Source organism: Carassius gibelio, chromosome A15 (genome assembly GCF_023724105.1).
Source record: "Carassius gibelio isolate Cgi1373 ecotype wild population from Czech Republic chromosome A15, carGib1.2-hapl.c, whole genome shotgun sequence".
Lineage (NCBI taxonomy): Eukaryota > Metazoa > Chordata > Actinopteri > Cypriniformes > Cyprinidae > Carassius > Carassius gibelio.
In genome coordinates this window covers 10,328,098-10,400,186 of record NC_068385.1, presented here as the reverse complement: position 1 = coordinate 10,400,186, position 72,089 = coordinate 10,328,098, and the positions used below count along the sequence as shown (strand labels likewise).

General features: G+C 37.7%; 1 protein-coding gene across 2 annotated transcripts; it reads right to left on the bottom strand.

Moving 5' to 3' along the window:
- Window positions 1-50,712: 50,712 nt before the first annotated feature.
- On the bottom strand, window positions 50,713-58,729 carry LOC128028616 (LIM/homeobox protein Lhx1-like). Of its 2 annotated transcripts, none has more exons than XM_052615887.1 (5): window positions 57,835-58,729; window positions 56,298-56,521; window positions 55,413-55,777; window positions 53,577-53,742; window positions 50,713-52,502 (listed from the first exon to the last, which is right to left on the bottom strand). In XM_052615887.1, exons 1-5 carry the CDS (start codon window positions 58,002-58,004, stop codon window positions 52,123-52,125), a joined length of 1,305 nt encoding a protein of 434 aa, XP_052471847.1. In that variant the 5' UTR covers window positions 58,005-58,729; the 3' UTR covers window positions 50,713-52,122. The 2 variants fall into 2 exon arrangements, with proteins under 2 accessions (XP_052471847.1, XP_052471849.1); XM_052615889.1 differs by having other exon boundaries at window positions 55,413-55,690.
- Window positions 58,730-72,089: the final 13,360 nt, after the last annotated feature.

The window sequence follows — 72,089 nt, the reverse complement described above, 5'->3', positions numbered from 1 at the left end:
TTAACACTGACAAGAGGAATGTTTGATACCACTTTGAAATAAGACACAAAATCAAGCATATAGTCATAATGTTTTGAGAATAATATCATAGGCCTTTAATCATTGTTTTAGTATATTAAGCTACATTAAGCGTGAAGTGTTTATGTAATTCTAAAATCCTGTTACTTTCTAATTTTAACTTCCTTATATTTCTTCTTCCATAATGCTACAAATGTATTCTAATGGTTTAGATTTTATTCTCATGATATTACTAAATAACATATTAATGAACTTCTAATCTCATAAAGCTACTTTATTCTCACAGTTTTTACTTTATTCTCAAATTATATTACTACAGTATTCTGTTCCTGCAATATTGACACTTTATTCTAATTTGTATTTATTTATTTATTTTTATTTTCATGTGGTGCTAATTTGAAAAGTAATTTAAAGCCACAATCTTTGAAACAGTTATGAATCACTTTTTCTTATTTTATAAATTCATTGGCTTGGATTGGCATGACATCAGCTCTCATGCTTTCAGGGCATGTGTTGAGCTGAAAAGTTTGGACTTAACTCTAGGTGTGATTGATTGGCTGTGCTGATGTGTGTGGCTTCCCACCGCTGCAGGCATATGGAGGCTGCATGTCTGAGCATCTGCTCTCAGGGCGACACCACCATCACACACCACCACCCCAATGACATCACCAGGGAGAATCTCCCTTACACATTAAAGCCTGTGTGGCATCTATGCTTCTTACAACTTCCCTCAATAATCTCAGTGTAACCAAGAAAGAACAAATAACTACACAGTTCATCAAAAAATTAAATATCTGTCAGCATTTTCTTTCCTTCACTTTGTTCCAGACGTGTACTACTGCCTTTTTTATTGACTTTCTGTGGAACACAAAACACATATTTGGAAGAATGCCTTTGTATTTTTTTGGAGTTTGTTTTTGTCCATACAATGAAAGTCAAATTTTCATTTTATATTCAGAATATCCCTAAATTAACATATTAATACTAAAACATCAGTTTGGTAATGCTACTTTAGTCATTCATTTTTACTATAAAAAATTACTGCTTTTATCTCGTTATGCTACAAATGTATTCTCAAAATATTCCTAAATATCGTAATTATATAGCACTTTAATCTTGTAATGTGAATTTATTCTCATAATTCATTACATCTCATTACTATTTATTATTTATTCTCAGTTTTTTGTTTAGTTCTTTATTGTAATTTGAATGTGACACTATCATCAAAGCTGTCTTTGCAGTGCTGTTATCTTGTAAATGCATTTTCATGGATTAACATGGCATCAACAGTTATAGACTTTTAGAATGACACGAGGGTGATTGAATGATGACAGAATTTGTGGAATTAGTATAAGGGGTGAAATATCCCTTTAAACGATTTCTTTCAATAGAAAGCCCTAGTTCAAATGACCATTGTGCAAATGTGTGTTCCCGTGCTAATCACTCGTGCCAAAGACCCTAATAAGTGTCTGTTGGAATTTGTGCCTACTAAGGTACCTAAAATTTACGCCGGATGCTTGCAAAGCACCCTGGTCGTGATGCTGTCCCGCAGCTCAACTGGCCCCACTGCCCATTCATCACTCTCCATCCAGGGCCTTGTGCCCTCCTGGCCCTTGCATTTTTACCATGCCATTAAAATGCTTGTCAGCTCATTCAAGGATAGAAAATTGTTGCAAACAAAAGGATCCAGAATTCGGCTTACACAGTGAGAAAAAGTGCCGCTTCAGACCGACTCGCTTCTGGGAACTGTGAGTATTCCAGCCACTAAATGCATGAATCTAAAGCTCTTAGGGATGCAGTGTAGATCCAAGGACACGGGTGCAGGAGAATACGAACAATACAGCATGTCCATCTGAATGACCTTCAGTAATGGTCAGTCCTCTCGGCATGCCTTCATATTGTTTTATGATGAGAAAAAAAAATCTGCCATGGTCAAGGATTTCAGACTCACATGCACATTCTTTAACAAATTCCCTCCGCATGCTTTGTTTAACACCTAAAATCCTCAGCTCAAATTAGTTTTCTGTGTTTTCAAGGATATGGCCCTTCTTTTTTAAAATCATTTTTTATTATTTCTACTCCATTTTGCCCATCATCCATATCGCCTATCAGACAAATGCTGCAGCAGCATCTTCCTAAATGGAGTGACTTCATATTTTAATTTAGTGTTTGCTGTTAAATGTGGGCGCGAGGGAGACTGTAAGAAGAAGAGGGGAAAAAGTAAAAAGGTGATGATTTGTGGTGATATGTTCAAGCGCAGATCCACGAGGTTAAAAGTTAAAGTAATTCATTACGGCAGATAGTGGTGTGATATTCTTCATTCTGACGCCCGGCACGAGCCACCCAATCACGGCCATCGGCCTGGAATCCGGTCGCAGAGATAATGGCAGAATTGATGGTCATATTTTACAGTGGGTCATCGCAGAGCAGAGTGTTGAACATTGTAATTACAAGTTTGGTGGAAGGGAGAGATGTGGAGAGAGGTGTGGGGGGAATGAGAGGTCTTTGTCTGGCCTTAGACAAGCAGGAAGCTTAATTGAATGGTAACCTCTGGAAGTGTTGTGCTAACGCAGCCGTGAGAGAAAGAGCGAGAGAGAGATAGGAAGTGCTGAGCGTGGCTTTTGAGGGTGCTCACTCGTCTGTTCGCTTGTCTTGTGATGCCCATGTGTCTGATAAAGCACTGGCCTGCTGTGTGCATCAGCACTTCATGCACAAGACTGAATCTACGTTGTTCACGGATTTTTAGTAATTTGTATAAAAATATCAAAACAAATGATGTATTAAATCAATATTAAAGTTGATTTAATATACCGTTTGGATTTTTAGCATATTTTGGGGGATTTAGGCCTATGTCTTCCCAGCCATCAATGACATGTGGGGCCCAGATGAGGGCTTCATGGGTTGTAAATGTGGGCCCTATTATGGGCTTGCACCTGGGATCCACATTGGGGCAAGCCGTGGAAGCCCAGACTTACTAAAAGTGGAACCTATAAGGGTACTGCATGGGTCATAATTGGGCAATTCATGTCAGACCTAAAGTGGGTTTGCACCCAGGGATCCAGCAGTGGATGCCCAGGCGGGCTTTAAAAGGCATATAAGGGTGTTATGTGGGATCTTAACCGGGCAATTCATAACAGACCCATTTGAGCCCCACCTGTTTAAAGGGCGTTTAAAATGGGCTTGCACCCGGCATCCACATGGGGGCCAGCCATGCCAAGATGCGTTTTAAGTGGGATTTGTAAGGGTCTTATGTGGGTCTTAACTGGGTAATTCATGTCAGACCCATTTGGGCCCCACTTGCCTAAAGGGGTTTAAAGTGGGCTTGCACCAGGATTCAACCGTGAATGCCCCTATGGGCTTAAAGTGGGCTCTTTAAGGATCTTTAAACCAATACCGATATTTACCGATATTTAATTTTAAAGCCAATATCGGCCAATAATATCGAGCATCCCTAGTTGTCTAAATATGTGTTTCTGTCCCAAGGGACAGGCGTCTGGGACATTTATGCAATGTTAGTTCTTTGGTGACTAGCATGACTTGAAATGTATTGAGTTACTATTACTCAATCTCAACATGCTTGATTAGCCTACATGTAGAGTTACTACAAGTTACAAAAAATTGTACAGTAAGTAATAACATAACTCAATAAGCCTACATAGTTACTTTGCGCCTCTGCCATGCAGGACCCATGTGTTCCCAGATCAAACCCATCCGGCCATCCCCACTCAGCCCATAAATATGCCATGCAGGACCCAAATATGTGTTCCCAGTTCAAACCCATGCCCACTTTGCCCATAAATGCACCATGCAGGACGCCATATATGTGTTCCCAGTTCAAACCCATGGCCACTTGGCCCATAAATATGCCATGCAGGACCTATATATGTGTTCCCAGTTCAAACTCAGTTCAAATATGCAATGCAGGACCCATATATGCCTGTCCCTTATGGGGCTCATGTAATCAGCTCATATGGGCTTCCTATGTGGGACTCATACTACAAAACCTACATGGGACCCGCTGATTTCTCCCAGCCAAAGCCCATGCCCACACGTTAACCATGGAACCCGTACTTAATCTATCTGGGCCCCACATGTCATTGCTGGCTGGGTTTGTTACCAGTTCCCACCTAGGCAACGCTTTTAAAGCAATAATAGTTCACACAAAAATAAAAATGTTGTCATCTTTTACTCAGCTCACCCTCATGCCGTTCCGAACCAGTATGAATTTCTTTCTTCTGTTGAACACATAATTAAACATTTAGAAAAATCTCATTAACCAAACAGTTGCTGGTAGCCATTGACATTTATTTGGCATGGAAAAATTAAATGTGTCAAAAAAAGCCAGTGAAGAAATTTTAAATTTGAATACAAAGTTCCAATATATGGGTACAGTATGAGAGTATTCTGTGTTACTTCAGTATTATGATACTGAAAATGAATAATATAAAAGTACTGGAAATACTTTTCCTCCTCCACTCCTATCACTTATTTATTTTTTACATAGATGAATGGCTGCACTCCTGATAAAGGTTAGAGTATATACTTCTGTTGTCCCCTCTTTATTTTTTCACTTTCTTTAGCCTAAACACCAAACACTCACAGCCAGAGCTGAACTGACCCTGTAAAGCTCGGTCTCTCACTCCACTGCCACAGAACTGTCCCCTGACACCACTTCTCTGCCCCAGAACCCCTCACTTGGACACCAGCGACCTTCTGCTCCTCTGCCACGTCAGACTGCTGGCCTGGACTCCACAAACAAGGGCCCTCAATGTCCTCATCTCCCCTCATCTCTCTCGTTCTTTCTCTCTATGTGTTTTCTACTCATCTCTCACTCCTATTTTCTACTCTCTATCTGGCTGAATGGATTGCAGACTCATCATAGCCCTCGTTTTAAAGTCTTCCTCTCTTTCATTTTCTTCATCTCCTGCCTCTCCATTTTTTCCCTTTATCCCATAATCTATTTCTTTCTCTCTCGGACAGTTTCCTTTCCAATGTTCTGCTATAATAGCAGAAGGGAGAGCCTGCAGTTATAGCAACAGGGACAATTTAGTTCTGTATGGGATATTTCTGTGTGTGTGTGTGTGTGTGTGTCATGTACACATACATAGACACTGTCCCGGCTCAGCACAAACACTTCACTGGTCTTGATGAGCCAATTTCATTTAATCTCCGGATACTCATTTCCCTTTAACGAAAAACACCACAATTACTTCAGTGTTCTGAATAGCCCTCAGAATTGGTTGAGGTAATGATTTTTATTTTATTTTTTTTTATTCTTTTAAGGGTAAGGTAGAAGGTGGACTTTGTCTCTTCGTTTCTTTAGTTTTGTAAGGCCCTGGTTAGGACAGGAAAAAATGCAAACGCAGTAGAAAAAAACAACATTTTAACATTAGCATTTTGGAAAAAAAATGTACTAAAACTATTAATTTTTATTAGATTTGTCTGTTTCATTGGTACATTCAAAATGAAAAAGAAAAAAAACATAAAAGATAATGAAATAGAATACCACATGAATTATGGCACACCAGAGTGAACCAAATTCATGGAAAGTTCTCTTGCTCTTATTGCTTTTTCTAATTTCTTATGTATATTGGACAGTGGCGTGATGGTGGCACAGGAAGAGAACAGAAACTGTGTGATTGTGTGTGTTTTGAGACAGCGTGTCAGATCACGCTTCAATGGCTTTTTAAATGGAGACAGCTAGGTGTCAAACATGCCACTGTTTAATTAATTTTGTTTGTCCGTGCAGCTTTTGATAGTCACGGGCTGCCGGGTCTCCCCATTGTGTAGAAAAGACAGAATGAAGGTAGAACTGTTGCATACTGGGAATGGGCCTGACTGCAGGGTCAAGGCCCTCGTAGTGCAGCAAACAACCCGCAGAGTGAAAGTTCACGTCATGAAACTGTCTCACATACATCAAATAATACATTTCATTAGATGAAAAGCTTTAACATAATTTTTCTGAAGTTGCAACTTGGTTTGATATGTTGATGTTTGCCATTTGTGTGTGTGTGTGTGCTCGCATTTTGTGAATGTGAACACGCATGGCCATGTGCATCTTGAAGTGCATATGTGTGCTTTAAGATGCTCCACTGAATTGTTTGTTTGTGTGCTTGCTTGTAGCATGTTTGCACTCAGTGAATGCAGATGCACTTTGTTTGTGTGTTTGCTAGCCACATTGCATTCTGTTTATGTGTGTTTTGTGCACTGTGTTGGTATTTGCATGAAGACAGAACAGACTACAAGATCTGGTTTCTCTGGCGCTGTTTGATTATTCATGGAAAATTGTATTGGGGGGCTTGTGAAAGTGGGGTGGGGAGGTGTGGGGTAAATAAATAATATACAATCACAGCACCCCTCACTGCACACACCATGAGGAGCCAATCACTGTGTCGGCCAAACGACTTGGAAATTGTGTGTAATGAGTAGGAAAAGATTAGACGCAGCTCTTGCTAGCCTGTAAATTGACATTAGTAAAAGAAATCTCTTTACCAGACGGGCTGGGAGCGCTAATTTAGTCCATAACAAGAGAGGGTAAAAGGAAATAAGCTTAAAAAAAAAATAAGGGGAAAAACAAACAATTTAGTTGCAATACGTCCTGTCTTGTGTTGATTTTAGTTCCATCTTATTACGAATTTATACAGCATAAAGTAGAATCAGATTAGCCGTGGAGAGGAGCTGAGTGCTGTGTTGTTTTGGCATGGTGTTATTTGTGAAGGCCTCTGTCACTGACCCAAACGGAGGAGAAGTCATGCATGAAATACAGTGGAAATGAATACCCAGGTCCCTGCATGGCGCCGCTGCAAGTGCATTAAAGTGAGCGTTCCTTCTCCACCGCTGCACAGGTGCTCTGCTCACAGCGTCATGGTGCTTTGACTTCCTCTCCCATTGTTTTTATATTCAGTGTCTGAATAAAAGCATTTATAAAGAGATATACAGAGAGCTCTATTTTAAAACCTAGTGAACTGCCTTGGTGTGTACTGCCTTCACAGGCAACATTATTAAAATTTAACCTCGAAAATGACAGATTTAGAAGACTCTCCTTTGCAACTTATATGTACAAATAATGACAAGCACACAGGAATTTTGAATCAGAATTGGGTTCAATACAGTTTAGCATCAGCGTGATATTAATTCATTTTTAACTCATTACACAGCAATATTTCGTTTTATGTTTTTGATCTCTTGTGCTCATCGAGGCTGCTCAGTGGTCAACCATATTTAAAAAGTAATGTTCTGAAATATTATTACAATTTAAAATAACTGTTTTCTATTTTAATATATTTTACATATATTAAGTATATATTTTATTGGTGGCAAAGCTGAATTTTCAGCAAGCATTACTCCAGTCTTCAGTGACAAATGATCCTTTAGAAATCATTCTAATATGCTGATTTGGTGGCAATTTCTGACATTCATTCTCACAACATTTTTCAATGTCTAAAACAGTTTTGCTACCTAATATTTAAGTAGAAAAGTGTAATACATTTTAGGATTTTTTGATAATATTTATTTTTTTTTTTTTTAAGAAAAACTATATTTTAACTCATTACAAAAGTTTTGTATTAATATTTTTCAATGGAATTATGGAATGAAATCTAGGCCTTCAGTTGTTTATAATCAGCCTTCGTAGAATAGAGCTATAGATATAGATTCATATTTTAGATATAGATATAAATTCATATTTTGTCATGATTTCAGAATTTGAGTGTTCAGTTTATGTGGCGAAGGAAAGTTTAGTCAGTTATATATAGAGAGAGATATGCTTTTGTAGTCAGTCCACTGACAAGTTTAAAGAAAAACATAAATTAAATAAAAAGTTTATATTTAATATTTACAGAATTTGACATTTACTATTATATCATTATCATATATCATTATACTTTCTAAAGATCCAAAAATCATAAATATTTACTTTTAAAGGGTGGGTGAAATGCTCGTTTTCACTCAATATCCTGTTAATCTTGAGTACCTGTAGAGTAGTACTGCATCCTTCATAACTCCAAAAATTCTTTAGTTTTATTATATTCATAAGAAAAAGATAGTCTGTACCGATTTTTCCCGGAAAAACCCGAGCGACTGGAGGCGTGACGTGTGAGCAGAGCTAAAGAATCACGAGCGCCAGTAGGCTTTTGCGTTGAGAGCATGTGGAAACTGTGAAATTACCGTAAGAAAAAAAACATCATCCAAAACAAACTATGGCTTACAGTCAGATTCAGCCGTATATTTATGATCCAGAATCAGAATCCAGAGGCTGAAATTTAACAAGAGCAGCAGCATCAACGACTACAGCAGGACGTGTACATGTACAAGGTGTACATGTGGAAAGTGCAGTTTGATGACAACATCGCATGTTGTTTACTTGATGTGCTTACGCACCGATAGCTAAGTTAACAACACCCAGATATTTGAAGCAGTTTTACTCACCGCCTGCGGTTCCAATACACGATCGTGACCCTTTTTTGTTGGGACTGCATTATCCTTAAGAAATAAATTATATGAAAATCCGGCATCAAACTGGGCCTTGTTTGTAAAACAAGCATCTTCGAAATGCAGGGAACAAACACAAACACTTGCACAACTCCGTTGATTCTCTGTAAAAACAAACTCCGTCCACTGGTCCCTTAATGCTGTTTTTTTTTGGTAATCTGTGCAGGGTTGTCTTGCCCTGGCAACCAAAAACACACTTCTTTTGTGACAATTCGGTCTCTCGCTCTGATCAGTGAATGTCTCTGCTCTGCTATACGGGAGCGCGCGCTCTTCCGGCAGAAGTGCCCTAGGACCCATATAATGAAATTCCGCTCCATCTAACGTCACACAGAGCCATACTTGAAAAAAACTTTCTGAAACTTGTGACAAACCGGAAGGACGTACTTCAAACGTACAACTTAATTTTTGAAGCTTTGTCCATGTTTAGCATGGGAATCCAACTCTTTAACTGTATAAAAAACTCTGTATGCATGAAATAGCATTTCACCACCCCCCCCCCCCCCCCTAAGTAAATATTTTTTCAGATATTATTTCAATCACTTATTTTGCCTTTAGTATAATGACAAAATAAAATCTAATTATTTAAAATAATAAACAACATTTTGTCCTCACACTTATTTCTTTCTCTACAGTTTAAACAGGTCTGTACACAGAAATATTTAACATGGTCCCACACAAGGGGAGCATCGTATCTCGGGATCCTTGGCATCAAAAATTAGGAAACTCCTTTGTCTATAATATCATGATGTCCATCAGAGCGTTCCTGTTAGAGAAACAATAAAGTTTCAAAAGTGTTAACATGCTGTTTCGAGTGGGCGGACTGTGCGAGATAAATTGTGTGTAAAATGTTCAAGATTAAAGCTGCATGTATGTGAGGAGGAACGAGGCTCCAGGGCAGACACTTTGCTACAGTCATTACTGTTTCCACACTGGGCTCCGTCGTTACTGAAAATTTCTGTTTGCTTTAATCTCCTGAAAGTGACTATGCCAGCAGCATCTCTGGTAATGAATGCTATGACAGACTATGTGAGGCCAAGGCTTCTCGCAGTGAAAGAAGCAGGCACAAGCAGCGAAGATGGTCAAAAACTCCCTCCCTTTGCCATTTTCCTCCTCTTTCTAAAGGGCCATGTTGTGGGACGTCTGAAAAGGGTTCATGTTTTCTAGAGCAGTTGAAGGAGTAAACATCCACTGACACCACCCACAGCAATTCTTGTATCTAAGCAGTCGGAATAATAACCGTTTTCATAATGGCGATAATAGCAGACAATTACAAAAGATAGAGGATGAAACACATGGGGATGGGATGAGGGGGGAGGCAGATAGAGTATAGATTTCACTTGTGCCGTGCAAAACAAAGGATTGCATAATTTGGACCCTTTTCTTCCTCTCTCCATTTACCTCCATCTCTCCTTTCTCCCTCATTTTCTCTCTCTCTTACAACCCTCCCCAACTCTTTCTGGCTAATTTAAAATTTGTCAAACCAGGGCGTCTTCTGGATCGCTGGCCTTTGATATTTTGCGCACTCCATTTGCTACAAACAAGCCGCAGGCCCCGGTTCCTGCTGACTGCTGCAGAAGAGCGTCAGCTCCATTTATCTTGCCCCGACCGCTGAATGCTTACTCATTAGAGTAGGCCTCGCCAGGTTAACCCTCCCATCTCCAACAGCATCCCACTAGTATCTCCCCCAACAAACACTATCATTATGAAGACACATACACACACATGCGCACAAACAGTCCACCGGTAACCACACACCCAGAGGCAAGCAAAGGTTTCTAAATGGACATGCTATGACTTATTTAGATTAGTTCACTGGTGCACCATGTACTACTTAGAGCAAACTGAGAAGCGCTGGTGAGGATACTAGTTGTTGTGTTAATGGAAGGTCGTTTTCTTTTTTTTTTGCTGAAGTTCAATATGCGTTTATCCTTTTTAAATAGCAAATGGTTTTACTTTTGTACTATAAAATTGCAAAAAAACAGTTTAAGAGTTTTAATTTGTTAACATTTTAATACATTGGTTAACATTAAACACACCTTAACCAGCTAATTACTAGGCATACTATAGACTTCCAGGCAGGTATGTTTAGGCAAGTTGGAGCTAAACTCTGCAGGACACCGGAGTTGGAGACCCCTGCTGTAAAATATATATTGTTCATTGCTAGTTCATGTTGCCTAATGAATTAACCAATGTCATCTATTCAAACATCTTCTTGTATACTGTTACCCTTCTGTTAACTTCTGTAATGTGACATTTTTGTGAAACATCATACAGCATAATCATCCAGAGTGAAACATCTGGATTTGATTGGATCAGGGACACAATTGGTGGTGTTTGTGAAGGTCAAATTCAACACATTTGAACTGTAAGAGGCAATTTTTAATGAGTTTATTTCAAAGCAAAGCAATATGAACTTGATTTGACGGGAAATAGGGGTTGTTTTTATTTTTATGCAGCCTTCAAAAGAGTAATTTGAATCTGTTTATATTTAAAAACATCTTCTATATTCATATGAATTAATCCAAAGTAAATGCAGAGTTAATGAGCACTTTGCAGAATAAAAATAAAAATAAAAATTATACATATAGATAAAGATATAGATGTAGATACAGATAATTCTACATACACATTAGTGTATTTGTATTTGTGTGTGTGTGTTCGTGTGCGCATGTATGGCTTGAACTGGCTCATCTCCTCCCTGTGGTGTCTGTAACCCTTTAGAGGCCCTTCCCCCTGGGGAAACGTGTCAATCTCATCGTCCGCAAATCAATCAGCGGCTGATTATGCTCTTCATTCTCCAGCAATTGATTTTATTCTCAGCTGAAAATAGGCATCTGCTGTCAGGCCTGTGTGTACGGCGGACTGTGTGCGGGCTGACGGATTGCTTTTGACAGACATCAATCTCCCAGCTGATGGGCCAGGGATTCTGGGAGCTGACATCCTGCTCCGCATAACAGCGAGAGAGGCTCATCGACACCAATGCTGATAGCAAACATACACGCACGCTGTTAATGATAGTACACTTTTCTCTTTCCCTTCTTTTTCCTCACCCCCTCACACATGCTCTTGTGAACACATGATTTCACTACACACAGTCTAAATCATGTGGATAGTGTCCATACATAAAGCAAAGCTTGTAGACATAACAAAACTGGCCCATGGAAAGAGAGAGCGGAGATTTGTGTGTCAGTATGGATGTGTGCTTCTGGCTCCTTTGGGCCCCAGCAGGGCCACATGAAGGACTGCCTCCAACTAGAAGATCTCCCCGATGAAGGGGCCTCTCCCTGCCTCTTAATTCATAATTATTTCAAAGGATCCTCAGGCCTGAGGTCATTTGAGTAATTACTGAGCCGATTAGATCTTTAAAGGGCATTTAAGTATCTAACATGCCACAAATCCAAGGGGAGTGTTTGGTTGGACGAACATGGCAGTGCTGAGGAAGCATCTCAACAAACGCTTTTAAACGCTTATTTCAGTCAGATTCTGGTCTCAAAATAATCTTAAGTCTTCTGACTAGGTCATGGGGAGTTTTTGTAGTTATTTTTATTTACTATTAAACTTTTTTAGGTTTTGATATATTTTTGGGGGGACATTTAGTCACCAAAATGCTAGTAAAACCTGACCCTCAAAAATACATACTTTTGTCCCCTTGCTTTTTCTGATCCTCCTCACTCTCGTTAAGTGTGTGTTTTTAAACCTCTCGGGAAGTGCAAGCAATCTTTACAGCTGAGACGCTCTAAACTGAGCTGAAAATAGACATTGACATATTTGTAAAAATCGTCTCAATTGCTGACTGAGCAGGCAGATGGGCTCGTTCGGTCAGGCAGGCCTGATGAACCATTATTGGAGTGATCAGGCCATGATCACACAGTGTGTATACCCATGTCTGAGTCAATATCTAGTCAATATCAAACAGCCTCTTATCTTATATCCTCTGTATTAGATGTGAAAATAAAGCCTGTTGCTGTATGACAGTGAATTCTACATGCCTCCTTCATGGCGTCTTCTCCAACCAGGATTTAATTGAGAATAACTTTTAAATTCCAATGCAATTTCTGAATTTGTATTCAGTTTAAATATGTAGCAAACATGATGAAGAATTGCAGTTTGACTGTTATATTAAATATATATCTTTTTTTCTTTCATTAAATTCCACTTGTCATTCCTGTTTGAATTGTAATTCTAAATGTTATGGCCAGTTCAAATCAAATTCTGAACTGAGTTCACATTTAAATTTTGTCCGACCATCTAGTCTCTCAATTGCTAGGAATTATCCAGTATAGTCAACCTTCTACTCTAAGGTGATCATGACTTTAGCTAACTAAACTCAACACAATGTGTATTTATGTGACTGTATGCATGAAGAATAGCTTTAAATACTTCATTAAAAGCTTCTGTGAAAGAAGCTGGTAAATAGCTTGTAACAGGCATTTTTCCTTTAGACCGTGGTTTAGGACCTGTCACTGAGAGCGCATCATGCAATTCCTTCTCCCCAGCAAACTCTGAACATCCCAACCACTTGCGCACTATGAAGCCTTTTAATTATCTCCTGATTACCTGTTATATCACCTTCCATAATGGAGAGCGCACCTCAGGGGAGACATCCAATCAAACTCTCATCACACACAATGGGCTTCTTCGGACCAGAGAAGTATTTTAGTCATCTGAGAGATTAGCGCTAGAAATATCCATCTATTTATTCATTCATATACCAAATTACAGAACCTCCCTCCTGTCTGTGCACATTGAGCCCTTTTACTCTCTGATTGATCAGAGTGATAGGGATACATCGCCTTCCCAAAGCAATAGAGATCTCGTTAGAGACCAGCTTACAGATGGGTATCTTGAGTACAAATGGATGTCTGGGCTAGTGAGGATGTTGTACTTCCATCCATCACAAAGATTTGAACCAGACTAGACTCAAACTTTGGCTAGTACACACTGGTCAGCCAAGTCTGAAAGCTAGTAAAAACTGGTTAGCCAAGTGTGTTGTGTTCATCTGGTTTTGGTTTTCAGTGTCTGCATGCAGGGAGAAACTGTTCAGATTTTTCTTTGCTCCCTCAATCATCTTAAAGGAGCGTTAAATCTGCTTTGCCCTGCTTTGTAAGAAGTAGGAGCGACACAGATTGACCTGAATATGTTCCAGAGGAGCAGAGAAGTTGGCATGAAAACACTATTGCTGAACTGCAAAAAGGTGGGAATGAGAACACAATACAAGTGTTACATGAACAGATATGCTTAAAGATCCAAACTGTATTCACTGTAAAATACTGCCATGATTTAATAGCAACTTCTTATAGTTTAGATTCTTAACTTGATGTCAGAGTAGGCTAAGTACATTTTCAAGACAATTGCTGAATTGTGGGATAACAGTGCAAATAGTTGTGTTTCGCAATTACAGTGATTTATTTTTACTTTGACTTGGAAAATTATTCAAAATGATCAAGTTTGTCCAAAAACAAGGATTCACTCAGAAAATAAACATTGTGTCTAATTTCAAAGGCTGCATTCTCTGGAGGTTACATCTGTCAGTTGAATTTTAGAAAAGTAACTATTGCAAGTAAGAAAGAAATTACAATGATTTACACCTCACAAGATATAACAGTAATTTTTAAAATGGTTAGTTTTCTGAAAAGAGACAATCACAATGACTTATGTGGCCAACAAATGCGACCCCCAAAGTGAGCAGCCTTCGAAATTGACAATCACCAAGTCTTTAATAGTTAGCCATTGAATCATTCACTTAAAGCTGCGGTAGGGAACTTTTGATGCTCTAGCGGTTAATAAACAGAACTGCTTGCGTCTTGCGGAAGACCATCGTAGCCGGAGCTACTTCTCTCTGTTTATGTCTATGAAGAATCACAAAGGTACTGGGTTACTCCGCCGCGGTACCCCCGAAGCAATCTAAAATAGTCTGAATATAAACACTTATTATAGGTGTACCCTAGTGATTCAGGACAAGCTAAAAACACGGTTTGGAAAATGGATTCATGGTGTACTCGCTTATTATGTTCATTTTTCTACATTTTGAACACAAACAAAGTTACGGACCGCAGCTCTGATTGGTTGTTTTTTACCGGGAGCGCATGACTTTCTGCAAATGGAAATAGGACCATTGGGAGGGGCCAGAGGAGCTTGATTTTTTTCACAGATTATCTGTCTCATATTCTACTGTCAGGACATAATGACAGGTTTAATAAATATGTAAAAAATATTTTTTTTACAAAAGTTCCCTACAGCACCTTTAAGCGATTTGTTCAAAAATAATGATTCATTCAGGAATCCATTGCCACTACTGTGCAATGTTCTGATATGTACTACATTTGATCCTGCTTTGGCTTTGTTTGGAAAGATTTTCGTTGCCATGCCAAAAACACATAAACTGAATGTAAAATGTACTTCTTTTAAAGTTATAATATTGAAATACTATATCTATACCATCCATAATTGTTATTACAGTATACAATACCTGCAGTATACTGTAAATTCACAAATGTAAAACATTCTCAGTGTACATTACATTTAAAAAAAAAATCAGCTTGATTAATTAATGCCACTAAGAGTAAGCAGTTGCCCCTATAAGACCTTTCTTCTTCTCCCTGAGAGACTGCTCTGCCCAAGGCACCCTATCCCGTCTCTCTCATCCCCAGCAGTCTTCAGATGCTGATGCCCACCAGTCCCTAACACCATGCCCTGAGGCTGCAGATTTGTAGGCCCACCCCCTATGGAGGTGTGGATGAATGACTGATGGATCTGACACCTCAAATGAACTCTGGCTGCTCCTCCCCCTAGGTGTCCCACCCCAGGGGCCTCGGTAGGGCAGAACCCAACCTGACTAAGTTCACCCCTCTTGTCTGTCAGCAAAAAAGCTCCTTTCCTCAGAACCAGCTTTCACTTTGGGAGCGGTGACTGGCAGCGTGGTAATGAAAGCACAAATAAAGCAGCCTGCTGAGATGATAGAAGCATCCCCAGCACTTCAGACTCGCCTTCAAATGGAAGCCCCGCTAGAAAGGAGATATAAGAGGAGGAGGCGAGAATAGGGGAAAAAAGGGAGGGCGAGAGAGAGAGAAGCCCTGGAGTGGAGCCAAGTTCCCAAGGTAGTGTACAAGTATCTTTAGAAGCCGGCGTCTTGTTAGCTAATACATTACACCAATCATGGCGAGCTATCTTAAGCTACAATTAATCTGCACCCTGGCACGCGCTGATAGGACAGCAACATGCTGTTTCTTAATTAAAAGCAAACGGATTAAAAATGATTAATAATGGTATTAAATATTCTCATGGACTACAAGCATAGGGAATCTGCCTTTCTTATGCGGGCTTAAAACGAAGAAGTCATTAACGCTCTCACAATCTTCATAAGCCAGAGCTTTACTTTGTTTGGGATCAAAAGTTGCTTACCTCATGCATATGCATTCCTCTATCACAGCGAGTCAAAAAGGCATCGGTGTGGCGTTTGGTGGTTATGGAACTTGTTGACTTTTGATATGGACATTTTTTTTTTGCATTTCTTTTATAACCCATCAGCTTCATTAACCTTCTCCTCACCAGGTGCCCCTGTTTGCCGTTGGGAGGTGCTTGAGGGATGTGTGTATCTGTGCGCGTCCGTGTTGTCATATGCGTTCGTGTGTATATTCCTGTCTGTCTGCGGATGTTGGTGTACACAAAGATGTGCTGTTCTGGAGATTGGGTTTAATAAAATTCCACAGACACTAAGCATATGCTGTGTGTATCAGTGATAGGCTTTCACAAATGTGTTTAATGAAATTGGACCACTGAAAATGGGCTTTGAAAAAATTATATAATAACTGCAAACTGAATATGAATAAACGCTTATGACTCATAGGAAATCCACAAAATCATGAAAATGTAATGATTTCACACTCTTTGCACCTTTTCACTGTATGCCAAACAATTTCTGATATGACTACCTTTTAGTTTGCATGTATTGAGTCTGAGAAACCACATCACTTTTAATAACTCAAAAAAAAAAAAAAAAAAAAAAGAAAGAAAAAAATTCACATTGAAGAATCAGGTTTATAATTTATGTTTTTTTTTTTTTGAGAACTGATTATAAACCATATTTTCATGTTTATTAAAGTTATATATTATATACCATGGATCTATTTATATATATAGTATCAGTTTTCCAAGTAATGTTTTCCATATACTGGATTTTGATTCTGTTTTGAAGGTGACATAATTATTATTATTATTTTTAAATAATTTATTATTTTTATTTTCTGTGACCCCCAAAATAAAAATGCATTTCTACAGAAAATCAGGGTTTATGTGCTTTGTTCCTGTTGATTATAAGACCATATATGTCTGTGCTTGTTTGTGTGGTTGTACTGTATGTGGGTGCATGTGTAGACATGCAAATCACGGCCCCCCTGGTGCGGTTGTCTGAGGCGGCTGATTGGGGAAAGGAGCGAGGAATTATGAACAAGCTGATTTTATTGTCATCTCTGTACCGGGAGTTTTTTTCACTTGGTGCCAAATAGAAACAGGTAGCAGACGGTCATGACAGAATTCTGTTTAGAAACCAATTACCTGAGTGCTTTTCAAATTGATTTCATTTTGTGGCACCCATGTGCTGCGGCGGTCATTTATTTGAGCCTCTCTTTCCCTCTTGGTGTCCCTCAGGATTTCTCATCTAAGTGGCTGTGTTCCTATCAGCCGCAATGTAGTCTGTGAGGAAAGTAAAGGTGAGAAAAGAGGAGGCAATGAATTATAAAGAAGTTTGAAATCATAAGAGGGGGGCGGGAAGAGAAGGAGGTGTTCATGCGTTCACTCCTTCACAGCTTGTTCTCTCTTCAATGCCAGTCATCAATCATCTGCAGATTAATGATGGACACACATGAACAGTGGCTGTGACTGGGAGGCGAGTTCAGATGTGTGTGAGGAGATGGCGGGGTGGTTCTTAATGAAAGCAGCTTCAAGCGTGGCCTGGCTGGAGATGAGGGGTAGCATGCCAAAACATGTCCAGTAGTGATCTAGAGTGGGATTTTCATGTCCATTATTTGACTTTTGGACATATTACTGTCTATGTGTACTTTGCATCTCACACACGACCAAAAACTTAGTTTTTGATGCTCAGGTGTCAATGAGAACTTCAGGTTGACAGTTGGTGGAGACTTTTCTAGTTTATTCTGAGGGAACTAATATGGACCTCCACACCAAAAAGTTGTGTTGAGTTATGTTTGGCTTTTACAAGAGTTGATGGTATTGCGGTTTCCGTTGTGTTCATTGCTTCATGTGGTAATGTTAGTTTAGTGACATTAAAAATGTTTTTCTAAAATTAAGATGGTAAAATGCATCAAACCGAACTGACAGAACTGTGTTCTTATAGGTAGCTGAAAAATGTTTGAAAAAAAAAAAAGTCTGAAATACTGGGTAACCTATGATTTTCTTCTGGAATTTGTGACTTTTCTTATTTAGAGTCAGTATCAGACGTGCAAAATATCGACACACTGACATGTTGTAAAATATGCATACAACATTTCTATTACTTTAAAATGTTGTGGGTCAATTTGACCTGCATACTTTAATTGTTAAACATAGCTGCTAAGACCCATATATGTATATATATGTTTTATGTTCTAATTTTTGTAAACTAATTGTTTAACAAGTACAGTTGTAATTACTGTCAGTATATAAACTGATAAAAAATAATGTTAAGCAACATCATTATCACTCTCAGATTCATGAATAACTCTGGCTTGCAGTGTTGGAGGAATAATGTGGACTAAATCGTTTATAACCAACTCACTCAGCTGACCAAACTGGGCAGATGGGCGAGATAGAAATGATTGCATTTCAGTGTGCCGTTAGCAATCTAGACATCAATGAGTGCAGTGGATTGATCAGGGTTGTGGATTGGGGATTTAAGCATGCGGGGGGTTTCAAACATCTTCAGGAGTACTTAATTGATGATCAAATGAGGCAGGTGTAAATAGCTGTTGCATGCACGCTTCAGCATGAGGCGAGCGTGAGTGTTTACGTGCACGTTTGTGTGCAGCGGTGAGAGCTAACAAAGCAGAGAGAGGAACTTGAGAGGCCTTATTCAGGGCAAAGCCTTTCAAAATGACCCTGGGGTCAAAACTGGACAACTGTACACAAACCCTGAAAAAACAGACATGAAAGACTGAAATCACACACATAAACCTCTCACCTACCCACTCACCCTCATTCAACAAACATGCACACAAAACACATTTGCACGTCTTCAAATATCAAATTGCATACCCAGATGAGCCAAAATTGCCCTTCCACAAACACATTTTGTGGTTTGTTTAACTGTGCACATCACAATAGAAGAAAATTGCAGCCTAAAATAAATGCATTTCCTGTGCTGCACCAATTTTACCTATATTTTGTACTTTAAATGTGTTTGTATTTGTCTGTTTTAGCATTAAATATAGTGTTAGAAACTGAGTATTCAAAGGCATAATTTGACGAAACTGACAAGACTGCAAATATTAACCATGGAAAAGAATCAGCCTAGAACTTTATCACTTTATCAGTTTTGATACAGCTTAAAACTGTATTGTGTATGTATGTATTTTTACATTTTTGTGCTTTGATTAAACTATTTTTCTGAAATAAACTCTTAACAAACTGAGAACATTACTACTGATGCTGGTCACTGGAATATTAGTGCACTCACCTGAGGTGTTGTAAATTTGTTCACTAATCTGCTCAGATATTTCACAGATGGCTACATTTACTATGCTAATATAACACAACTGAATCAGATAATGCTAATTCAGTGTTAGGTCAATGAGACCCTTTTTCCGGGCCCTTTGTATGAGGTAGTGTGAAGCACTAAGAGGTTGGATGGATGCCACATGTCTGGCACGCATTGGTTTGTGTCTGCTTCTGCTGTGCATACTGTATTAATGCAGCCAGTCATGTTTTTTGTATAGATATTTATCACAGTTTGTTACTTTAAATGGATTACAAGCATTTTCAGTTATTTGGGTAATATGTTATTACTGAGATTTATGATGAATTATGAAAATCCATGCCATATATATTAGATCCAGTCCCGGGTGCCAGATCCTGTCAAAACTTTATTTTTTTTCTCTAGTCAACAAAGTTGTCTGGACCTAAAACTGCATTAACAGTCCTCTATTATCAACCAAGAAGTTAACTGAGAAAACCAGAGAAGAGAAGAAGCAGGAGATGAAGTAATGATAATATAAAATGAGTAAGTTTATTGAATAATCTTAGTTGTTTCAGTGCTCAGGCTTTGTCTGAATAGGCATTAATCCAACAAGTGTTATTATACCACAACAATGGAAATTTACTGTTAGATGACATAATTAATTCTTTACAGGTGACTTCGGTTGCTGTAACCTGATGCTTGGTCACTGCCTTTAATATATTTAACATAATGTGCACAGAGTGTTTTTGTGTACCTACTTAACCAGATTTTTGGAGACAATTTTGTACCGAGAAATGCAAAAGGTTTTTATTAGTGTCGGTTCAGGCCTTTTTTTATTTATTTTTTTGAGCTAGGTGTCTTTCTATGGAATCACGTGTGGGCATGTGAGTTGTTTTTCCATTTTACAAAATTTAAGTGATTTGGTTCTGTGAGAATCTTATTAAAATGAAACTGTCTAAAGTAAATAGACTGCTTTAATATTTAATACTTGTATGTTTTCCTTTTCATTGACCTGTATTTCTGTCACTAATTTAGTTAAGTTTCATCTTATGTGTAAATAATATTCATGGTTTACTATGTCTGAATTTGCATCATTATCTGAGTTCTATGGCTGTTTTTGTGTGTTAATTAATATGGCATTCAGGTTGTGGCAGAGACTATGATGTGAAATGAGAGCATGGCAGTGACTTGGTATATCAGGAGCTTGCGTCCCGAGAGCTGAATAAACCTCTTGCCTAATCCTGCCTGGGCACTGCCTATACCTCCACACGCTCACAAAAATCTCCTGCCGCAATATTTAGGGAGCCAGGCATTCCCTGCTTATCTTCAAACCAGAGCCCTCAATGTTCTGTCCTCTAATGCCTGATGCTTCCCTCCTACAGTTGATCAAAGTACTATTTTCTAAATTTCAAGCTTTTTAACTTCAACGGTCTTAAGAGGGATGAGGCAGATCAAACTAAGACGATGAGAGAAGAGAAAAAAAAAGTGAGAATGAGAGAGAAGGGGAGAGGGAGAACATCTTTGTAGTCTTTTCCCTTTGTTTTTCCTCTCTTACTTTTATACTGGGCCGCTAGATAGGTCAGCTCTATTACCAATCCGCCAGCCCACAAATATTTAAAACAAATTGAATCGCACACCCAATACCCATCACAATTAGGGGAGGCACAATAACTAAATTAGCAATTCAACACAATAATTGGAAATGCGGCTTGCGCGGTCCCGGCAGCCTCCCTGGAGGGCCCTGCTGATCTACGGAGGCACGTCGGTGCCACTAATTCCACAGCTAATTACAGACGCACAGCAGAATGAAGTTGTTTGTCTCCAAATACCATTTTCAGTGTTGAGAAGAACAGAGGCCATGCTGTGATAGACTAAAAAAGTGTGTGTGGTCACGTTTGTTTGTGTCTTTTGTGCAGTTTCTTGTTTGTTATTGTCGTTTAAAAGAAATCCCATAATGGTAATGACGTTGTTGTTTTTTTTGTTTTTGTTTTTTTAAAGAGACACTTAGATCTATTTCTTTCTTTCTTTTCTATCAGGCTCAAAGTTACAAAGTTCTGACCACTTTATAATTTATATTTTGATTATCATTATTATTAATAGTATATTAATTATTACTGATATATTTTGTTCGTATTTTAATTATAAAACAAAAAATAATGCAAATTATTATGCGTGTAAACATTTAATGTACTTTGAAAAGTCAACATCATGCAAAATTTAAAAAGAACACACACACACACACACATATATCTAAATGGAAATGGTTGTTTAAATCACAATATTACTGTTTTTACTGTATTAAAAAAAAGATGTATTTTTGATCACATAATGTTTTTAGAGTGAAAATAAACATAAAAAACTCACCAACCAAAACAAAAATATAGTAAACTAAACAAATAGAACATATTTTAGAATGCCTCACTTAAGCCATGTGTGATCTTGATATATGCATCATGCTTTTAATCTGACTTCGTATGATATGACATTATAGTCACTGGCTGGCGGACCCTCCTAATTAGTGGGAAAATTGGCCAAGCAGTCCCATCACAACTCCTGCCCATCAGAGAGATTATTAAAGAGTTTTGCAGCTAGCTTTAAATCTTAATCATCAGATCAGTGCACTTTGATTGAACGACATTAATATCATATTGACTTGTCACTACGTAATCCACATCTTCATAGGCCTATATATATTATTACAACGAGGGATAGAGTGGACTAAAAAAAAAAGATTTTGGATACTTACTGTATGAAGATTTCTGAAATTGCACTAGATGCAAAATACCAAACTAAGTTGCATTTGCAAAGAAATGCCTTTCTAAGAGGAATTTTTGCTATTACTGTTTTTAAATGTTTAAATCTTAGATTTTATTCATTCTTATTTGAGTTTTATATGCTTTCAGTCTTAGTTAAATATAATAATTTTTAAACAATGCCACTTGAATTTGTTCATATACAATCTATTGTTTTATAAGCAATTACTGGCCTGCACTATACATCAAACTCTTTTATCACAGAACTTTAACAAAGAATAAATTGCATGTTTGCATGCATGTGTGCTGATGCTGCCTTAATCTGTCATCTGATTTTCCTGGGAGAGATAAGATTTGGTTGCGAAAGTGCATAAACAAACACAAGGAATGTATAGTTAAAATCACACCCAGAGATGACAGAAAAATCACCCTGATTTTTGGAACGCTGGTGAAGTTGTGAACTATAGAAAGAGAGATAGGGAGATGGGGCCTTTTGGCAGCTGCCCTTCCCAGCTCATCCCTTCAGAATGGGCGACAGCAGACTGAATATTTTAATAGGATGGATGAGAGCACATCAGTGGAAGAGAGAGGATTCAATCAGGCGCCTCGGCCAGGGTATCATTTCAGTTTCATATGTTTCCCTCGACTTGACAGTACTTGAAAAACAATGACAGTGACCCAGTTGCAGGATTCTAATTAGCATTAGATATGCAACAGTTGAGATTAGAATGCAGGCTTCCTTTATGGCGGACGGGCTCTCTGATTACCCAAGCTGCACAAGTGTCAAGCCAAGATAAAATTGGGGAAATATGGATCCAGTATAGGGCATCATCAGCAGCCGGCTGCACATCATCTCACTGGGGGTAATATTTATTTCTAAATAATTCTACTCTTCCTGCTATATATGAAGTTATTTTAATCAGCAGGGCGTTTTTTCACAAGGAATGTCTGACTTTTCACAAGCGCATGTGCTTGTGTTGTGTAAGTGGTGAAATGAGAGAGTATATTAGGGATACCTGTATTTACATAACACTCTATGTGCAAGAAAAGATTTACTGTATCTGTAGTTCAAACAACACTGAGCACATCTCTGCATCTGAAATTAATATACTCAAAAAAAAATTTGTGGCTTCTAAAAGGGATTGTTTGGAGGAAAATAAAAATTCTGTCATCATTTACTCACCCAAACCTGTGTCCTTCTGCAGAATACAAAAGGTTATTTTGAAGAAAACTTCAGACAACACTAGAGCCCATTGCCTTTTATTGTATGGACAAACATATCAATGAGACATTTTTTTTAAATATCTTCTTTTTTTGTTTCCTCTTTTAAAGAAAAAAAGGTCCATGAAGAACCTTTAACATCCATGGAAACTTCCCATAATGCAAAATGTTATTTAGAGTAGAAATATTCAAATGTACGTTACACTAAGAAATAGATGGTTCTTTTCCGAACTCTTCATTTAACTGTTCAGAGCCTCCATTTGAAGCCTTTATTTTTAAGAATCTAGCAAGTGATGACAGAATTTGGTTAATCTGGTTAAAATGTTCCTGTAACATTCAATCAAACTGTGATATAATTTAAGTAACTCAAATAAATATCCCCCTAGCAAGGAATAATTTAGATTGGCATGATTTTTTATTTTTATTTTTTTAAACAGAAGTACAAGAATGTGGAAGCTGGACATTCCACTGGCTTTTTCACAGTAATGTACCCTAAACACAAAACATAAGTGTCACTTTACCATGCTAACCTCCTGAATGCCAGAGACTACTTTCTGAATCACAACAAAATATTAGACATCTTCTCAAAAAAAAAAAATTGAATATAGCACCTATTAAACATTTAACATTCCTATTTAGTCCATTTTTAAATCAAGGGATTTTGAAATCCTCTGTCCAGTTTCAGTAATGCTTCATGCCAACAGAAATGATTTGTGTGTAAACTATTCGTGTCATGCAAATAGATTAAGTAAACATGTTACAGAATGTATTTAATAATTGCTTTAAATTAGCTCTTTCAAATTTAACTGAGCAAAAATCATTGTTTTAAAATTGTGTATTTATTTTTGTTTATCGTATATGTAACTTATTTGTTTACTGTTTAAAGACTGTGATTACAGGACAACTATAAGCAGTCACATAGAGAGTGGTAAGTATGTTTCAGCCCTATATTCCAGTTCTGTATTTTTATCTGTGATAATCAGGATGAGATCCAATATCAAAAAAATTCCTAATATAAATAGCTTAATTTAATTCCAGAACATGCATTGCTGTATTTTTGCTGATTGTTTAACTATAGCATCCAAAATTTAAGCAGAAGATTAAAATATGGATGTTTATCTATTTCATGTGTTGATTTGTAGTGGATGTGTACACTTTCAATGTAAAAAAGTTCATGTCTATTTGGTACCCATGTGTTCACAGCTTGGTTGTTAGAAAAGTCTGGAGACTGTGGGTTCACGCTGACACATCCTCATTCTGGACCCTCACCCAAATCCCATTAACTCTCTCCCTGTCTCTTTGCTCAGTATTAGTCACAAGTCAAAGATCAGCAGCCTGGCCATTCTCTCTAATTAACCCAGCATATACACACTCGCTCATACACACACGCACTGCAGGTAGCAGCAGAGTGCTGGGATGTTGGGTCAGTTGAAAGTCCACAGACCATTTAATTAAAACTTTCTGAGCATTCTGCCTAATGGCACAGCTGCACAGAGTCCAGTGGTGGCTTCATTTGGCCGTCCGAGCTCGGGTCAGTGGCTCATGTTGTGACACTGCTTTAATCCACTGGACTTTCACTCGTCTCAGTGGGCTTGACAAACCTCACCTTCAGTCGGCACGTAGAAAAGTAAAATAAAACTAAAGTAAAACTAAATGGTACTTTAGATGGTGAAATTGTTGTAGAGGTAACCACCTGTCCTTATGAATGTCACAACAAAATGAGTCTGTTTGCACTTACGGTATCTACACATGTAATCAGTGTATGTGAAAAATTATTGACTGAAACTTTCTTTGGGATACATTTATTGTATTTTTAGGGCTCAATGATAACTGATATGCTGTTGAACAAAAAATGCTCTATTATTAGAGCACTAGATGGCAGTCTTGCACACATGTGCTCTCACAGCTCCACCATCACTGTCATATTTGAAATGTAAATAACTGTTTGTACATACCAGATACCAGGCACCACAAATTTAAATATCAAGTATTACAGTATTACAAGTATCACATTCGTCCAGAAAAATTACAACTCTGACAATGAAAGAAACTGAAAATATTTTGCTTTTCTCATCACCTGAATCTTTTGATGGCATACGAGTATCGTACACTGCATGGCTATGGGGTTCCCCAAAATAAATGGCTGGTGTTAATAGCTATAACATTCATTCTGCATTATAAAGTATATTTCGGCTGCTCTTATTAACACCTGTTTTCACACTCATTTGGTTTTATGAGTTAGTTTCACTAAACTCCCGCTGTGACGTACTTATAGGAAGTAATAGTCATTAGAATTTTCATAATTTAAGTCATTAATGTCAGACAAATGGACAGAGAGAGGAAGAGGGATTAGAAAAACAAATTAGATGATGCTGTTATTCATTTATTGAAATAACATTCAACTAATAAAATCTATTTTATTGTGTGTTTTTTTTTTCGTTCCACTCTAGTTTTGTGGCCCATTTTAATTTTAATTTTTATTTTTTTATCAAATACATGGATGTTTGAACTACAATAGTGTGCTAACACCCAATACCTTGGTATTCTTCCAGGTGCCTTTTCTTTCCTCTCATGGCTCCCTTGATCTCTCTCTTTTTCTCTCCATCCCTCTGCTCTCGTTTTTGCTCTGTTGTCTGTGGTTCACAGTGTGCACAGTAGAGGTCAGATGAAGGGCTTTCAGGCCTATTCAGCTTGCTCAGGCCTGAGGTTTAAATAAGACCCAAAGCCCAGTGACCCAGCACAGACTTCGGCTCAACAGCTGATGGCTACAGCTACCTGTAATACTCCAATACAAGTACAAACGCACCTCTCTAGCCCTCTTTCACTATCTCCTTTCTCATCTGTATTAGGTTCTTGCCTTTCTTTGAATTTTATCTCACATGCACACAGACACAGTGCTTTCTTCCACACTATTTTGTCCCTTCACAATCAGACTGTTTTGCTTAGCAGATGATAAAACTACTGTAGGTAAAAAAAAAAAATCCATTGTTTTTTTAATGGAAATATTTTGAAAGTTGGGCAGTAAGCTACCACCTAGAAACCATCTTAAATCCCTTAGCAATGCCATTGCATACAATCTATCACCTTAGCAACTGCACATCAACACCCTGGCAACCACCAGCATCATTCTACCAACCTGGTTGTCAGTTATTCCGCTGAAAATGATAAAAATGACTTAAACCAGCATTAACTTGTTTGCTAGTCTTTGCTGTTTTGGTCTGACAGCCTGGCCATGCTGGTGTGCAGCTAGTTTAGCAGGGGGACTGTCCCAAAACCCCTCTTAAAATCCAGCCAACAGACCAGGCTGTGAGACCAAATAAAACAGCAGCTTTTTTACGTAATGTAATCTATTTCTATTATATGTTATGTAAGCTATTTCATGTACAGTGAAATGCTGGGCAGCTAAAGACCCAACATTACACTCTATAGCATTATTCATTGTTGCGATTCTCTAGTGTCAAAACATTTAACTCAAGAATCCTGTCTTTATCCATTAAAGAAGCCTTGAACTTGGATTACTCATGCAGATTGAGAAGGTTGTAAAATCGCATGGGAAACAGAAGCTGTATATGAAAATGTGAAAGATATATATGATACATGACATGAAAAAGCTCAAGGCATTCAGAGTTTTCCTCTTTAATACAGAGTGTGCTATGGTCAGCTACTTCAAAGCAGAAGAGAGCTACCATCGCACACACACACACACACACACACACACACGCACGCACACAGGAGAGCTGCCTCGAGGAGACAGGAGTCAGGCTGTCAGGACCAGCCAGCATGTGTCTAATCCTCAATCCCTGTTTGAAATGCAGGGCCAGGGTCAAGGATTACAATAAACTCTGATTATCAAATAATTCATGCATTCTTATTCCAACAGAGTGCCCCATACTGCCACCCGTGAATACAGAGATGGAAGAAGGAGACGGGGAGGGCCACATCAAAGAAGAAAGAGAAAGAGTGAAGGAAGAAGAGAGACAAACAGATAGGCTTAGGGCTTCTTTCACACTGACATGTTCCTTCAGGCCACAGCACCAGCATCCTCACATCCCAATCTTTTCCTGTATCTTGTCCTCAGATCCCAAAGCAACCAGAGGCACACAAGACGGAGAGTGCTATCTGTCAAATATCTGACACGTTCAAAAAAGAGCAGCTATGATAGAGGCATTTCATGCATGAGCGTCTATGTGTGTGCGTGTTTGTGTATGCATGTGGCAACCAGGTGGAACATCACCTCCTTGCTGTGCAATCCCGCAGGCTCCTCTGGGTGTCCTCGTCCCAGTCCCCTGGCTGGACATTAGCATTCATAGAGCCAGTAGGCCGTGTCATTCTCCATGCCGCCTCCCATTGAGATTTGCTGAGAGGTTCCAGCTGCTACCCCGCAGGTCACCCGCTCCGACTCTTACTCTCGCAGTTCAATGACCGCTGCAATATTTACGCAATAGATCACAATTATTACTGTAGTGTATTGATCGTATGTAGATGAGGCTAACCTTGTGCATGGATCAGTGAGGGAGGTTAGCGAGAGCTCTGCACCCTCCCTGCATGCTGAACGTGGGTTATCGCCATCGTAGTTTAGCTCTGCAAACACACTGATGCTGAAATCTCACATTTGTTTGCTTAATCAGTGATAAAGATCTTTCAGGTCAGGGCATATTGTTTCTGCTTAATATTTAGATTGCTCAGTATCTCCGAGATCATAATAGAGAGAGATTGTTATCACTGTATGCTTCTGTTGCTCTTTTTTATTTATTTATTTTTTGTTATCACTTTATCCTTCTGTTGCTATAATTTATTATTCTGTTTTTATTATTTATTTTTTCTTTTTGTCTAGCATAGTTTAAAGGTAATTGTACTATGGCAGTACCATGTTACAGTTAGAATGGTATTTTCAGCTATATATTCATACGAAATAATTACATTTAGGGTTGGAGAAATGAGAACTGGTTCTAAGGCTACTCGGATGTACCTTCTTTTTCCAACGCGGGCAGAACATTGTACTTAAACATTCAGAATAAACTGGTCCTACTATTTAGCATGAAATATACAGTCCAACCGGTCAGTGATGTGTGAAATGAAAGACTTTTAAGAGCCTGTTCATTTTAGTGAATTTATTTTATTTATTTATTTAGTGAATCATGTACATGCCCTTTGACCAGTGAAATTCTTGAGCTGATGACTTAAACCAACTTCTTAAAGTAAATTTAAAGCAAACCATGTGACCACTTAAGTCTGTTTCTCAATCTAATGACTCTTATTATCCGGGTTATTTTTTAGTGAATCATATAGGCATGCTGTGCACTGAAATTAGTTGCTCTAAAGCGCAATATTCAAACACTGCCATTAAAAAAAAATGATTGTATCAGATATGTCTGTGATTGGCTACATTATTTAACGGAACAAAACAAAGAAACATTTGAGGCTCTCCTGATCGCAAACACACACACAACAAAATCTGTTCATGCTTTTATTACAGCTTCACCTGAGGGTGCCCTTTCTTTCATTTGAGGGTGCTTAGCACCTCTGTCAAACTGGCCCTAGCCGTGCAACCAGTGAAGTCTCGAGCTGGCGCTCAATATAAACCGGGAATTCTAAGTGATTCAAAAAGCATACCGTGCAATCAGAGAAGTTCGAAAAGATCGAAAGACTCGAAAGCATGTTCTTTTTTTAGGGAATCATAAACACATGAATCAGTTGGAGCAGTTCAAATAATCTCAATCTCGTACGCAAATCATTAATTTCGTCATATCTGACAGACAACGGGGTAAAACAAGGGAAAACATTATAAGTGCTTTTACAAAATGGAATTATTTAAAGGAATGTTTGTTTATCAATCGAGACAGGTAAGCTAAGCTCACATTTTTGACACATGTTAGCCCTTCCGCTAAATGACACTAGTAGTGCAGAGACTGCATACTTCATCTTTAATAAAATATATTGCATTTTTGTGAAAACATTTTTACTTTATTCAAGACTTCAGTCATTTAACAGCCTTTTTTTTCTTTCTTTCTTTCTTTTTTTTTTTTTTTGTAAATGAACTTCACTTGTGTAAAATACCTTTTGGCTCTAAGTGGCTCTGTGGTATGTCTCAATGGTAAGTCTGGCAGTGTGAGAGAAGTTGATTTCCTGTCTGCGCTGTTCTCAGCAGATGTCTGGAAGAGAGGGCACATGCAGTGGGAACAACACTCTATCTCTACTGCCATGGCACAGGGCACTGTCTGCCACCAGCCCCCCTTGCCAACCTCAATCAATCATTCAGCCATTTGAAATCATTTCCCTTTGTTTTGTCTGGCCCACCATCTTTTCTGTCCTAGACCTCTGATACATTATCCTCTGTTCAGTGCATAAATATAACATACTTAACTGCTATCGTTGACAAGATGTTTGCAGTAAAGATTTCTGTGCGTTAGGCTAGCTAGCTGTTTTGCATTGGACAAAATCAAGGCTATAAGTCATTGTTTCTATAGGTTGTTTTTTTTTTTTTTTGCTACAAAGCTAGAAGAAATGGCCCTTCAAAATAACTATTCAGTGGAAGTTATAATAAAGTTTTTTTATTATTCTTAGTACCACAAAGAACATTGTATGAGAAAACTGACCTTATATAGTCCACTGAACTTTTTCATGCAGTGGGATGGATTTTAAAAGTACTTGTTGGAAACATAAATAGATGTACATATGTATTTTTATATGTGATGTGACCTTAAATCAGTGCAACATGTTGTATTATTTACAACAATTTCATGCCTGAATAAATACACCATATACTCTGACTATAGAATAAATGTATCACATATATAGCGTAAGAAGGTTTTCAGCCTAATTTTAGTCTTTTCACATCCTAATTCACCTCAGCCTAAAGAAATTGTCCTTCAATTATAACATCAATAAGTGGATTCACGTCAGGATCAATGCAATAAATTATTGCATTATGACTAATATCAAGAAATCGATTATTTATATTGAAAGTGAAACATATTTATTTTCTTTTTGTTAAGTCAACACAAGTGCTTTATACTCTCGTCTCACAGTGCATTTCTCTCTATAAATGCACACTGCTCGTGACGGATCCTTTAGATGTTAGAGTGGGATGACACCACATCTGATGCTGTTTCAATGGACCTGAAAGACTGTTGAGAGGTGCTTGTTTGAACAAAAGTCCACTTGAGAGAATTTCCTGTTTTGTTGAGCCGCCCACTCAAAAGCCTCCATAAATGCAGCAAATATGTATCTGTTGTTTTTATTTGGATGAGCTAGCTATACTGTCTTGTGAGGAGGTCCAGGTGTTCAGCATAGCAGCATAGTGTCCAGGTGCATGTACATAATTGTTGTCTTTAAGTCTGCTTGGAGAACCATATCCATTAGCATCATACTCTCATATCCTCTTATATGATTTCCCTGGAAATCATCTGAACCATGCAAGACAAAAGGAGACCTCAAAACACTGTTGCCTATCTCCACCACATGCCACTATTAATCAAAGTGAATTAAAAGCCATGCCAACAGTTATGATTTATGAATATATTATGGAGCTAATTGGTATTCTGTAGATCATGTTTGTTATAAAACATCCTTGTGTTGGACTAATGCTTCAGACATGGTATGTAGAACCACACGTGAGAGAATTTTAAGAATCAGTCAATGAAAAAAAAAAAAAAAAAAAAACAAAGAAAGAAAAATAATTGACCACTAATCTGAGCACCTTTCTTTAATTGTCTATACTGGCTACAAATGTGATAGCCATGCTGACAAAAACCATGTTTTGAACCAGTGTAAACTGGGGTTTTCTTTACATGGCTGTTTTGTACTGGTTTAAGTGGTTTCCTAACCTAGCCAGGTTGGTCTTCAGCTAGTCACATCCCCGAAGGGAAGACCTCAAATTGAAGAAACAGTTGCCAAAAGGAAAGAGAGTTAAGAGCCCTTTAAAAAATAACTAGAGTACATGTAGAATTTTATCTGTATCTGTAGCTGTTATGGCCCTGGTAACTCTAATAGAGAGAAAAAAAAAAACATGTTTGCTGGTCTTATAACTGTTATGTTCTGCTGGTCTAGAAGTAAACAATGTTAGGCAGTGCTATTTTATTATTCTTAATAGTATTTATTGATATTTTATTTTATTTATTTATTTGATATTTTTTATATTTCCAGTTTTCATTTTCATTTTAGGTTTTATAAATTTTATGTGTTTTTTTTTTTTTCATTTTATTATTTTTTATATTTTTGTTTAGCTTTAATTTGTTTTTTTAATTTCAGTTTTAGTCTTATTAATTATATTACTTAAACTTATTTCAGTTAGTTTCCAACAGAGAACTTTCAACTTATTTTTTAGGTTGAAGTTAATATGAACTCCACTTAGGTTCTCTCTCTCTCTCTCTCTCTCAGTAGAAAAGATGCCAAAGTGAAGAAACGAGACCGAAGAGATGAGACTCAACTAGACCAGATCACTTTGTTAGAAACAAAGAGACTGTTCCTACACTGCACTGCACCTAAACTGTTCTTATAGGTTCATATCTGATCTGACTCATGGTGAAATCAAATCATCTAAGTCTGTTTGACTTGGATTATTAATTATCTTGTGTAACTTTCTTAAATCCAGAAAGAGACAAAATAAACAAATAAGAAACATGCACTGATTGTGATGTAGTTCTTATAAATTTTTATTACATGTAAGTATAATTTATCTGGAAGGTATAACAGCTGTCCACTTTGGGAAGGGAGGGATCTGAGCAATGAGCAAACAGTATATAGAGAGACATCTTTTGAGTTATAAAAAATTACAGCGGACTGAGGCAGTGACAGATCACTGACGGCACTGAGGAATGGTGATCTGATAAGAGATGGAAGGCTGAGGAATGGGTCAGTGGAACGCCTGATGAACGCTATTAATCCCTTTCTTGCCGCCCGTTATCCTTCATGCCACTCTGGTCAGCACTGGCAGCCAAATTCAGTCTCGAGGTGTAAGGGGAGTCCACACTGAAGCTGACATCTATACGTTTTTGATTGAGATGAAAAGGGAATAATGGACAGCATTCGTTTTTGACAAAACTATTGACTTTCACTGCTTTATATTACACTTAAATGCATACGGGAGCATTGCTAACTGTGTCAGTGCAGATGTACTACATTGAGAAACTTCAAGGACACTGGGTTTTATCTGCATGGATACAGCTCAGTGGCAGTAAAAACAGAGTTATGGCAAACAACCACAAACTTTCAGTGTGCAATAAACAGATGGATATACAGTCTGTTTATCTACCATGTGAGAAGAAATATTCTTCTTTTTACTTTAACAGATAATGGAGTTTTCCACTGTAAAGCCTGTTTGTTCTGAGTCTTGAATTTGATTGGCAAGTGCACCGATATAGAGTATAGCACTGGAACTTTTTTACTGGTTTATTTATTTTACACCGGTAGATGGCGTAAGCTATTATCTTTGTGAGTGAGCTATTGATTTATTCACTCTGATTCGTTCAAACACACTGATTCATTCAGTAATAAAATAAGTGACTCTCTTTATGAGAACATTTGCTGAATCATTTGCGTACCCGATTCAGCTGAGTTGTGAACTAAACATTTTAATCACTTGTTCAACTGTTCACAAGAGAACTGAATGGATCAGAGGCATGCAACAGTTCTGTCGTGGCGTTGTTTGGATATTTTCTTTAAGGGTGCAAAAATAGCTAGTTGTTTTATTGTTGCCGTTTTATTCATTCTTTGAATGTTAGAACAAGAAGAAGAAGAAAACTGTAACTTTTAGATATCAATCTGCATAGCTGATGGGCATCGGTTATGATCATCTTTGGTAACTCCTTGGTGGTAACTACAAAATGGTATGCCTTTTGATTGCAGATGCAACTTTTAAGTGTCTGTACACAAACAGTTTTGCTAAGGGTCTGGGAAGAGACATTTATGTGACTATGCCTTAGATAAGATAAAAGCCTGTTTGCATGCATACACAATGTCACAAAACATTATTTATAAGGTAGTACGGCTGCATAAAAGCAATTAGTGATTCGCTCAACTTTTACCTTTTCTGTACAGAGGGCTGATTCAGAGCTTCTGAACGCTCCATCATTCACTGCGATGCATTCTAAGAATCAATTAAGGAGGAAAACAAGAACACTGCCTGTGACCTTTCAAATGGGGAAATTAAAAGAGCAATTCTTGCTCATGGGAAAAGAATTTAAATGTTCTTTCTCACCTTGAGTGGCAATGCTTACCTTTTAATTATACGTACATAAGGTGTTAGCAGCTCGTGTTTATCTGGTGCTCCTAATAAATGAACAACTTAATTTTCTCTCCATCACATGTGTGACTGACTGTACCGTGTGAGTTCTAATAAACTGTTTTCCCATCCTATCATTCCCCTACCTAGATGAGAATAATCTTTTGAGCCGAATGGAATATTTTTATTTGTATATTACATACTACTTTATATTGTTTGTAATTGTCAAGTTAATGTCAAGCGTTTGTGGCCAGTCTCAGCCTCGAGCAAAGGATGCAGTTAGACTTTGCGATTAATCATCGTCTGCTTTCTTAAAATCCCTAAATTGATTCTTTACTCTATGCCAGTGTTTAAAAGGCAGTTCACCATTAAATACAAATCTTTCCACTGAGTTGTCCTCGCAAGCTGCACATGACTGGTGTAGTCTGACTGACCAACAAATGATTCTTTTGAACCGGTTCTTTTTAGTGAATCAAAAACCTACACTGCAAAAACCTACACTAAACAAACACTGTATGAACACTTGGAAAATACAGCATGATTTATATGGGATCACTCTGAGATGCTTTTGCAAGTTTTTCTTTAAAACACTTTTTTTTCAGACCTTTTGTGGTCTGAGAAAAGGCCACAAGTCATTAGAACATCATAAGTGTTAGTTCATATTAACTAAATAGTATTTTTTTGAGGTCAACTCTCCTTTAAATATTTTTGGTTATGTTCCAAAGTGAACATTATAACTGAAATATTTCAAAAATGAATCTGAACTGGGAAGGACAGAATGCTTGCAGTTGATCTGAATTAGAATAGTCTGCTTTCATACAGCCCGTGGAAAACAGGAAAGATATAAACCCTTCCCTATCTTGAGTCCTGATATCATAGATTAACAGTCTGATGGGCAGATAAGGATGTAAAACATAGTTTTCTTTCAAATATAGAGCTGATTTCAAACACATCAGCTCCTTTCTCTCTCCTTAAATGCATAACCAGCTCCCCGACCTGTTCCACCCTGGATTAGTTCTACTATCTTTGGGTGTTAAGCCTGCGGTTCTGCTGGGTAAAGGCGGGAAGTGGGCGGAGGGGGTGAAGCTGATATCTCTAGTTCTGTTCTCACTTTTGTTTAGGGAGCTCTCTGAGGAGAGGAAGGTGTGAACAAACACTTCTGTTTATTCTTACAGAGTGTGCCATCGGAAATGCAGCATACGGAGATTAGGGAGGATTCCTGTTGTCATCTAAAGCATAAGTGATTTACTACGCATTCAGTGATGAATAACCAATCATGACAAAATAATGCTGAAATGAGAATACAATGTGGCTGATATGAAGAAAACAAAATGTGAAAAACAGAGAAATACATCTTTGCTTTTCTTTTTGTTTAGGAATGGTAAATTAGACCATGAAGCTGTCTCATAGCCGGCTGTGGACCGCAGACTTCCTCTTCCACGCTATATATTTTGAAGGTGAGAGAGTTTCTCAAACATATCTACACTATACAGTGACAACAGCTAATGATTTGTGAGCCAACAATCTGAAATCCCATCAGTCTGCGGGGCTACCCTTAAAACCTAGTGTTGGCAGCCCACTGTAATTCCAAGCAGAGATGCTATTCCATTCTCTCTATCACCCTCTCACTTTTCAACGGCTGCTGTTTTTTCTTCCTGTCTCTCAGCTTGTACCTCTCTTTCCCCTGTAATTTCTTCAGGTCTGGAATCTAATGCACCCGTAGAACGACAAGTTTATTATCACCAGAACACAGAGAGCTTTTCCTCTGCCATGTTTATCTGACCCATTCCCAAAATTTCAGTGGCAGCCAATCTATCAGTTTATCACCGCTACTTCATCACCGTCACTCCTGGCAGCTAAATACAAGCTCCAAATCCGCTGCTACACACATCTGCGCCATTGTAAAGCTGACGTGTGGCAGGCTCTGTAAACAGGGTTGCCTGGGGCCAAGCACAATAAAGCTCTGGTTTCTTACAGAGCCCGGCTCGCTGCTCTCTGCAGGGACCACAGCTCAGCCACCACATATGAGCACAGGGACTTGGAAGTACACCTGCACACATGTACACACACATGGCAGCTACTTGCAGTTAATGCGTCAGTTTGAAATCACACCGCATTTCTCTTTTGGTATTGTTTTTGCTAATTGCATTTGCCACCTGATCACCATATCAGGCTATGGGGCCTCTGAAGTGACATTTGCAGAAATAATCTAAGACTTTTGCATATGCAAGCAAAACATCTACATGTACATAGAAAATATTAGCCTGTTTAACATTAGCCATTAGCCTGATCCAGGTACACAGATTGACAATAAGTGCTCCTGTGGCTCAGCGGTGACGCATTGTGTTAGCAATGCAAAATGTTGTGGGTTCAATCCCCAGGGAACACGCATACTGGTAAAAACAATTGTATATCCTAAGTTCACTGTAAGTTGCTTTGGATAAAAATGTGTGCTAAATGTAAATGTTCTGCATGTTGGTTGGATGAAATGATTTTGTTGGCCACATTACATGACTGTGTTTTTGTGTAATAAATCAGTTTTGCATATATTAATGAGCACAAAATCAGTATGTGTGTGTGTATATATATATATATATATATATTATTTTCCTTCTATCCTGACAAGTGCTCCAGTCCCTGCTATGGAGAAACACCCCCATAACAGGATATCACCACCTCTGTGCTTCACTGTAGGAATGCTGTTATTTGGAAGATGAGCTGTATTGGATTTCCACCAGACATATCGTTTGGTGTTCAGGCCAAATAATTCAATTTAAGTCTCATCTGCCTCAGAGTCTTCAAGGTGCATATTGGTAAAGCTCAGTCGTGACTGCATGTGGCCTTTCTTGAGGACTTTTTTTTTCTGCAATCCTCCCATATAAGCCACATTTGTGGAGAAATTGTGATATTATTGTCACATGCGCCCAATGACCACTCTTTGTCATAAATTCCTGTAACTGCTTCAGAGTTGCTGTAGGCCTCTCTGGCCAGTTTCCTCCTGGCTTTTTCATCCAGTTTGGAGCGACGTCCTGATCCAGAGAGGGTCTGTGTTGTACTAGATACCTTCCACTTCTTAATAACAGACTTCACTGTGCTTCTAGTCATTAATAAACCTTTGACTTTTTTTGTATCCATCTCCTAACTTGTGCTTGTCCACAACTTTATCCCGGAGATCTTTTGACAGTGTCTTGCCAACCATAGTTGATTGTTTGCTTCAGTTGCACTACCAAGGACTGACATGCTTCAGCAAATCTCTTTTCATGCTGAGCTAATCAAATTGACCACAACCGATCACAGTCGAAAGTCAAATGGCTTTGTGTGTCATTGAGAAGGTGATCAGCTACACCTGATTGACTTGATACACAAGTTATTTTTAGGAGGGGGGTGGTCCTTTTTACTACTCAGTGATTCAGGTTTTATTTTATTTTATTTTTTTGTGGTGTTATACCTTTTTCTTGGATGTTATAAGTGGCACTTAGTAAGTACAGCTGGATATAAAACAAAATTATTTTTCGTTTCAGGCTGTAAAGCAACAACATGTTATTATTCTAAAGGGTGATTATTTTCTATACCCAAAGTATGTATGCATGTGTGTGTGTGTGTGTGTGTGTGTGTGTGTGTGTGTGTGTGTGTGTGTGTGTGTGTGTGTGTGTGTGTGTGTGTTATACACATACATGCACACAAAACTACTTCATAAAGTTTTCTATTCTTTTAATGAGGCATTATGACATCAGGACAGTTATACCACCCTGACATTTTTTATTATTTTGAAAAAAATATTCAAATGGAATTGGAATACAGAATTAACATTAACATTTAGTAAATCAATAAAAAATAGAATATTTGAATAGCAGCATAGATAAGACACATAACTGATCTCATTTTATCTCTTCTTTTGTATAAACAACCACATGCACAAAACTTTGAACACAACACACCTTACTTATCACAGGCAAACGTGCAAAAGTACAGAATGAAGACGCAGTAAGAGAGAGTGAGAGAACGGCTGGCGGCAACACAGATGTCTGTAGCTGAGTAAGAAGCAGTGGTGGCTGAGCTGCCAGACAGTGGCTAAGTGATTGGGGAGCTCTGCGTTAACCCCGTGCCATATTTAGCATCGGTGGGGTGCCTGGCCGGGTGCACACCTCCAGGGCCCTGCCAGATGTTATGAGCTGCTGTGGCATGCATGGAGAAGCATGGCGGCAGCAGTCACCACAGCAAGCTTACGTCGGATAGGGATGAGCGCGTGTCCCCCTTGGAAACTCATCTCTTCCTCTTACGCACACACATACATTATCGCTCTCATTCTCGCTTTCGGAGTTGCTACCAGCAGATGCGACGCTAACAAGTGCACCCCGCCACCCCCTCGTTCAACATTTGTCATCTCTTCCTCCTGCATCTACCTTGCTGGGACGATCCGCCGGGAGGTGACCAAGATAAAGTTTTGACTGGCAGGACCATTTGTTTTAATCAGGTGTTTGCAGACACTTACCTGACCTCCATTAGTTGAAATTTTAATTGAAATTAACCCCCACTACTACCCCAATTAACCCACTCCCCCAGCACACACGCATGCCACACTCCTGGCATCTGTTCCTGGAGAACCGGGGCAAAGGGAGAGAGAGTGTTGCATGGCTGCGAGCACTGAGTGAACATGTCCATTGAGCAAGACCGTATGCACATACACCCTCATACACGTGCACATACCTTCCTGTGCCTGTCTGAACTCAGTTTGGAAGCATGGGGACAGGAAGTGAGGCAGCGTAACATTTCAATCATGTTTTTGTCCATGTGTTTTGGTCTACAGAAGTGTGAGTGACTTTTTCATAAATAAAGCTCATTAAATACTAGTTTATTTATACAATAACTGTAATGATATTTCAGATATTAAATAATTAGATTTTATATTGTCATTGTATCAAAAAAAAATATATATATATCTGTCTGTCTGTCTGTCTGTCTGTCTATTAATTTTATAATGTAATATTATTATTATAGCAACCAGGGATGGACAGTATGTCAAATACGTGTATTTGAAAATAAAAATAAAAATACTATTTTGTATTTAAATAGCATTGAAAAACAATTGTATTTTGCATTTAAACATTTAATCTGAGTATTTTTTAATTTTCTAAATACACAAGGTATCAACCTCCTTATTACACTGCTGATTTCCTGCAGGGATGAACAGTATTTCAAATACAATCTTAATGATTTATTTCTGTTTTTAGTAATTTTGTATACTTGTTGATACAGGAAATCAGTAATCTAATAAAGAGGTTGATTGTCAAAAAGTATTTTATGTATTTTGAAACTACAAAAATACTCAGATTAAATTTAGTATAAAAATAGTATTTTGTATTTCAAATACATGTATTTGAAATACTGCCCATCCCTGAACAAAAATATTAATTAAAACATATATACAATTTCATGTTATATAATACTATATATAATATTTCTGGGATATATGTGTAGGTGTGTGGTTATATTGATCTATAGTATGTGTTATTTGTGTGTGTGTGTGTGTGTGTGTGTGTGTGTATATATATATATATATATATATATATATATATATATATATATATATTTTTTTTTTTTTTTTTTTTTTGGAGTATGTTTTACAAGAATATACTATTTCAAGTCTTCTATTTCAGTGTGAAATTATTTCACCACCATTTTTAGTGCATATATTAAAATATCACTAGAACAATATAAAAACTAAAAAAATCAATGGTGTATATGTGCATGTGTGTGTTTGTGACACACGCAGTGTGCCCTTGGCCGCTGAGGCATGATTTATGACACACATGAGGACTTGAAATGTTCTCAGGAGTGGTAGCACAGCGGTAGACCCGCACACATAGACATACATACACACACACACACACACAACTGGATATTTAGTTCAATCCCTAATACATGACTAGCTCATCAGCCTTCAACCGATAGGAAATAAGCACCTCCCTCCACAAGATATCTTGAGCGAGGGTATGTCACCCCGTGAAGGACAAAACTGCAGTGCCCTGAGCCCGGGCACCCAGCCACTACAAAGCCATCTTTCATGCAGACCCCCTCCCCATCTTGACTAGCACCGGAACATTCACCCCAGTCCAGCTTCAGCTCAAAGGTCTGGTTTGAGGGGTGATAGGTGCAGATCCTGGGAGGCTGTGCCCTTGAGCAAGGTGCTTAAATCCAGAATTAAGCATCATTACAGCTCAGTTCATTGAGTTGAATTTCTGAAACCTGTCCCTCTACACAAAGGCATTATACAAATTGTAAATTGCTTGTACTATTAAGCGTAATGTTTTGAATGGATCTCCTACACATCCTAGACAGTCATTGGTTATAGTCTCTTAGCCACCTGTTCTGTCTGTGTGGAAAAAAATCCCTGTTTATAATATATTATCCTACCTGCAAATACTTCTATTCTGAAATGAATCAGCAGCTTACACAGAGCTGATATATCCAGCGGGAGCAAATTATAGTTGGGATTAGGATTGGAGCGAATAACCCAGTGTTTTATCAGCGGGCCCATGTTCCAGTGTCAAGCTGCTTATATTTCAGGTAAACATAATCCAGATGCTGTGCAACAGGGATAGATTCAATTAAGATACCGGACAACATTGTTAATACAGCCATATCTTAATACCCCTGCTGCAAGTGGTAATGAATCTGGCTCAGAGAGCAGACTGAAAACAGGACCCAGGACGGAAGCCACAGGCTGCTTTGTCTCAGGTGTGTCTCGGTTGAGAGGGATGCTAACTGGCACTTGCTTACTGGTTAGCTGCTGATTCGCTATGTAATGTATCATTTGTGCTTGCTTTGTGTGGGTGTATTTTCACTGATGCTTTTCTTTGTCCTACACTGCCTGTGCATGTTTTGGGCACCATTCCAGCTGTCTCTTAGGAAAATATGTAGGCCTATGTGCTAACCTCCCATTTAGCAATAATCATTTTTCGAATCTTTTGATAGTTGTTTTGGTAGTTCTTTAAATCAGTTGTTTTTAGTTCTACATTAACAGCATTAAACCCATCTTTTAAATGGGTGCTTTATACCTAATGTTGTGCATTTTTTAGCAATGTGATGTCTTCTTGGTGAGTTAATATTATGACTGGTTCTTCTTAATGGATTTGATTCTTGAACCTGTTTTTAAATTGGACTGAATCAACGTTTTCGGGTAAAATTTAACTGAATCAGTTGAATGAAATAAGTAATGTGGGCAAAATACTGAATCAAGATTATTATTTTCATTTATGCTTTCATATTTTATGCATTTTATTGTCTCTAATGATGGCGGTTTAATATTGTCATCTACTTTAGTACATGTCTACATGCAAGGAATGTTGCTTTCACATCCATCAAATGACAATGCCATGCCACTGCCTTTTCCCACAGTAACTGCGAGAAAGGAGCTCAAAGGATATGGCTGCAGGACTGGATGTACTTGGTTCCAATATTAATATTTATTGACAAAAGAAGCCTGGTGTTAAAACAGGCCTCAGGGGCATTTGGCTGGACTTAAGCCCCAGGAGGGCATGCTGACTCAAAGTCTTATTCAGATGATGTGCAGTAGATGCTTGTCCTTGAAGAAAAGGCATTAAAGCCCGCTGGAGTCAAAGAGGGAGAAAGTGAGGGAGGAAATAGAGTGACTAGAAAGAGGCAAAGCCTGGGATTTTTCATAGGGTGGATGATGTACAGCACACTGGCTCACACAAAAGTGTTTCCACGCAATAGAGCAGACAATCCCCTCTTCAGGAAATGGAGATCAAAGCAGAATTAAGTAGTCGGAGATGTTCCATGCAAATTTGCGCTGGCCTCCAGCCGTATATCTCGCCGTGTTGATTTGGGCGTCAGGCAGCGGGGTGTCAAATTCTTGGGCAATGGAGTTCCACAGTGTTGCTTGGCAGAGGAGGAAATGGGTATATATTGTCTAACACTGGAGCACATGCAGTAGAAGGTTTTTTTCCTCTTTTTTTTCTAGGTGTTTTTGATGTTAGAATCAGAGCTGCAGCATAAAACAGCATAAATTCCAAAATTATCCCAAGGAAAAATAAGCTGTGCGAATTCCTTCAGTTTTTTTTGTTTTTTGTTTTTTTTCTCATCTCATTCCAGTAGTCTTCGATAATAAAGGTGGGATTTGAACATGTGAAATAAGCCCACAAAGCATATGATGTGCTTTTATGCTTTTTTAAAAATACTGATTAACAGTTTATTACTAATAATGTTTAAAATATTATATTTATTTTATATATAATTATTTTCTTTAAAATATTTAAATAATACAAACACGAAAAGTGGATAGAATTTGTTATCAGAATCAGAATCAGAATTATTATTAGATTATATTATACAATTGACCCCAGTTTCTTGTAACAATTTTCTTTTTGCTATGGGGATTTGTAAACATACACAGCATGTGTCTCAATGTATAGTGTGACTGCACTTTGATATTCTATTTGGGATTCAGTAGAACCATTTCCTGTTACTAATGTGTTAACAACAGCCCAGTGTTTGGCTAGAGAGAATGAGAATTTGGTAACCGGGTATTTTAATGAATGGCTCAAAGGCAGACAGCAAGATAGGCCACTGTTCCCACATTCGCATCTCTCAGGCTTGTAAGTAATTCATTTTGGCCGTACAGTGACAGACTGGGACAGTGGTTAAGGAGGAAGGGGGAGGGAAGGATGGGGCAGGGCAGGCTTGCAGTACAGATAGTGGCAGACAGCGACAGAGACTACAGCGAACTGTGACAGCATGCAGATAGAGAGGCACAGTATGGGGAGAGAGATAGAGAGATACTGAGATGGATGGAGAAAGCAAGGAGGCAACAAACAGAAAAGGAGCGCAGATATGCACAGGCACATCTGAAGGGAAGGGGTAACAGGTCTGCTGTAACAATAATTCATTATTTGTCTTGTTTTACAAATGCCGCTCCTTGAGAAATTCAATTTATTGTGGCGCAGAGGATTGTCGTCTCTGTGTGAGGAGGTGTCAGCACCATGGAGTGTTCCACCATCTCCCTGCGTGACAGCACTCTAGATGCTGAGAGGGGGCCGACAGTGGGGGGCATTCACGCAGATGCAGGCGGACACATGTTTGAGCACACTCACAAATTTACACATGCGATTGAGGGGTTTGTTGAATGATGAGGAACCAACCTGTGTCCAACCGGGGCTCCCTTCCTTCTCAGACTCCACCCCCGTCTAGATAAGCCAGGAAAGGAATTCATTAAAATATAAGTCCTCCTGAACTGCATCCATAATCCGACAGATTAATGGCAGAGCATGAAATCTGCAGTTTACGTTGACAAAAGTTACAAGTTGGGGGAGGGGCGGCAGGGCCCTGCAGTGGATTACGGCGAGCGGGTTTTAATGCGGGAATAATTTGATGTAGCTGCCAATTTGCTGCGCACGCACTCACCGGCACAAATCCGACTTTGCTGCACACTTCTGAGTAAGTTTTATGGGTGAAGAGAGCTCCTCCAGACGTGGCCAGCAGACCTGATTCTCTGAACACACACAATAGATTTTCATCAACTTACTACACAAATACGCTAACATTGCAAGTCGGAAGTCACAATGAGCAATTTGAGGAGAAACACATTGGTTGATTATAAGGGGAAAAGCAGAACTTTAACTGTTTTGTGTTTGTTATTTTTAAACTTTCATATTTTAAATCACGGCAATGTTAATACAAAAAAAAGTGCCATGATGTTTTGGCGCTCTTTAATGAAATATTAAAACAATGGTCTGTTTCTTTTTACAACTAGTTTAGGGTTGGCAGGTCTGTGAAACAAAACCATCCCAAATGCTATTCAAAACTAGCCCAATCCTGTGTTTTTTCCTCGGTTTTCCTCTGGGTACCCTCCATCGAATCACGGGGGTCAACAGAGCAAAAATAGCCCAATTCTGCGGTAAAACCATGGACTTAACCGGGAAAGACATCAACAAAACAGCTTGTCACCCGACATTACATTTACTTCAGCAAAGTCATTCAGTGTCTATAACGCGTTCATTTACTAGACATAAGAACTTTAGAGAAGAGAAAATATTGGTGGAAACTTTTATATATATATATATATATATATATATATATATATATATATATATATATATATATATATATATATAGTTATTTAGAGGCAATTTTAAGTTTTTACAACAGCCACGATTAATTCAACAACAGTTTTGAATAGATACATAATTATTCCATTAGGAAGCAGCATACATTGTATAAATCTCAGAACATACAGTATTTCTGTCAAAACGACGAAAACAAAATGATGGAACAGGTCACAAATGATCATATCCAAAGAAACCTTTTACAAAATTCCTGGATGTATGATTTCATTTAGATGGTGTGATCCAATTAGAATAGTAAGGGTCTGTTTTTAACATTCGCCATTCACCTCCAAACAAACAGAACTCTGTCAATAGAATGGGGATGATAAAGGGGGGTGGCGCATTGAAGAGGTTTAGCTCTTTAGCTACAATCATAGGACATTTCCAAATTATCACTCAAAATGACAGAGGGAATCGGTGCAGGTGACCCCAGAAACAATCAACCTCATTCAAGCCCAACACAGAGCCCACCATCTCCCGCCTCCACCCACAATTAATCCCAGCAAACATGTTTGATTGAATCTTTTCAAGCAAATCCTTTGCTTGGGCTTTTGTTAGCTCACTTCTTGTCAACATCCATTAAAATATGCTTTTAGTTCTAACACCCGCCATCACTGAAGATATGAAAAAAATGGGAGAGGAAACAAAAAGGAGGGGAAAAAAGTAGCGGCAAGTGATCCCACCGTCTTCAAATTTAATCAACTGTACGCTGGCCTGCCCCCCTCCCCATAATAATATGCTGTTTGGGATTCAGTAGGCAGGCTCCACATCAATCATTTCCCGGAATTTTTTTCCCCGTGTCGCAATAAATATGCAAATGAGGAGAAGCCAGTCACTGGTAATTTCAAGCTCAGCTCACTAGTGTTAAAAAAAGGACACAAATTTATTAATTGCCATCGGCCAAAGGAATCCTATTTCTCTGGGCATTGATTACAAAGAGGCATGAGTGATTATCGGGAATGCTGTGGTCTCCACGCTGCACCACAAGGGGGGCGCTTTGGAGAAAGAAGAGCAGATTATCACATCCGCTGCTACAATAGACATCCTGACATTACGCTTCTCTGCGTGAGGCGAAAGGCCCATATAAATGCTACAGTTAGGGTAGAGATGTAATTCTAAACTAGTCTTGTGATAAATGACATAAATATGTGGAAATGTGGGTATACATGTGCTGTGCCCAATGACTCTGTGCCCATTGACTGACTGTCATTCAAGCAGCGCGGGGTTCAAAGTAAAGGCTTAACTAATGTAAAATGATGCTATCTGGAAATGAAATATTTCTTATTGATGCCTACTATACCAGAATATTGCAAAAAAATTGAAGTTTACATATGACATACAAGGTTAATGTGCTTCAAATGGATTTTGATAGGGAAAATAACATTGCATGTAGAGTAGCGAGAAAATAATTCACATCTTAAAAATGCAGGTTCTTTATTGGCATCAATGATTGGCATCCCATGAAGAACATTTAACCTTTCCATTGCAAAAAATTACAAATATTTATATTATTAAAATGTTCCTCACTCTTTAGATTATTAAAATATTCCTCAGACTGAGCAAAAAAAAAAAAAAATTAAGAATTGATTGCCAATAGGTTCTTTGGGGAACCCAAAATGTTTCTTCGGTGGCATTGCTTTTGGAAAATTTTTTAAGAGAGTATGTAATGTGAATTCAGCTGAACAGGCTGCTGCCTGTGTGTTTACAGCATACTGCATTACATACCAGTACATCAGTATTTTACGTCACCATGCAGCAGTAATCACTGAGTCACTTTTATGGACACACCAGCATTAACCTGTCAGAGAAAACCTACAGCTGACAAAATCTAAATTAATGTCACAAGACAAAAGTTTAAAAACAACCACAACACAGGAAAAAAAAATAGAGGTCCAGAGAGAGGCTTCTGTCCAAGACATTTCATCTCCCATAAATAATGACCGTAAACTTTTCCGGCGGCACCAGCTAATTAATTCCTGTGCTATACACAAAAGGAAATGCTGGGTGACAAATGGGAGCAGGGCTTGAAAGCTGCCAGGTCTGCAAAACAGTTTCTTCTTCAATTTACAAGCAATTTTGCTGTAAATCATCAACCAGAACTGGCTGCTTAAGGACACAGCCTCTGCTGCCACAACATACTAAAGCAGTGTATTAGTAATGTGAAAGAGAGAGAGAGAGAGAGAGAGAGAGAGAGAGAGAGAGAGGTCAAATCTGCCAGAATCCAGATGCTTATCAATCATGGTTTTTCTCATAGACCCAGAGAAGAAAGAGACCATGTGCTGTCCATGCTGTCATAACATGTACTGTGTAAAGGTTTTGTATTTACTGTTATACCAAACTTTTCATAAAATACAAAAATAACATTATGATATTGTTGGCTGTGTTGACCGTTTACAGTATTGTTTTGTTGTCGAGTGCACTCAATGCACGATGGATGCATTCAATTTATTAAAGATACAGTAAAAGCAAATGTTGTGAAATATTATTGCAATTTAAAACAGTTTTCTGTGTTATTATATTTTAAAATATGATTTATTCCTGTGACAGCGAAGCTGAAATTTCAGCAGTCACTGCTCTATCCTTCAGTGTCACATCCTTCAGAAATCGTTCTAATTTGCTTATTTTTTGCTCAAGAAACATTTCTTATTATCAATATTGAAAACAGTTGTGCTGCTTAATATTTGTTGCAGAAACCGTGGTACATTTTTACTTTCAGAATTCTTTGATGAATGGAAAGTATTTGAAATAGCAATCTTTTGTTACATATTTACTCTCACTTTCGATCAATTTAATGCATCCTTGCTGAATAAAAGTATTAATCCATTTCTAATAAATAAAGGTAGACCTTTCTACAACAAGGCTGGTGACAAACCGTTGATTCTCATTTGCACTTTGATTAATGCTTTGTTCAGTGTAAAATAATGTGTTTTATTGCGCTGCACCAAAAGCATCTTGTATGAAAATGAGGGTGAGTCCCTCCACTCATTTCCATGAATGCACATTACTGTTATCACACCAGTAAATAGTTACAGTTCAAATGTGTTTGTATCAGTCTTCACTCTGGCCTCTAAGTGTCTAGCCGTTTGCTTTGGCTGACTTTTCATTTTTCCTCTAGCTGCCACATTGACGAAGTGAAGACACCAAATGAAGAACATCTGATTGAGGAAAATAATGCAACAGAAGTAGCATTTAAACCCCTAATGCAAAGTTGCTCTCATGTCAAGGTCTGAATTTAACACTTAAACATTTTTCTCAAGACGAAAACTAAATGGCTGTGTGATGGCACCTCATCAAGCAGACAGGAAAACTTGTTTGTTTGTGACACAGAGGTGAAAAGGCAGTAAAATGAAATCCTGCCTGACATTGTCATTTTAAACACAGCTTGACGCACAAATCAAGAACATGTTGTTTCCCCTACAGACCAATAAAAGCATCCAAGTTCTTCTCACAGAGCTCTCCTCAGCCACTTGGAGCTAATCAGAGCACAAAAAATGGCACATAAGTCCATGTGATCATATGCTAGAGTGGCCAATCTCTTGCCTAATATCTGTATTTAAATAAACAAACACTATTCCAAATAAGACTATTTTACTGTAAATTAAGGGCAAAGATTATCACATAGTACTCTGTATTGCTCCCTGAACAGAAGTGTGGACAGTGCCATTGTGTGGTGACCTTGGGTAACACATGTGGACAGAAGAGCTAAGGGGTTTTATTGGCTGTTGAATCATTTTCCTACCATTGCTTTGGGAGATTTTCTTCTTAATAGCGCCGCAAAAACCAGGAATTGTTCGAGTAAAACTAAGAACATTCATCTTTCTGGCTTCTGCATCCTCAGTATTCATAAATTACATTTCAAAGATCTTTCTTATCCAGTCGTCCTCATAATAAGGTCTATAAAGCTTTTGTTTTTAATTAATTGCATGGCTACTCCATCTACTGGAAGTTCAGTCAGAGCCGAGGTGAATATTTTGACCATGCATTAATTAGCATTTAGTTATAAAATATCATAAAGAATTGTTTTAATTCTTGAATAAACAAAATGTCAATAAAGATATTCTAACCTCCACTATATTAATAGTGAATGTTAGAATATATTTCTTGACATTTTGTTCATTCAATAATTAAAACAGTAATTAATTATTAGTATGAAGGTGCCCTTGAGGTACAATAGGGCTGTATGGATCCGAGCAGATGTTGAAATACCTGCATGCACATATCCTACAACACACAGGGAAGATACAACAAAAAAGACATGCACATTCAGCATAGACCACTCAATTTGTTCTGTAATCTGTCATCTTGCCTGTAGTTTTAATTCCTGTTAACTGCATGGTTGCATGCCACTGCTTCATCCATTTTAATGGAATTGAATAACAGCGGCGCATGGCTGCACTCGCACAAGGCCGCTTTAATTGGAATGAATGTTTAAAAATGTGAAAAATATCCATGCTCGTGGTTTTCCAGAGAAAAGGCCAAATATTTTGTGGGTGACTTCTGCCCATTTCAGAGTCCCTTCCAAGATGTTTTAGAAATACATCTGACTATAGACCCACTGCTAATTCTGCTTTGTGAAATGTAGATAGGCAGCACTTGTGGATAAACCTGGAATCTGGTGTGTTATTTTTATCAACCATCAAACTATTAATCGTTAACATTTATCAAACTATTATTTTGCTGATCAACAATTTGCTAAAAAAAAAAAAAAAAAAAAAATCTTCAAAATGGGACTTTCACATTTGAATAGCGATGCATTATATAGGTCAAAATGTACAAACAAAAAATAGGACAGTCCTTTATGCTTAAAAATCAAACAGTCACTCAAAGTCATTGTTAGTATGGTCTGCAGATTCTGTCTCCATATCATCAGGATTTGAGTTTGTAATATATTAGACCCAATTTTGAAACTAGTTCTTGATTTAATAAGATCTTGATTGTGAAGCCAACCAATTATGCTGTGAAAGTGATGGTACTGTTTACTTTTACTGTCCTTTATTAATACACAAACTTTCCTTGTGAAAATAGATTTAGAGTTAAATAGAAAATATAAATAATTATCTGTGCAGTATAACTTAACAGGCCCAGCATAGTATATAGCCTAAAAAAATATGATTTGCCACACTTTAACACACTAAAGTTATAAATTCTTTGTAATCTCATTAGTGTTTTTCTTTCCTCACTCATTTGATATGGAAAATTGCTATCTCAAATGGGCAAAAAGATGTCTGATTTATTCTGCATTCTGATTATTATCTTTCATATTGTCTTTCTTTTTTTCTTTTTCTGATAACCAAAAATAAACACTTAAAATTAAATGATTTACACATGTTAGTGTTTATGTTAGATTCTAGAATAAGTGATTTCTTCATCAGTTGTTTTACTCCAGCAAACTCATAAATCCATTTAATGTTTTAAATATAAAAATCTTAATTGTTACTTAATAGCACAAATTCTTAAACTGATTTTTGGAAATCTAACATTTGGATTCTTCACATGCTACGTATATCCTTATGTATATTCAACATCCTCTATTTGTCTGTCTTTCTGACACAAAGTGCAGTCTTTAAATCAATCAGTTTGAGAAAAAGTACTCACTATAAGACATATTTGCAAAATATTATAATATTATGAAACAAGTTTGTGTTTTACTGCCATTGGTGTTATTTCGGATGGAAACTGCAGTGAACTGCACGCATATAGGTACATTTTTGGAGTTTTGCGGTGAACAAAATTTTTTTTTAAAAGTATTTCTAGTGAGCTTATGTTGGAAAAATCCTTGTTTGTTAGAAGAACATTGGCTATAGATGGATGATCAAACTATTCTTGATTATGTTGTGTCTTACATCTTTGAAAGAATGCAAATCAGCTAAAATGCTCATTGTATGTCACTAGTTTTGTGCTATGTGCATTAAGATGATTGATAGTAAGAACTCAATAAGTGAAGTAGATTTGTTTTGTTTTTACAAAATTTTACAAGACCATATATAATATGCAGTGTATTTGTTGATTAGCTTTGTAATCAGTAAAAACAGCATACAGAGAAATCCTTTAGTTAATTAACTATGCATGAAATACACATCCTGTGTGTATTAATTTACATAAGCCCATCACCTCCAACTGACAACCACCATCACATCAAAATTATGACATTGGTGGGTTGCATGTCTGTATTCAAATCCTGCTCGCAAGATTTAAAAACAGTCCAACTATTTATATTTAATATTTCGACAAGGTCAGGGCGAACCAATAGTCGATGTTCAATCAATATGCGATTTGAATTTAAAGAGCTTTGGCCTGCCGGGTGACAGAGCATGGAGTCAGCGGTGTGGTTAAGCCCTGGGCTCAGGAGGGCCCACAGGCCTGTTTAACTCTCAGGACCATGATTAATTCATAGTGGATTATGTGCTGGGTGCAGCAGGGGCACCGCTGGGCTCCTTCACACTAAAACCACACACTGCAATGAGATAAAGGCTTTTCCCCCAGACAGCAGGCTCAATTTGATGCCCATCTTCCCTGCCTCTGTACCTGTGAAGTTTTTCCCCAACATACACTCCCCACTGAAAGTCACCCCCCTCCCCCCCCACACACACACAAATAAATAAATAAAAGTAAATAAAATAAAAATAAATGAATTAATTAATTTCTGATGCTGGTATAAAACATTAATAATGAAAACACAAAAATACTGTCACTTTTTGACATAGTCACTGTCAAATAGGTGCTATAAAAAATTACAAATTATTTTGTGTTTCTTTTGGAGTATGAAAATTAAGAGATAAGAGCATCAGAAAAGTTTAAAGTTTCATCAGTTTAAATATTCTCAGCTTGTGACTACATGCCCTGAAAGGTTTAGCACTGAAAGCAAACATCACTCTCATAAGCAAAGACGTGGCATTTCCATTCTCAGTAAGTTGTATCTCAGAGTAGAAAAGGTACAACATAAGCACATAACATTTTTTTTTTTTTTGATTTAGCCAATCATTTGTTTGCTGAGTAAATTGGGGATATTATAAAATGCTGTGAGGGTTATGTGGTGTCTTCCACCATGTCAAGTTCATCCTTAGAGATGCTAATGTTTCACAGTGCTATTCTCAGCCACTCTTTCTCAGAAACCAGCCTCCAAATGCTAAAATGAGCATCTCAAGACATGGAAAATTCCCTTGCACCTGTGTTAAGATGCTCAGCTAGTCCAAGGAAAAGCACCTATCATCTGAATTTCATATTTTCTAATTTTATTAAAAACTCACAAATTTGTTCATCATGTTGTATTTATACAGTGAATGGTCTAATATGCACTGGAGGTCACGTAAGCTTAGGTTTATTAGAACAATAAAAGACATACCATGAGAATCTGATATTTAAAGAAAGTAGCAGCTGCCTGCTGCACATTTGACCATCATTTTCAATAGTTTGGATCTTCCTTTAAAGACACAAAAATAAAACTTGTAGGTCTAAGTATGTTATATTAACAATTTATGAATGTTTTTTTTTTCAGCAGACTAAAAAAATTAAGAAGTCAATACTTCTCATTGTTTTTTAAACACTTACACTGTTTCAACACGTTCTGCAGATAATGGTGCAAAGCACTTTTACAGTATTTGTGCTATGTTTTTATTTGGCAACTGTCTACTTGATTTTTTTTCCAGGTTTTTTGTAAACAACATTTTGTACAAACTAGCACAGTGAACCACGACCCCAGCAAACTTGTTTTCATCATACAATATAAATAAAATCAATACAAAAGTTTGGTTGGTTGCTTGGAACTTTTTTTTTTTCTGGATCAAGAGGTTTTAAATCATGGTTGATACTTTTAACTCCTGAATTAAATATATTACGTAAACAGTTGACTGTTCTATGTCCCTTTAAGACCCTTGTTAAAATAATTTTAGAAGGTAGACTTCATATATCAACATTTCAAGTTCTCTTCCATTTAATAAAGGGTTCACCATCCATACACATTTCAACATTTTGCCTTTTGAAGGCTAACTTCTTCAGATTTGGTGGAATTCTTGGGAAACAAAAACAGGATGTCTCCAGAACGAGAAAAAAAAAAAAAAAAAAACATGTTTAGTGTCGAAAAGGTTGTTTAAGTGTCAGTATGGCAGAGCCTTGAAAGGCAAGGAGGTCTGAGGAGTTTTCAAATAAATAAATTAGTCTGACGGCTTAGATCTTTCCTGGAGTCAACATTGCAGGTTAGCGTTAGATCAGCCGCCTTGGGTGTTTCTCTGTAAAGCTGACAAGTCTTTGACGGTATCGCTGTTTTTAGTGCGGCGGTTTAACCGGTGGTACGCATTGAGCTTTTGGAGGGACGCTGCTACACTGGGCCTCGTAGCTCATAGAGTTCATTCAGCAAATGGGTCAACAGTATCAATACTTTCTCTTCTCGAGTTTGGATGAAGAAAGAAAGAAGGAAACGGAACATCAACACAATGAGTTCAAAAAGGGAAATGTCAATGCCCATGCTGCCCTCTGCTGCTCTCTCTGTGAGCTGTCCCACCACATTTATGACATGGAAAAAGAGGGTGGGGGGAGACAAAAATGATAACCAGAATGTGCGGCCAGTGTCCCTGTTCCCCCCCTCCCTCCTCCATAATTTCTCTCTGCTGAAATGTCCATTCACAGAAGCTACCAGACTGTGCCCTCATTCATTTCTGATGGAGGGTGGGAGAGGTGGTTGCTGTATCCACTGCCGTTGAGGGAGAGGGATGTAAAGGACTGACTGGGTCCAAAAACATCTGAGGACATACTGTGTAGGGGTCCAGGTATCCCTGGCTCTGGACTGGGTGAATCCCCTGGGTGGTGAGACATGATGTCTGAAAATCGCTGTACTTCACTGGACGGATGGTGGCCAGGGATGGGATGGTCCATGCCCCCTAGTGGGGTACCAGTGGGTCCTGCCGATGGAACAAAAGGGAGATCTACAGGAGTCTGGGCCTGCGAAGATGGGGGGCCTTGGGGAAAAAAGTCGTAATTCCCTCCTGGAACGTAGTACTCACTCTGATAATCTGCAGATACACAAAGAATACAAGAATTTGTGTTTAGATTTAGAAACAAAGAGCAGGAGACAATTTTATTTTGAATATGTAGTCTGTCAATCTCAATATGCCACATTAATCACAGAACATGTTACACTGAAATCACAAATGTAGTTGGGTGGGAAGAACAAAGCTTTGCTAATTACAGTGAGGAAGGCTTTGAGCGGCTCAATACCTATATAACAAAGCTGTTATTGATATGATATTGATATGCCTTTTTATGCATATAGAGAAGACCCCTAGTAGATTATGAAAATACAGGTGAAATGTCATTTATACTTAAGCTTATGTTTTTTGAGGGAAAGTTTATTTTTGACAGACAGTTTTATACTATGTTTTTATTATTGCACTTGTTTACCCAATAGCTACAGCAGAAATATGTAATAGTGGGATTTTAGTTGGAATAACCAAATTCACAAAAAGGAATTCCATACTAATTCTTATAGGTTTTGAAATCAACATTTGTATCAAATGATCTTTATTAAAAATACAGATGTGAGTAATAGAACTCTGATTCAAAAAGCCCCGGTCTTCCCCATATAGGCATACAATCATTGATATGCAATATTAGGTGTGTAATATAAAACTAGACTGAATAAAACAATTAAACAATGTCGACAAATGTATAATGCCAGAACATGCTCGCTATTGGGGATTAAAATCAAAATCAAGTAAATCAACGAAACGGCCAAGCAGCTGTCAAAAGTTATTCAAAAAGCAACACAACGACTATCAATCAATTGTTTGACAATATCAAAGCATTTGAGCGTCAAATACACGGCTAACATGAAAACTTTGCCAGTAGATAGCTAAATTTTTCACGTTCAGTAGCCCAGTCGAAACCAAAATGTATATTTGCAAACCATTTAAATATTTAAAACAAAAGAAAAAACAAACAAACAAACAAACAAAAAAGTGTATTCGTCGCGTAATTCAACTATTTTCACTTCTGAGGCGTAACGAATAAAATCAGCGCGAGAAAGACCAGCTATTTCAGACAAACGTTTGAGATAAATAAGTCTACAATACGCCGTTATATCTTACCTCCATAGTATGAAAACGGGCCGTTTGGAATTAATTCTCCGGGCTCGAGTCTGTCCACGAGCGTTCGCATTCTTCTCGGACTCCGGAAGAACGCGTGTCTCCTCGCGCCGAGCGCGCTCAGCTGTTTCATGCGCCGCTCTTTGGACCGCCGGTTCTGAAACCATACCTAGTGCACATGGACAAACAGAAACGGGAATCTATTAACATCTTATCAACATTTTTGTGCTAAAATCAGTAATAGTTTATAGAACAGTGTCAGAGTGATATTGAGTACGTCACAACAATTAATTAGAATGGTAAAAACAATAATTGTGTAATGTAGGCTGTATGCAGTTTCACGATATATATTATATATATATATATATATATATATATATATATATATATATATATATATATAAATCATATTCACATATTTATGGAAGAGACTGATACAATTTCTGCATTGCTTAAATTGTGTTAGAATTTTACAGTTTCGAGAGAGTCGACTCAGTTTCATTTATTAGAAATTCAAGTCAGAAATGCAAATGGCCTTTGGTACCATTTTGAATTGAATTGAATTGAAGTCAGCAATTGCACTTTGTATTTTATTACATTATTATTGTTTAACAGTGAGTGCAATGAAAAAAAAAATAGATAAGACTGGTACATTAAAATAAGATAATCTACCTGAAAATCTAACAGTTTGACACTATTGCCTAATGTTTACATGTCAAGTTCCCAATTTTTTATTGGTTCAGAGCAGTGTCTTCACAGTCAACTGAGGTAGGCCTGTGAAGTGACTGAACACATTCGTATTGTAGTGACAAGATCACTCGTAATTATCGTTAGAGAGTCGGATCTAACCTCACTTTAATGATCTTTTAACCCTCCATTTACTCCGACTGAGGGGGCAGCAGCGGGGACTTCACATCTCTAATTAATACTTAATAGGAGGGTGGTTACCGATATATTAACCGGCTCTGTGCAGTTATTATTTCGTAATCTATATATCCACCCTTGAATACCTTTAGATAATTATAGTTTACTCTGACGGTCTTAAATATCCAACCTCGCCACTGTATTAATCTCAACCCCTTCCCAGTCTTATTTTAAGACTTCATCCCCATTCAGTCTTATTTTAATACTTCATCCCAACAGCAACAATCTATTATGAGGCTTTTAATGATGACTACGCTTTTTCTGTGTTCTTATCGGATCTCTTACTCCGAAAAAAAAAAATGACCAAGAAATCCCTATATCGTGCGTAAATGGGGGCGCACATTCGCCAGTGTACTGCGCGCATTGGCTGGACTCTCATTGTTTCGCCGTTCACTCGACAAAAAAGCAAGGATCGATTCTCAATTTCTCGCAGAAAACCACCTGGTATGAGGTACTTTGACAGACACAGGGACAGATTTCTGCGTTTCCACTTGACTGAGAACCGTCACAGCATGTCTAAATGTGGTCGCAAAACGTGATGGCGCTGCATTGCCAAGACTCCCATCGTTCTCACTAGTCTTATGCCAGCTGGCGTGCCTCTCCATCTCTCAAGTCATGTATAAAAAGGCTAACCATATAAATGTTACTTCCAAATATTTACAGGTGCCAACAAAAAAGTGTCCTCATTTTTATTCAGATAGTATTGCCTCAAGGATTGGAAAGAAGAGGCACAATGAAGGCGCGTGTCTGCTTTTTTCTATTTCATCCAAGAAGATACATTTGTACCACAAGATATCTGAGAACCACATACTGTCTCACTGTCCTCAAAAATACTAGCAGCAAAATAGCAGTTATATATTACTAGTAAATATAGTTTGTTAGTATTAGTTTATTTGCAATAGTGTGTAAATTTACCTGAATAACTCGCATGTTGAGCCCCGTTTCCTGTGCCAATTGCTCCCTGATGTGTCTGGTTGGTTTGGGGGTCGCCGCGAACGCCGCTTTCAGTGTCTCCAGTTGCTTTGCTTTAATGGTGGTACGCGGTCCTCTCCGTTTGCCTCCGAGGTTCTGGTCATCGTTTTCATTGTTACCCGTTTCTTTGTCCGATAAGTTTGCGATTTCCGCATCCTTGACATCGTCCTGTAGCTGGTCTTGCGAATCTGGCGACAAACTAGGATCACTGCAAGCTGTAACTGAATGGGGAAAGAAGGGCCGTCGGAAACAGGGGGTCGAAATAAAAACCTCAGAATTAGACATGGGGACCAGAGAAGTGTTAGACACTAAACAATGGAATGTGAAATAAATAAACACAAAGAAAAAAATAAAAAGAAACACAAGATTTCATCAAACAAAAGAAACGAATAAACAAAGAAAGAACAAAGAAATATTTAGCTGACGGAACTGTCACAATTCACTATAGTCTTGATCAGTGAAAGAGATTATTAGAAAATATAAGATGGCTAGCTAGCAATAGGCCACAAAATGAATGCAGCAAAATCTTTATTTCATTTCATATGGAAAAATAATAATAATGCTTTTAAAAACATGCATTACACAGTATACAGTGTGTGTGTGTGTGTGTGTGTGTGTGTGTTAGTCATGTTAATTAAAGGAATTCACGACAGCACATTTTTATTAGTCATATAGTTTCGTGTTTTTTTTTTTTTTTTTTTTTTATATTAATGCAAAGTATCGACTAATTTAAGTATTATTGATAAAGAGAGGTAATATGTTCAAAACAATGGGAGCTTGCAGTGTGCAAAATATAATTTGTTTTATCATTCGATTCATTTTACTCACCTGAAAGGAGGTTGGTGTCTTTTCCGTTCGCGTTGCTTAAATAATCTTCTTTACAGACAAATTTGTTTTCGTCTATGATGTACAATTCCTCGCCCGTGGATAGTTGCTTGTTACACATCATGCATGTGAAGCAGTTCAGATGAAACACTTTGCTCCGTGCCCTCCGGACCAAGTCGTTCGGCGAAATCCCCTGAGCACAACCCGCGCATTTTGTTCCAAAGCGCCTGCAAACAGACCAAGAAAAATAAAAAAGGGTCACTATAACACAGTAAAACAACAGTTAAATATATAAAGTTCAAAACCAAACTAAATTAGTAGAATAGCATTGCTTATATTTAAGTGTATATAAAAGAGTTTTCGTAAATGTTTAATATTATCATCACTGTAATTTTTGGAATAATATTTATCACGATTATTATTTGTTCTATTCTAAGATAAAATGTACGTATTAGTACACCTTTTCTGTTGTAGGCCTAAATAAAATTACATTTATAATACTTAAAATTATAATTATTTTGCATGTATTTTAATGTGCATAATAATCCCCCATGTACATTCTTCCAGTAAAAAAAAACACCACTGCAGTAAATACTCACCACTTAATTGTGACCAATAATGTGTATTGTGGTTCTCTGTACATATTGTTGATTCTGAGTCTGTGATTAGATTGTCTGAGGGTTTCCATCTCAAAGTCGTTTATTATTCAAATCCACTTATCACATCTTAACTCGAACCTCAGCAGACACACACGGGGCTGTGCAGACAGCCTGCCACTGGGCCGCGTTACACTTTCAACTACCCTGGCAAAGCATTGATCCCTGCGGCTTCCCTGGCTTCCATTCGTTGTAAACAAAGTGCGATTTCCTTCAAAACCCTTGCTGCGGACGAGTACACAGACTATTAGTGTACCTGCTCTCCATTTTGCATAACAATTCAAATTAACAAGCATTTAATTAATGGGCGTCCAAATCAAAGAATCAAACAAGTCGGTCGTGTTGACAGTACTTAAGATCACACTTCATGTTAGTGTGAATTTAAGTCCTAAATTCTAATGAAATCATGCAAAATTGCATACATATTTGGGATTTGCAAAGCTTTAACAACCTTTTGAGTTTAAGTTTAATGCAGAAAATGCACTAAATTTAAGTAGCACTGTAAATATTTTGAGTGTTTGAGAAATTAATGATTTATTATATTTGAGGCATGATGGTGTTTTAAGCTTTTTCTCAATTAACTTAACTATAACGTTAACTTTATAATTTTCAAATTATATATAACCTTTAAACGGTAAATTACGCAAAATAATAATCATCATCATCATCATCATCATCTGTCCATAGGCGTAAAACAACCGGTTATATATGTGTGTTGGTGTTTAAAAATATTGCCAACTTATTTTATTGTTCTTGTGGACATCCATACCAGTGTCTCTGAAGCACATAATATGTAGGCTACTATAAATGATTATAATACCATCTATCACAATAATAGACCTACAGAAGAAAACGTAATATTTATGAGTCGAACTGGGACTTACCTAAAGAAGTCGTTTTTGCAATACAGTTTTCCTTCTCGAGAGAAACATTTCTCTGTTAGGTTACATTTGCACTCGCAGCATTGTACGCACTTGATGTGCCATGCTCTGTCCAGAACATTAAGGAGAAACCTGTCCAATATAGGCCTCTCGCAGCCCGCACAGTGGACCATTGTCTTTGGATGTGCTCCCACAGTTACTGCCGTGGTGTCCACAACCTGAGAGTCTGCTCCTGTTTTCTCTCTTTCCAAAGAGAGAAGGGAAAGTGTTGTAACGCTGAAGGATGCTCCAAGTCAGTCTTTGCGAACAGGTTCGAAAGCAAAAGATCAAGAAGTTTTAATTATATTCACCACTGCTGTGCATTTGGATGGACCTGTAGCGGTCCAAAATCAAGATGATAAAAGAGGATCTTCTCATGAGGTAGCCTAGTGCTTCAGTTGTCAGTCATTATTATTTCTCATCCTCTTCCTTGCCAAATTTTGTGATGCATAAATAAAGCCAGCATAGAGAAATCTTTCAAAACACCAACTGCTCGTTGTCTACAACGACAAGGATTTCATTGCGGGAAAAGCAAGGTGCCGTGGCCAACAACAAAGTGTAGCATTGATGATGTTGTGCATTAAAGTCTTTTTGTAAACAAGCATCTAATGCAACCGGTCTTGGACGGAACTAGCACACGAGACACGCGAGCCCAGAGACACAAGAGTGCACTTTACCATGTCCACGTATCCACTGTTTACGTCCCTCTGAAAGATGCAATGGCCAAACGCTGTGAAAAGTGCGTCTCCCTCAGTAGCGTGAGCTGTTTCCTCGGTAAGACAGAAAAGGTGAAAGATGATGGTGTGAACAGAATGCGCGTGACATCTCGTTGCAGGACTGACGACGATCCCCGAACAGCCTCCAGTGTTCTGCATGTTCCTGAAAGCACACGAGCCAGCCTTATTCACAGTCTCCTGACGTCACTCCGGGCCAAGGCCAATCAGCAGCTTTCCGTTCAAGTAACCATTAGCTATCCACTCGCTGCTTCACCGGCACACTCCGCGCTATTTATAGGGAACAGAAGACACCAATTGTCAAAAATCCCAGAAACTGTCATATCTTAGTTAATGCGGAGAGTCAGAAAACAGACATTGGTATTCGAAAGTCTTCTTAAATGTTATTTTTTAATTAATCTCGTCATTATACAAAATTCGTCCATTCTGGTGGATCCGAGGAACGAGAGAAGCATTTGATAAGGTACATATCTGATAATTTACGAATTGTTTATGCATAGGTAGATGTGTAAATAGCTTACTTTAAGATATTCAGGATACGTCATGCTGTGAAAGTTGCTATGTAATTGTGGGTGGTTGCGTTTATTACTTAAAAAGAAAAGGATGCTTAGCCTACTCTGGAATAGCCTATGCATTGCTATTTTTTTTTTTCTTTAGCCTATTAATTTTATATCGAATAACAGCGCAAACATAATATGATTTACCTTTTGTATCTGACATGTAAGACAACTTATAGAATGTTTCCTGAAACCTTCACGAAATATGCCATAAAATAATGACGTATTTTGATGTATAAGACGTTCACTTGTCCATGGCGAGAACTTTAATGCGAAGAGTTCATTTCTTCTATAGATATTAAATCAAATGTATAGCCATTCTATTTTAAACAATAATGCAAGTTAAAGAAGCTTTAAAAACCAACTTTTGAAGATGTTCTTTATCTTCAATTCAAGAACTTTACGCAGACAATTTGTTTAATCTTTTAAATTTCGTCATTCGGTCAACGCAAAGACACATAAGAACTACACCCTCCTTTGGTCCTTTGTTAAACGAGAGAAAGTGAAAGACAAGAAGGCTCTAAACTTTACAGGATGTTAGATCACCTCATCAGCCTCTAATGGCCCAAACACCTTATGGTGTTGTAGTACATCTGTTAAGTCCGTTCTTCTGATTTTAAGCAATATACATTGTGTTCTTCAAGTACATGTGGCTAATAGATACATTTCACTGCAAATAAAAATAGGGTAGGGCTATACTGAATTTAGAACAATTTCAGATTGAATGGGTTTGTTTCCTTGTTTAGATGGACAATAATTTCGTTAAATCTTTCAATAACCCACCTTATTTTGTATGTTTTATAATATTAAAAATGTGTTCAATGTGTAATATTATTGCTATATTTTTCTGTACAATAATTATTTTCTAATATGAAATGTTTTTTTTGTTTTGTTTTGTTTTTTTTTTTTCTGTATGCACATTAACCTAATTTGAAAATTTCACAGCGAATATCTGTATCAGTGTAATATTTCAATATCATTAAAGGACACGTACCGGATCCTAATCTCATTTCAACCCTCTTGAACCTTTGCCTTCTTGTGTGACACTGACACCATTCACCACGATAAATTGACTCGGTTATTCCAACTCTCTCTCTATCTCTCTCTCTCACACACACAGACACACACACACACACACGCACCTCAACCTCACAATCTTAGCTATTTACATTCTGTCAGCGTATATTGTGCAAACGTTCCAGTCTGGAATCTGGAATCAATACCACGCAACTTTGTGCATATGGGCCACTTCTCATGTAACGGCACAGTGGGGCTGGTTCACGCCATGGAAGCAAAGGGCCTACAACACACAGAAACAGCTGCCGATTAGCGTCTGGGGAGCGCTCCTCTTTGACTGTGGGACCCTTGGATGACATGTGTTGTTTCACGAAGAATAACAGATAAAAGATGAACACACTCCATCTTTGCATTCGCCTATATGCACCCATCCTTCTCTTTTCTCTTTTTTAAACTAGTCTTTTCTCCCAGTTTGAAGAGCATGCAAATCCACTGGATATTTCGACTGCAATGATGCGAATTGAGAGACAAACGTAAAAAATAAAAACAAAACGAACATTCTACAGTAATCTTTTCATTTAGATGGGACAAAAATTCCGTGGATATATTTTTCTTTACACCACCACATTTCAGTTTATTTCGGCCACATGTATATGCATATTATCACATTATTAGAAGATAAAACTTATTTGTATTACTGAAATAATAATAATAATAATAATTTTCTCACAAGTGATTATTATTATTACATGTTAACAGTTAAAATCATTCGCAAATACTTTAATTCTAAACTGCATAAATGTAATTTTTGATAATAACCTAAAAGTGACCTTCGTTCGTTTATAAAAAAAAAAAATCTCATATTCAAGTTTTATGAACAAATCTGCTTTCCACTTTGGGTGGAACTTCTGAAAACATTAAACTTCTATATTTCATGTCTATTCTACTAGGGAAGTTTCTGTAATATTTAGATACAAGATTATAATTACAAATGTATCCATTTCGTTAGCGAAATGATAATTTAACACGCTGACTCATCCATGATGGGAAAAAAGCTTTCAATTAGCCTAGTTGCATCGTCAGGTGGACTTCTGACCGAATGGAAAAAACGGCGAGTTTGGAGATGGGGCAGTGCTAGAGGGAGCTATCGATCGAAAAATTTCTCACCGCTGGGAGACCAAATGCCTGTCAAACTGCACTCGCTTCATTACGCATGCTCTTATTGTAGAATCGTTTTAGAATAAGAAACATAAAAAGCGAGCGATTGAATCAACCCGTTCATGTTTCGTTAGTGGTAAATAGATATGATACAAATTATCAGGAATATAGCAAGATATAAACTTTGTTGCAGGTCAAATCTCAGCCAAGTGCATTATGAAACGATTCATTTGAAAAAGGCAAAACGTCTTGACAAACATTTCTGTTGTTCACGTCATGATCACTGTGGTGTGGCAGGTGATATGTAAATAAATATTTTAAAAGAAAAATTAAGTAGGCCTAATTATTAGTATATTTATTTATTTATTATTTTATTTTTTTAATCAGTAGGACCTTTTTTATTGTATTTTTAGCTTATCTCGTTTCGTTTGTTTGTTTGTTGACATAAAGGCTGGATGCTTAATTCCTAAAAGTAGTTTAATAGTTCGTTTTATAATTGGACTACAGGCATAAAGAAATTAGGCCTAAATGCAATTCGAAGTAATTTAAAGCAAATGCCTTGTTTTTAATATTGAGAGAGTGAGTGTTTTAGTGTATTTTTCGCATTTAGTCATCCTATAGAGCTACGATACATTAACCGAGTTACTGTGGGCAGAGTGTGTGATCGCCGGCTGTACAGACACGCTGTGACTCCGGCAATAAAGTGAGAAATATTACCCCTTACTTGGGCTTTGATCAGCTGGTGCACCGGGACAGCCAGGAGCCCGATTAAAGGGGGGGCTCTGTGCCTCGGGCATCCCCTCCATATCGCTCTGCACCGCTGCCTGTTTGTTTACGCGTTTTATTCATGATATGTGGAATGATTGTTAGTAACATGCTAGCATGGTTTAAAAAAAAAAAAAAAAAAAAAAAAAAACCTGGCAGGGTAGTGTATAGGGAGACCAGATCTGCTTATATTTACATTATGACGTTATATATTGGAAAACAAATTATAGGAATATGGTAATATTCATAGCATATTATTTGTTATTTATTTATTGTCATTTTTATTCTCTAAAATCAATATGTTTATTTTTCATGCATGACCAACCATCCCCCCAACACCCGAAAATAATAAAGTTGATGTTGACAAAATAAAATATCCGTTTCTTAATTTCTTCTAAAGTCAGAAGTCAAACAGTGAAAACATCAAAAGTCCTGACATGGCAAGCATACTGACTAACCTTACCTATTTGATTGTCAGAATCATACCCCTACCATGAGGTGTGGGCGCGCGCGCGTATGTGCGTGTGAGAGGGGGTGGGGTGTTGAAGTAAGAATTTAAATATGACTGCAATGAAGCATGTGTCTTGCTTTGCTTTCAAGAGAATGTCTTTATTTTCGCAGTGTGGACAATAGGCGTGTGGCGCTCCAGGACCGCGTTGTGTCAATCTTTTCGGCTCTGCAGGGCAGCGAGGTGATGTGCAGCGACCGAACCAGGACCCACGGCATGTCCAAATCGATTAGGGGTCGGGGACGACTGAAGCAAGGCCTCTGCAATTATATTTCTTACAGCAGCCTTCAACCAAAAATATGAACTCTAAATCCCAGACTAACTCAACTAATCTAAAACTGATGACTTGTGGGTAAATAAAGAGTTCAGGAATAATTATCAGTTCATTTGGTGTAACCACGTCAAATGAAACGCTCCTGTTCGCGTAAAAAGCGAACATAATCCATAATACCGAACATAATAGCTTCAATAGCTACTGACCAGCAACATTTTCATGACTTTCCAACTCTACCGAAGACTGGCAAGAGATCATTGATTGATGTTATAGATCTCGTAGTCCCATCACTGGAACAGCTGTTATTTCTCCCCTAAACCCGATAATCAAACACAGAACGACGAGCTCTTAGGCCTCGCATCCCAGACCAAGGATTAACAGTCTTTTACATTCAAATGTAAATATACCAGACGACTAAATCAGAACAAGCATGGCTTCCACAAATGTGATTATTAATGAATCAGATCACCTATATTTGGCACAACGAGTGTTAGGCTACAATAACATAACATTTAGTTTACATCTGAGATGAAATATTTGCTACTGCGTTAGGAAGGAAAGCAAGAAATCATCGCGATGATGACACACCACCACGATGCAATTTATTTTTTCCCAATGGAAAGCGATATATACGCCTAATCGACATTTCAATACCTTTATATCATCTTATACAAAAGATAACCGGTCTTGATGCAGGTAAACATCAACAAAAACCATAAGAATATCCATGCGACAGCCAACCAAAGAGCAGTGACAAGAAATTATTATTATTCCCCGCTGGGCACGAATGGAAACGAGCAGTCTTTGAGAGTGGTCGCTCTAGTTTAGATTAATGGTTCCCAGCGCTTATTCTGCAGTGCGGGTGAAAGGGCCAGGATCACTAATGATTATAATATAATGTGTGGTGATAACCACTCCCTTTGAGATATTATCGCGCAGTGCATGGACAATGCTCAGGGGACGGGCTGCGGGGCTGAAAAGCAGCAGATAGCTACTAAACAGGAGCAGATTTCTGCACCAAGAGCATGCACGAGTACAGTCCTGTCTGCTGCTGATATCAACAGCCGGGGGCAGAATAAAAGCATCATATTTTTATTTATTTATTTTATTTTTGTAAACCAAGAATGACTTTTTTACAACTCTAACTCAGTATTTTAATAGCTACGAAAATAGGCAAAACATCTTCCAGGCGCTTAAAGTTATATTTAATTGAATAAAAAAAGATCACGGCTTTGGTTAATATTTGGTTAATGAAAGTGACCCCAGATTAACGCGTTTAATAGCCTATGGTGTGCGCGAGGTATGGTTCATTTTGAGGTGCTTTGCTGGGGTCAGCCTACCAGAAAACGTAAAAGATGCTAATAAAAGACAACGGCGGACATCAAAATCTGCAATAATCAACATGCGTTAATATCACTGAGTGTAAGTGTCCCTTTGCCTCTGATAAAATGTGAAAGTAAAAAGAAAGATCCGCTTAAACTACACTGGAATAGTGATCTGAAGCGCTCGTTTATCTACGAACGTTTTCAAGTGACAATGTTTTTATGTAACGTGCAGAAGAGATGAAGAACATAAGTGCGACTATTAGAAAATATAACAAACCGCGTAAAACACAAAGAATGCCTACACCCTAGAGTTTAAATTGACAAAAATCTAAACGGCGCTAATCGATGCAGGCTAATCCAAGTTTAGAAACAAAAAATATGAACAGACCGGACACATCCCTTCTCATGGCAATCGACAGTCATGGATCAATAAGCTGCCTGACTAACTTCTCCGAGAGTCTGCAGTGAGCACAAGAAAAGGGGGGTGATCCTAAAGGAGCACGGGAGACAAGGCCCTGACAATCCCTCCTCATTCATCTTCATTGGCTTTGTGTGCACAAAAAGAAAGCCCTGCATAAGGTAAAGCCACCATCAAAGCCATGGTTTATTTTATATCCTATAGATCAGGAGGGAGACAAAGCTTTATTTTCGCCAGGAGAGAGATATTTTACCTCCGCCGTACGGTTTTATGTTGGAGAGGTGTCAGACAGGCGAAATGAATGGCTAATGAATAGGCAAAACGCACTCACCCCAGCATGCCTCACGTCAGCAGGCGCTGTCGGGATTTAGGGCCAAGCGCGGGACTGAGCACGAGCGTATAAATACGTGATGTTCTCGACTAGTCCAGATACATGTGCACAGGGCCATTTTAAACCTGTACTACTAGTGATAGTTATAACAGTTAAGGAGATTTATAAATAGATTACTTGCCATACTGCTGTTAGTCATTACCACCAAAGCAATGGTTTTAAATAGAAATGTAAGGTAGTAATTTATGTTTATGACATTAATATAAACAATAAGCATGCTTCTGAGTTTCTTTGAGGATATTTTGTTTTATGAGGTTGTGAATAAATTATAGCATATCACACTGCTAATAATCTCATTTTGCACCAGCCTCTTATCCTACTTGGGATCCCCTCCAAATTATTCAGCATTTTCAATTAGATATATGGGCAACATTTTATTTTAATGGGGCAGTTTATTTCAGGGAGTGGATTATCTGGATCGGCTGTGGCTATATCAGGCACAAACAGTGAGCTGGTAGTGTTTCTTCCATCATCTCTGTATTTTTAGCAAATGCCGACCTCCAAAAGTAGGTGCTTTTTGGATTTCTAGTCATGTTCTACTCATCTTGGCTCTGATACTGCAAAAAGCAAACTACTGTGTACTGATAAAAGAGAATGATTGTTAGATGATGACATTGGGCGCTCAAAACCAAGACTTTCAAAACCATTTCCATTTGAAAGGAAAAAAAGTTGAAGTGAACGAACAAACCACCTCACACAGAGAAAAAGAAAACACTGCATGCTGCTCTGAAAAGAAAATATTCTCATTTTCAGCAGACAACAAAAGCTAAGAAACTGGTTAGAATGCCGAATGCCAGACAAACCCATTTTTGCTGCTGGCCCTCCTGTTGTTCCAGGGCCATTAGTTGAATGAGGTGCTGCTCCACTGTACTTCAGCAGTTCCTCACTGTACGTTTGGCGAGATATCTCGGCTGCTTTACTCACAGACTACAGACTTTCATATTCCTCCTGCTGCGTCTGGAGAGTTGAAACCGAGGGTGGGCATGCAAATAGTTTTCTCTGTACGGTGAGCTCAGATGAGAACGTTACCTTGTTTGGAGATGTCTTTCCTCTTGTTTGTTTGTGCCTGAGTGGGCCATCAGGTAGGCATGGTGGGAGGCAGGGCTGTAGGAACGGGGAGTGATGGGTTGAAAAGGTGAAGAGGTCATGACCTCTGGGTGTTTTATGAGAGTCTGAGGCTGATTTGTCTTCAGCGGAGCATGCTGTTGGCATCTTCACACCCTTGAGTTGCTGGCTGGCAAGGCAGGACAGGATAGGAGGGTTGCTGGCTGTAGATTAGCACACTGGCATAGTGACAGGCAGTCAAGGCCATGGGAATGGCACCCACCTTGACCTGTTCGTGGGTCTGCCGGGACCAGATGGCAGGGACCGCTGGAGCAGACCTGAGTTTGAAAATACCATCTAAAAGAGCACACACCCTTAAGGCATCCTAATCACACTGTGTCTGAACAGACTGCAATGTAACTCTCCCCATTGATGAAGCAGCAATATCATCTATACGTAATGAGATTAAAAAGGCAACACATAAATTACAAATTTTCCTCTGGAAAAAAAATAAATAAATAAAAGCAAATACTTAACATACAACATGAAGCATTATATATAATATTAAATATAATGATATTAAAATATAAAAAATGCGTAGTTTACATACACCTTGCAGAATCTGCAATACATTAATTATTTTATCAAAATAAGAGCGATCATACAAAATAATATATTTAACATAAAAGATGTTTACATGTAGTCCACAAGACAAAATAATGTCTGAATTTAGAAAAATGATCCGTTCAAAAGTTTACTGCTTGTTTTTTTTACACTCTCTTTTCTTCTCTCTCTTTTTTAATTGTATATTTTTGTGGCTGATCATGCATCCCTTGTTTGACCTGAACAGTTAAACTGCCCACTGTTCTTCAGAAAAATCCTCTGCGTACTACAAATTATTTGGTTTTTCAGCATCTTTTGCATATTTTTACCCTATCCAGCAATGACTATGATTTTGACATCCATCTTTTCTGTGATGTATATACATTATGAGAATATGAGAAAATGATATCTGCCTAGCTCAACATTTCCCCATTCACCTTCTAGAGATCTATGCATCAGACCCTCACAGTATATGGTGTCTTAATGACTGCTTTTGTCGTGTGAAAGATCCTGGCTCTTTAATATGTATTCCCTGATTTCTCCTCAGGGTGTGGGTGGGAATTAATACTCAAATACTGCTGCCAGGCCCCCTTACAAATCATGTAATTCCTGTTACTGGAAGACAAACATGCCCTAGATCTAATCAGGCCTGCAGGAATCCCCTATCAGAACATCACAGCTTCACAATCTCTCCTGCTTCCCAACTGAACTCACGAAATGCTGTTTAGGCCGACCAGCAAGTGTATGCATTAGATTGAACATAAATCTCACCTATACACTCCATTTCGATAATTATATATCTGTAAGAGATAGATAGACAAAAGGTTGCATAGTTTTAAGGGTGTTGCAACAAAAGGGAGGAGGCTCAATGAATCAAGCTCTATTTAATAAAATGGGGCACATATAAATTGTGGTAGCATATTAGTGCAATATATGAAAAAAAAAAAAACTTTTGCGTTGATTAAATAGTGCTTGTTTAATGGAACAAAAAAATGGAAGAGAGTTCATGCCAATGTCCAATGTTATGTAATTATGTTCATACCTATATTGATAACATGTTGTTTTTTAAATTAATTATAAAAATTAGGATTTTTATCAAGCTCCTTGAGTAATTTTACTTTAATGGCAATGTGGAGGTCCTTTTCCAGGCTATTAAAGTGAAATAACTGAACATAAATATAGGAGCCTGATAAAAATCCTAATTTTAGATGAAAATTTCAGATAGCATTTAGAGGCTTTTGCATCTGAACTCTTCACATATATATATATATATATATATATATATATATATATATATATATATATATATATATATATATATATATATATATATATATATATATATATTAAAACTGTTTTGTTGTTTAGTAGTGTTTCAGAGTAATTAAATTAAAAGAATAAAACAAATCAAACCGAATAAGAATTAATGACAATTTTCAATTAAATAATTCATGTTTTGTCATTAATTATGCTTTTTTTTTCAGATTTTTAAATATATAAATTTAATTAAAAATAACTATATTATTATTCTATTTAATATTATCAAAACAACTTTTAAATTTCTAAAGAATCTTTTTTTTTTTTTTTTGAATCTTTGCAGTGGTTTAGATCTTATTTGGGCGGAAGACAGCAATGTGTTAGGGTTAATGGAGTGAAGTCATCTCTGCAAGCCAACAACATGGGAGTACCGCAAGGGTCCGTACTTGCCCCATTGTTGTTTACAATGTACATAAATGACCTACCAAAATGCTGTCCGGGCATAAACTGTCAGATGTATGTGGATGACACTGTGGTCCATGTTTCCGCTAAAACAGTCTCCATGTGTTTCTCCATACGAAATAGGCCTATAAGCGATATATTTGAGGTTCAGATAAAAAATGAAGTAATACAAGTAGTAAAGGAAGTCAAGTACCTTGGGATTATTCTGGATAAAAATTTAAAAATTGACAATCATATTAAGTACATCTGCAAAAAGGTCAAACCTAATATAAACTGTTTTCGCTTTATAAGGAGGGATTTGTCTCGTCAAACTGCAAAATTATACATGCACGCAATGATATTCTCACATCTATCATACTGCGTTACATCATGGGCACAAGCATCCCCATCCAAACTAAAATCTATTTTCTCAATTTACAAACAGACAATAAAAATTATGGACAGGAAACCTATGAGATGGCATCATTGTGATGTCTTAAGAAAGCATCAGCTTTTAGGCTTTGACAGTTTTATTGATTTTAATTATATTAAATTGGTTTGTAAATGCTTAAATAATCATGTTTCACCACTGTTTTCTAAATTAGTCTGTAGGCGTCAAAGCTCTCACAGGGCGAGCACACGAGCCGCTGTCAAAGGCGACTGCCTAGTCCCAAAGTGCAAGACCTCTTTTGGTCAGTCTGCTTTCTCTGAAATGGGGCCAAAACTCTGGAATGCTTTACCCACCAATTTAAAACTAGAGACTGATGGCAATGCTTTTAACAGAGGTCTGAAACAATGGCTAAAAACTAAACAACAGTGTTCGCATGTATAACCTACAACTAAGATACTCTCTGATTCTCATGCTTTGCTGTATTTTTATTTTTATTTTTATTTTGTATTTATTTATTTTTGGTATTGTTGTTATTACTCTGTTATTAGTCTTGTTATTGTATTTTCTTCCTAAAAGCCTCTCATGGACAGGTGTTGAAAATTAGCATTCATGCTATAACACTAAAACCAATGCATATGGTTCGTCCAATGTAATTGTATGTCCATGTCAAATAAAGATATAAATAATTTTTTTTTTTTTTTTAATTTGATTTAGCTTGTAGCTGTCCTATGTTAGCAAGCACTTCAATGTACTCAGGAACAGACAGAGGATTGGGTGTGGCATTCTGTACTGTCAGAGATTCCAGACCCGGGAAAGAACATCAAGATACACACTAAGAGATTGATTGATTGATTGCTAACAGAATGCCCTGGAACTACCTTTAGCACAAGATAATGTAATTGAGCTAGCTTCACTGCGATGAGAGAGCCAGACAAATACCACTCTCCTGTAGCATCACACAGACAAAAGCCTGCTTGATAGGATATTTCTTTTCGTTGGTCATGTTCACAATGGGATGAAGTGGTCTTCCCGAGTCCCACAGGTGTGCTGTATGGTCCTTTCTGTTTGTCAGCCAAGAGAGAAGTTCCATGCTATTCACCTGAGCCCAATCCTCTGTGTAAAAGCTGATTGTGGTGGTGTTATCGACTTCTTCTTGTAATTCTCTGCTGAAAAAAAAGGAAGTGGAAAGTTTTATCTCTGCACAGCAGCAGTGGGGAGGGGTGAGAGTTCACTCTCTGTAAGCTTGAGACACTGAAAATATTAACGCCGGGACAGCTTTGCACACACAGAAAAGCCCCATAGACCTTCACTGCTCTGAGTAAGAGACGGGGAGCAGAATTAACGTAGCACAAAAAAAAAAAAAAAAAACCCTTGTGAGCACCAATCTGATATTGCACAGTGTTTCCAAGATTTTCCCCATTTAAACGGCTTATACAGCTCCTTGGATCTTCCATGGATCAGTGACAGAAATGGATTTGACTGTAAATAAACAGTGTGATCGGATTGACTTGCATGGTCTTAATGATTACCAGAGAGCTGGCAAAATATTACGGTAGAACTGAAAAATGAAAAGAGAGAAATATATATGTGGAATTATGGTGCTGTGTGCACTGATTCTGTTACAGAGCAAAAACTGATGAAATGTTGAAATTAAATGATGAAGTGTGTCCACGTGCATTTAAGTTTTAACTTTAATCTCTTTGACTATGCAAATTTCAATAAATATAACATTTGTCACAAATAATTGATTTTAGTGTGTTTTTTTTCTCCAGCTTTGCATTTTGTAATCTATTTGTAAACTGTACTAAATTAAAATACAATGTTGTTTCACTCCTTTGTTGTAACACGTACAATTTTGACAGCCAGTCAGAATCCAAAATCATTTAAAGAGCTCAGACATTTAAAGCGCCAAATGACAGAACTGTAGCATGTACTTATAACAATCAGAACATTATTGTGCATTGTTGTGGATGTCAGTATATAGTTATCGTTATTGTTGGTATGAACTTGCCTTAAGGCTTTATATAATAAAAAACTTTTAAAGTGAAAAATTATTCCTATGAATTCCTATGCAACATGAGTTATATCAAGCCACACTGAACACCAGTCCTGTGAATGAACAACGCCAGTAGAAAACAGAATTTAATGGGAATGGTCATGAGGACAGTGTAAAGACATAGTGAACACCGATAAACTGTTTTATTTGCATGTGCATAAGTTAAGTATTACAGTGGGACATTTTCCTTTCTTGTCCTTTGATTCATGCTTTACCCACATTTCCCAACAAGACACACCCCCTGATCCCACCACCCTTGATGCCCTTCCACTCTTTTTGCTCCTCTACAAATACAGCACATCCCTAAAATAAGAAACAGCAAATCCGCTCCCTCTTAGCTGCAGACATGTTTACCATCCCATAATACTGCTCCCAGATTTGTTCAGCCCTTTGGATTGCCTTTTCTGCTCATATTTCCCATCCGCTCTTATCACTGAACAAAGCGGCTTCTCCCCCCCCCCCCCTCCCCCACCCATCGCAAAGCTCAGAACCCCCTGATTGTTACAATGGTAAGTATCGGGGGCGTTCTCCATTTCCACTGTAAAACCTGGAGACTAATGCAACACAACCACACCGTGCTGAGGGAGATTGCTGTCAACACTCTCTAAAAACTCCAAACTCAGATTAGAGTCGGCTCTCGATGTCGATTTCAAAAGGTTTGCACACTTATTCAAGCCCAATGTGAAATAATCTGCATCTATTCAGATATAGAGAGGGTGTATGGAAGTTATTGATGTCAACTTTGAATGCTTATTGCTACCTTGGTTCTGGTGCTGGTATAATTGAACTGAAAAGAGGCATGAAAAGGGCTTCCCTTGAGTCTTAATACCCAGGTAAAGAATTCAGTGTTTGGTTTTTTAAAAATATGTCATTTTCCTGGGTAAATGGTATAGCTGGCTAAAAAAGCCCAGTCTAGAACAACCACGGCAGATTTATTTTGCCATGAAAGAAGTTTTTATGTGGAATAGGAGGGATATTTTCATAATAAACAGCTACATAACTGATGCTCTGTATTATGTTCACTTAGCTATTGCTGACTGTTTACATCGCATTAAAATCCTAATGTATTTCACACATTATTTTCTCTTGTTGAATCAATAGTTGTCTAAAAACAAGCCCTTTTTACAAAATAATTTATTAAATTAACAAAAGCTCCAGATAATGAATTAAGATTGATATGTCAAGAACTGAATTAATTAAAAACCAAACATAGTTCACCCTAAAATAAATTATGCTAAAAATGGACTCACCCTGAGGCCATCCAAGATGCAGATAGGTTC

Bases quoted from the DNA above. Each gene is read 5' to 3' on its own strand.
- LOC128028616 (XM_052615887.1), bottom strand. From the start codon at position 58,004: ATGGTCCACTGTGCGGGCTGCGAGAGGCCTATATTGGACAGGTTTCTC. The intron at 55,778-56,297 runs GTGAGTAAAATG...TCCATTGTTTAG, and splicing joins AGACACCAACCTCCTTTCAG to TGTCTAACACTTCTCTGGTC. The intron at 53,743-55,412 runs GTAAATTTACAC...CATGTGCACTAG, and splicing joins TCAACATGCGAGTTATTCAG to GTATGGTTTCAGAACCGGCG.